The sequence below is a fragment of the Ranitomeya imitator genome, chromosome 1, assembly GCF_032444005.1.
Source record: "Ranitomeya imitator isolate aRanImi1 chromosome 1, aRanImi1.pri, whole genome shotgun sequence".
In the NCBI taxonomy this organism is placed as follows: domain Eukaryota; kingdom Metazoa; phylum Chordata; class Amphibia; order Anura; family Dendrobatidae; genus Ranitomeya; species Ranitomeya imitator.
The window spans coordinates 636,772,529-636,844,617 of NC_091282.1; the positions used below are offsets into that span (position 1 = coordinate 636,772,529).

The following is a 72,089-nucleotide window of genomic DNA, read 5'->3' on the forward strand; positions in this document are numbered from 1 at the left end:
TTAAAGGGTCACTCCCCGAATCATTATGTGGGCTTGGTTCTCTGTACATACAGAATAAATTATATGTGCCAAAACAACCCATTTATAAATCTTCAATGGATTGCAGCAATCACCCCAATAATGATCACCCCTTCCCAATGTTCTCTTTACCTTACATCATCCAGTAGTTGTAATGATATTGGTCAAGCATGCTCAGATGCACCGAATGACCCTGTCTAATGCATGGTATGACTGCCGGGTTGCAGTACAGTTCAGCCATGTTATGCTGAAGATTGCACTAAAAGCAACTGCACCTATGACCCTGCCTAATAAAACATCGGACAGCCGGAATGTAAACAAGGCTAAGTTAGGTTGTTCCGATGATCTCACCGATACCAGCTACAGATGCATGTATTGACCTTGTCTAATAATCCAAGTAACAGATTGACTGCAGAACGGTTCATCTATGCAAAAGATAGCATTGTAGATAGTACTGATACAAGTTCCAGATGCACCTAATGACCTTGTCTAATAAAACATCTGATAGCCGGGTTGTAGTACAAGTCAGGTCTGCTATGCTAAAGATAGCACTGATACTTGCTGCATATGCACGGTATGACTGCCGGGTGACAGTATAGTTCAGCCATGTTATGCTGAAGATTGCACTGAAAGCATATGCACGTAATGACCCTGTCTATTAAAACATCTGACAGGTTGTAAGTAGATGCATTTAATGTTCTGTCTAATAAAACATCTGACAGCCGGGATGTAGTACAAGACAACTCTGCTATGCTGCAGATGCATTTAATGTTCTGTCTAATAAAACATCTAACTGCAGGGTTTTAGTACAGGTCAGCTCTGCTATGCTTAAGATCCCACTGATACCTGCTCTGGATACATGCAATGACACTGTCTTATAAAAACATCTGATAGCCGGGTTGTAAGCACAGCTGAACTATGCCTAAACTCGCACTGATACCAGCTGCAGAGCCACCCAATGACCCTAATTCATAAAAAAAAAGCAGATGCACTCGTGACCCTATCTTATTAAACATACCCAGGCCCACGCACTGCATACTTCTTGTCTTGACTGTCATATCGTTGCCTTGCACTTCACCGCTCAGCTATGCTATACTCAGCTCAGCTACAATCGCAGGAGAGATCACGATCATTCTCCGAAGATCTCCATGAACCAACAATGAAAAGTGAATATTGGTCAAATAATTTTGAATGTAGTGACTGAGACTCACCATCAATGGTCGTCTCATCCGTAACAATAAATAATGGCCATGATGAGATCCCTCTATCTTTATCAGGAGAGCAGATGGAGGGGCCTGCAGTTCTCAGGAGAAGCAGGGTGCTGCTGGGAAATGTAGTTTTAGCAGATAAGACTATGATGCTGTATGCACAGAAGGGCAGGAAGAAATGAAAAAAGCTGCAAAGGTAAAAAAAGAAACTTTATGCTAGGCCGCCAGGCCGGTACTGTAAATTATTAATATTCATGGTAGATACTGTGGTTTGTATAAGAGAATGACATTTTTGGGAATAACCCTTTTACCGCAAGTTGTACTTAGTAAAAATATTCAGTTGCTGGTCATAAAACACAATGCTTAATTCCTTCATGCCTCGGCACTTTTTTATGACCTCATTTGGTGGCTTGTAGTTTTTATTGATATTAGACCAACGGTTGTTATTGCAATCAGTGGAGAAGATGCGGCAACTGAAAAACGCGATTCTGTAGTTTGTATTTTTTTTACATCAACGACGCGCAGTTTATTTGAAATCTGCAAGAAATAAATCTGCATAGGAGCTGTATACACTAAACGGAATGAGTTTTTTTTAATCTAGACATTTTGCTCCATTTTATATTTTATTTGAGGTGTATTGGGGAATTAAACAATTGCACGTTCTCTGGATTGTCTCCGCCTAGGGGGCAGGAATGTGTGTTTCCCCGTACGTAACTCCATATCAGATGTTTGTCTTTCTGTTCCAAGCTGCAACTTCTGAATGGGAGGAGAAATATGAGAAGAGGAAATAACAGAAATGGAAATGGTGATTGGAGAAGAGGTAGATGACATAAATGAAAGTGAAATCGTGCGATCATTGCACCAAGTTCCTCTTCCTCGTTCACTGAGAAGAAGTGTTCAACCCATAAATTACCGACCACTTATTCTCCCCGGTCTCCTTCTCGGCAGGTGAAGGTGGCGGATCGTAGCTGCTGATTGTTGTAAGGTAAGTTCCCAGCGCAGGACGCACTATCTGATCTGCATGTACCCTGCAGATAAATACGGTTTGTTGTTCTCTGTTATCAGCCATTTAACCTAGATAAATACAGGCAACCTGTAATGTCAGATAGTGAGAAGTCCAGAAAGATCTAGAAATATATTTAGAATTGAGAGTCCTCAGTGGTTGATACCTTTTAATGGCTAGCTGAAAAGATGGTAACAAATTGCAAGCTTTCGAGACTACACAGGTCTCTTCACCAGGCATGGAATATCACAAAATCGGAAAAATCACATATTTATACATAAGAGGACACAGGAATAATGCATTATAATGCCCTGTTGGGTATAAATATGTGATTCATCCGATTTTGTGATAGTCTATGCCTGATGAAGAGACTTGAGTAGCCTTGAAAGCTGCAATTTGTTACCATCTTTTCAGTTAGCCATTAAAGGGTATCAGCCACAGAGGACTCTGAAAGCTTAATGTTTTTCTATCTACTGGCTAACACGGTATAAAGATATGTAGATTTCCTGTAGAAATATGTACTGTAGTTAAGTGTGTGGAAGATAGATACTAGATAGATATTAGATAGATAGATAGATAGATAGATAGATAGATAGATAGATAGATAGATAGATAGATAGATAGATAGATAGATCATAGAAATCATTTGACTGGACACAAAATCGACATGTGCAATCAATATTATTGAACGCCAACAGTGGTAGAGTTGTGAATAATATGATTGGGTGAGTCATTAGATTAAAATGCAGAGCGCCCTGGATGAAGCAGCCCCAGCTATACACAGAAAGACCCATCACAGACTACGGCAATCCTGGAACACGCTGCTAATCTGTTTTCTCCAGCGCTGCTCAAGGTGTGCTGAGAGTCTCTGGTGAAAACCACTTTCAGCAGAAGACTTCATCCACTATAAGTTCATGCTCAAAACTTATAACTCTGCTCTCATCTGGCCAAACAAGTCTACTTCACCACCTTCATCACATCGCTAGCCAACTATCAACAAATACTCTTCAAAACCCTCCACTCCCTTCTGAGCCCTAAAGTACGGGCCCCAATCACCAACCTCAGCGCTTATGATCTGGCCACTTATTTCCTACACAAAAATCAATCACATCCATCAGGACATTTTTAAACAGTCCCCTCAGAGCCTGCATCCCTTTCTCACATGTACCTCAAATTCATTTTCCATTTTCGAGCCTGTCACAGAAGAAGTCACCAGGCTCCATGCTTCTTCTCGCCCTACAACCTGCATCAGTGACCCTATTCCCTCACATCTCCTCCAGTCCCTTTCCCTGGCTGTCACGACTATCCTAACTAAAATATTTAACCTCTCCTTTTCTTCCGGTATCTTTTTTACCTCATTTAAACACGTTATCATAACCACTTTACTTTAAAAAAAACTCCCAACCAGAACTGTGCTGCTAAGTATAGACCAGTCTCTAATCTTCCCTTCATCTCTAAACTCCTGGAACACTTGGTCCACTCCCGTCTAATCCGCTATCTCTCAGATAACTCTCTTCTGGACCCTTTAAAATCTGGTTTCCGCGCTGTACACTCTACTGAAACCACCCTCACTAAATTCTCTAATGATCTACTAACAGCTAAATCTAATGGTCACTACTCCATGCTGATCCTACTGGATCTCTGCAGCATTCGACTCTGTGGATCACCAGCTTCTCCTCACTATGCTCCGCTCTATCGGGCTCAAGGACACCGTTCTCTCCTGGTTCTCCTCCCACCTCTCTGATCGCTCCCTTACTGTATCTTTTGCCGGCTCATCATTCTCCCATCTTCCCCTGTTGGGATTCCTCAAGGATCAGTCCTAGGCCCCCTCCTCTTCTCCTTGTATACTGCCCCTATTGGACACACAATCAGTAGATTTGGTTTCTGGTACCATCTCTGTTTTGATTACACCAACTATACACATCATCGCAACCCCTCACACTTAAACCCCCACCACCCTGCTTCCCCTCTCTGGGGCACTTTGGAATGGCCGCTCTGTCTGCAACAAGCTCCACATGGTCCATGATCTCTTCACTTCCAGCAACCTTTTCTTCCTGGCCCTCACTGAGACCTGGCTGACGCCCCCTGACACGGCCTCGCCTGCAGCACTGAGTTACGGTGGCCTCCAATTTACCCACACTCCTCGCTCTGGCAACAGACATGGTGGAGGAGTGGGTATCCTTCTTTCTAAAAACTGCTCCTTCAACCCTATCCAACCCCCACCCTCCCTTATCCTCACTTCTTTTGAGGTTCACTCTGTCCGTATTTACGCTCCCTCCAATCTCCAAATGGCTGTCATATACCGACCACCTGGCTCAGCCACTGCCTTCATCGACCAATTCTCCACCTGGCTCCTTCACTTTCTCTCTGCCGACATCCCCACCATCATCATGGGCGACTTTAATATCCCTACTGACACCCACCAGCCAGCAGCCTCCAAACTACTGGCCCTTACTTCATCCTTTGGACTCACCCAGTGGTCCTCCACAGCTACCCACACAGATGGACATACACTAGACCTCATCTTCATCCGCCTCTGTTCCTTATCTAAGCTCACAACTTCTCCTTTCCCCCTATCTAACCACCATCTACTCACCTTCTCATCCTTGTCCTCCTCACCTGCCCCCTAGGTCCAGCCATTACCACATCCTCGCAGAATCCTCGCAAACCTAGACATTCACAGACTCTCAGACTCTCTCCTACCCCTGTCCTCCATATCTTCACTCCATGACACGGACAGTGCCACTGCTTTCTACAACACCACCCTCACATCAGCCATAGACTCAGTCACCCCTCTCATGCATGGCGAAGTGCGACAAACCAATAGGCAACCCTGGCATAACAATCTCACAAAAAACTTCGACAAGCATCCAGGGTCACGGAGTGGCGTTGGAAGAAAACACACCTGCCAGATGACTTCACTGCTTTCAAACAAGCTACACTTGACTTCAAATCAGCCCTCACCTCTGTTAATCAGACCTATTTCACTAACCTTGTATCTTCACTATCCTACAACCCAAAACAACTGTTCAGCACATTTAACTCTCTCCTCCACCCACCACTGCCACCTCCAACTCTCTTCATCTCTTCCGAGGACTTTGCCACCTACTTCAAAAACAAGATCAACCAAACAAGGCAAACCTTTACTTGTCCACCACCCCAACCACTCCATATACCAGACCTCTGCCCTTCCCTAATAACCTTCCTCTCCAACATCACTGAAGGAGAGCTTACTTTCCAAATCACACCTCACCACCTGTGCACTTGACCCCATCCCTTCCCACCTGCTCCCCAACCTCACTAACACGCTCATTCCAGCCCTAACCCATCTCTTCAACCTATCGCTCTCTTCTGGTACCTTCCCCTCTGCCTTCAAACATGCCAACATCACACCCTCCTCAAAAAAGCTAACCTTGACCCAACTGCTATGCCCAGCTATCGCCCCATATCACTGCTCCCGTTTGCTTCAAAACTTCTTGAGCAGCATGTCCATGATCAACTTTCCTCCCACCTCTCATCTAACTCTCTCCTTGACAACCTCCAATCTGGCTTCCGCCCCCACCACTCCACCGAAACTGCCCTGACAAAAATTACTAATGACTTAGTCACAGCCAAAGCTAACAGACAGTTCTCCATCCTCCTCCTTCTTGACCTGTCCTCTGCTTTCGACACAGTCGATCACTGCCTACTGCTACAGATTCTTTCTTCCCTTGGCATCAAAGACCTTGCCCTGTCCTGGATTGCCTCATACCTATCCAACCGCACATTTAGCGTTTCCCACTCCCACACTACCTCCTCATCCCGCCCTCTCTCTGTTGGAGTCCCTCAAGGCTCTGTCCTAGGGCCCCTACTTGTTTCTATCTATACCCTTGGCCTAGGACAACTCATAAAGTCCCATGGCTTCCAGTACCACCTGTATGCAGACGACACTCAGATCTACCTCTCTGGCCCAGATGTCACCTCCCTGCTGTCCAGAATCCCAAAGTGTCTATCAGCCATATCCTCCTTCTTCACCTCTCGCTTCCTAAAACTCAATGTAGACAAAACCAAATTCTTCATCTTTCCCCCATCTCACGTATCCCCCCTACCCGATCTATCTATTATGGTAAACGGCATCACGCTCTCTTCCGCACCTTAAATCCGCTGCCTCGGGGTAACTATCGACTCTGCCCTGTCCTTCAAACCTCACGTCCAAGCTCTTGCCACCTCCTGTCGCCTCCAACTCAAAAATCTTGCCAGAATCTGTTCCTTCCTCAGCCCACAATCTACCAAAACTCTTGTGCATGCTCTCATCTCCCGCCTCAATTACTGCAACACCCTCCTCTGTGGCCTCCCAGCTAACTCTCTTGCACCACTGCATTCTGTCCTCAACTCTGCTGCCTAGCTAATCCACCTCTCTCCTCGCTACTCCCCTGCTTCTCCCCTCTGCAAATCCCTCCACTGGCTCCCAATTCCCCAACGAATCCAGTTCAAACTACTAACACTGATCTACAAAGCCATCGACAACCTGTCCCCTCCCTATATCTCTGAACTAATCTCCCAAAATCTTCCCTCACGTAATCTTCGATCCTCCCAAGACCTCCTACTCTCCTCCACACTTATTCATTCCTCACACAACCACCTCCAAGATTTCTCCCGAATATCCCCCATCCTCTGGAATTCCATGCCTCAACACGTCCGATTATCCACCACCCTCGGATCCTTCAGCCGGAAACCTGAAAACCCATCTCTTCAGGAAAGCCTACAGCCTACAATAACCATGCCGCCGCCAGAGCCGCCACCTCACTGCCGCCAGAGCCGCTGCCAGAGCCGCCGCCAGACCCCCTACCTTCTTCCCCACTATCCCATAGAATATAAGTCCGCAAGGACAGGGTCCTCTCCCCTCTGTACCAGTCTGTCAATGTAAACCTGTTTACTGTAAACGATATCTATAACCCTGTATGTAACCCCTTTCTCAGGTACAGCACCATGGAGTTAATGGTGCTATATAAATAATAATAATAATAAGAATCATCTCCTGACATCACCACTGCATTACTACAAAACACTTGTCAGCTGTCCCTAACATTATGTCTTCCCTCTATCTGATACCGAGTCTCTCCAAAACTGAACGTCTTGTGTTTACTTCCTCTTGTAACATACCTATGCCCAATATTGCCATTACCTTGGGTGGTTCAACCATCACTCACAAGAGGCATTCTTACTGTCTGGGGGTTATATTGAACAGAGAACTTTCCTTTATTCACTATATACAATCACTCACTGGCTCCTGTCACCTGCATCTTAAAACATCTCCAGAATTCAACCGTTTCCCACCTTTCAAATTGCAAAACTCTTACTGTAGCTCTTATTCATTATCGTCTGGACTACTGTATCTCTCTTCTGATTGCTCTCCCTCTAACCCATCGTGAATGCGGCAGCCAGTGTTGTATTTCTGTCCAGCTGCTTCATAGATGCCTCCACCTTGTGCCAGTCATTACACTGGTTGCCCATCCACTACAGAATACAATATAAATTAATCACTCACCCACAAAGCCCTCCACAGTTCTACACCGCCCTACATCTCATCATCCATCTGTTTATATCACCCTACCCGTCCCCTCCGTTCCATAACTGATCTAAGACTAACATCCTCCATAATCCAAACCTTGCACCTCCGTCTCCAAGACTTCTCTTGTGCTGTGAGAGTGTTCTGGAATGCACTACCCCAGACGATCTTTGCCTGTAGGACATTATTGCAAGAGAGCTTGGCTGAGTAGATTACACAAGAAGGAAAACACACAGCAAGTCAGCAGGATCTAGGAGCAACATGGCAGATGTGACAACCTACATGGTTAGCTGCAGCATGTGCTACATGTTCACAGATCGACCAGAAGAAGAATCCAATTTCACCTGTCAGAAGTGTAGACTAGTGGCCCTTTTAGAAGAAAAGGTGCGGGGTCTGGAAGAAAGAATAGCAACTTTGAAACTCATCAAAGAGAATGAAGACTTTCTAGACAGAACAGAAGCATCTCTACTGGTCACAGAAGGTGCAAAAAGTGTCAGAGAACCTCCAAAAGCAGATGAGTGGAAGCATGTGACCAAAAGAAGCAAGAAGACCATGGAGAAATCACCAACCACACAACTGAAGAACCGATATCAAATCTTTGTAGAGGATGAAGATGGCACACCTAAGAATGAAGCAATACCAGCAAGCAAAAAAGAAAAGGGCACACAGCAACAAGTGACAGCAAAAAGTACAGCCAAGAAGCAACGAAGAGTGGTGGTGGTGGGAGACTCACTACTGAGAGCCACCGAAGCAGCCATCTGCAGACCGGACATAACTGCAAGAGAAGTATGCTGCCTTCCAGGTGCGATGATCAAGGATGTGACCGATAGGATACCAAAGCTCTTCAGCTCCAAGGACGTCCACCCATTTCTTCTGATACATGTTGGCACCAATGACACGGCAAGGAAGGACCTACCGACAATCTGCAAGGACTTTGAAGAGTTGGGGAAGAAAGTAAAGGAACTGGATGCACAGGTAGTTTTTTCTTCTATCCTTCCAGTAGACGGGCATGGCACCAGGAGATGGAACAGGATCCTTGATGCAAACAACTGGCTAAGACGATGGTGCAGACAACAAGGATTTGGATTCCTGGACCACGGTGTGAATTACTGGTATGATGGACTCCTCGCCAGAGACGGACTACACCTCAACAAACCTGGGAAACACACATTCGCCAGAAGACTCGCTACACTCATCAGGAGGGCGTTAAACTAGAAGAAGAGGGGACGGGAAGAAAAACATTAGTCTCGAACAAAGACGACCCAGGAAAACATACTCAGAAGGGAGGTAAGAACATTTCTAAAACAATCCACAGTGAGGAGATTGGAACAAAACAAAATCCTCTAAACTGCATGCTCGCAAACGCCAGAAGCCTGACAAACAAGATGGAAGAACTAAAAGCAGAAATATCTACAGGTAACTTTGACATAGTGGGAATAACCGAGACATGGTTAGATGAAAGCTATGACTGGGCAGTTAACTTACAGGGTTACAGTCTGTTTAGAAAGGATCGTAAAAATCGGAGAGGAGGAGGGGTTTGTCTCTATGTAAAGTCTTGTCTAAAGTCCACTTTAAGGGAGGATATTAGCGAAGGGAATGAGGATGTCGAGTCCATATGGGTTGAAATTCATGGAGGGAAAAATGGTAACAAAATTCTCATTGGGGTCTGTTACAAACCCCCAAATATAACAGAAAGCATGGAAAGTCTACTTCTAAAGCAGATAGATGAAGCTGCAACCCATAATGAGGTCCTGGTTATGGGGGACTTTAACTACCAGGATATTAACTGGGAAACAGAAACCTGTGAAACCCATAAAGGCAACAGGTTTCTGCTAATAACCAAGAAAAATTATCTTTCACAATTGGTGCAGAATCCAACCAGAGGAGCAGCACTTTTAGACCTAATACTATCTAATAGACCTGACAGAATAACAAATCTGCAGGTGGTTGGGCATTTAGGAAATAGCGACCACAATATTGTGCAGTTTCACCTGTCTTTCACTAGGGGGACTTGTCAGGGAGTCACAAAAACATTGAACTTTAGGAAGGCAAAGTTTGAACAGCTTAGAGATGCCCTTAATCTGGTAGACTGGGACAATATCCTCAGAAATGAGAATACAGATAATAAATGGGAAATGTTTAAGAACATCCTAAATAGGCAGTGTAAGCGGTTTATACCTTGTGGGAATAAAAGGACTAGAAATAGGAAAAACCCAATGTGGCTAAACAAAGAAGTAAGACAGGCAATTAACAGTAAAAAGAAAGCATTTGCACTACTAAAGCAGGATGGCACCATTGAAGCTCTAAAAAACTATAGGGAGAAAAATACTTTATCTAAAAAACTAATTAAAGCTGCCAAAAAGGAAACAGAGAAGCACATTGCTAAGGAGAGTAAAACTAATCCCAAACTGTTCTTCAACTATATCAATAGTAAAAGAATAAAAACTGAAAATGTAGGCCCCTTAAAAAATAGTGAGGAAAGAATGGTTGTAGATGACGAGGAAAAAGCTAACATATTAAACACCTTCTTCTCCACGGTATTCACGGTGGAAAATGAAATGCTAGGTGAAATCCCAAGAAACAATGAAAACCCTATATTAAGGGTCACCAATCTAACCCAAGAAGAGGTGCGAAACCGGCTAAATAAGATTAAAATAGATAAATCTCCGGGTCCGGATGGCATACACCCACGAGTACTAAGAGAACTAAGTAATGTAATAGATAAACCATTATTTCTTATTTTTAGTGACTCTATAGCGACAGGGTCTGTTCCGCAGGACTGGCGCATAGCAAATGTGGTGCCAATATTCAAAAAGGGCTCTAAAAGTGAACCTGGAAATTATAGGCCAGTAAGTCTAACCTCTATTGTTGGTAAAATATTTGAAGGGTTTCTGAGGGATGTTATTCTGGATTATCTCAATGAGAATAACTGTTTAACTCCATATCAGCATGGGTTTATGAGAAATCGCTCCTGTCAAACCAATCTAATCAGTTTTTATGAAGAGGTAAGCTATAGACTGGACCACGGTGAGTCATTGGACGTGGTATATCTCGATTTTTCCAAAGCGTTTGATACCGTGCCGCACAAGAGGTTGGTACACAAAATGAGAATGCTTGGTCTGGGGGAAAATGTGTGTAAATGGGTTAGTAACTGGCTTAGTGATAGAAAGCAGAGGGTGGTTATAAATGGTATAGTCTCTAACTGGGTCGCTGTGACCAGTGGGGTACCGCAGGGGTCAGTATTGGGACCTGTTCTCTTCAACATATTCATTAATGATCTGGTAGAAGGTTTACACAGTAAAATATCGATATTTGCAGATGATACAAAACTATGTAAAGCAGTTAATACAAGAGAAGATAGTATTCTGCTACAGATGGATCTGGATAAGTTGGAAACTTGGGCTGAAAGGTGGCAGATGAGGTTTAACAATGATAAATGTAAGGTTATACACATGGGAAGAGGGAATCAATATCACCATTACACACTGAACGGGAAACCACTGGGTAAATCTGACAGGGAGAAGGACTTGGGGATCCTAGTTAATGATAAACTTACCTGGAGCAGCCAGTGCCAGGCAGCAGCTGCCAAGGCAAACAGGATCATGGGGTGCATTAAAAGAGGTCTGGATACACATGATGAGAGCATTATACTGCCTCTGTACAAATCCCTAGTTAGACCGCACATGGAGTACTGTGTCCAGTTTTGGGCACCGGTGCTCAGGAAGGATATAATGGAACTAGAGAGAGTACAAAGGAGGGCAACAAAATTAATAAAGGGGATGGGAGAACTGCAATACCCAGATAGATTAGCGAAATTAGGATTATTTAGTCTAGAAAAAAGACGACTGAGGGGCGATCTAATAACCATGTATAAGTATATAAGGGGACAATACAAATATCTCGCTGAGGATCTGTTTATACCAAGGAAGGTGACGGGCACAAGGGGGCATTCTTTGCGTCTGGAGGAGAGAAGGTTTTTCCACCAACATAGAAGAGGATTCTTTACTGTTAGGGCAGTGAGAATCTGGAATTGCTTGCCTGAGGAGGTGGTGATGGCGAACTCAGTCGAGGGGTTCAAGAGAGGCCTGGATGTCTTCCTGGAGCAGAACAATATTGTATCATACAATTATTAGGTTCTGTAGAAGGACGTAGATCTGGGTATTTATTATGATGGAATATAGGCTGAACTGGATGGACAAATGTCTTTTTTCGGCCTTACTAACTATGTTACTATGTTACTATGTTACTATGATCCAACTGATACCTAACCCCTATGTTTCAAAGTACATCTCTTAGAGAGACCTATCACTTCAACTCACATACCTAACTCCTCCCTGTTCCCCATAAAATGTCAATCATAACCTGCTCCCTCCTATTCATATGTCTCCACACCCGCCATGCCCCCAATAGCACATGGTAACTGCACTCAGATCCTGGCTATTGACCGAATCCTGCAGCTTTATATGAAAACCCTTATTATGATGGCCGGAACGACACGTTCTACCTATTGCATCCCCCCTATTCCTTATGGAGTGTAGTTTGCAAGCAGCAGGACCCTCACTCCACCTGTAACTGGTGAAATATGTGTTACCTTGTATTGTCTTTATTGTCTGTACACGTCCCTGCTTATTGTACAGTGCTGCGAAATATGTTGGCGCTATAGAAATACAATTATTATTATAGATACATACATAATGGTGCTGTATAAACCAGCATGATTAATACATAGCAACCAGATGCATTATGACAGCCATAACGTTTCTTGAGAACTGCCCCTAGACTCCATCAGAGGCCTCTCACCCAGCCAAACCTGTTCTCCTGCTTTGTACTGTTAAGGGAAACACAATTGGAAGATGGAATGTCTAGTTTGGCTTTCACCCAAGTTATTGGCAAGACTCTAAAAAGGCTTTATAGTGACTTCTAGGATTACTACTTGCAATAGGGGGCAGTAGAGTTTCCGTCCTCTTCCTCTGTGAAGAGGATCTTTCTATGCAGAGCACCCACCAAAATATGCAGCCACCTGTCTATTCACAGAGGCCAAATGACGGAAGACGAAGACTTCTAATAAGGACCCTCATGTAGGAAGGAAGCGCCCTGCACATTGTGGCTGCAGAACAATAGTGGTACGGCTGCAGTCCTTGTTGGGGCCCAGGTGCTTCAGGTTACCTCTCAGATCACCACTGGGGCACTCTACCTTTTGCTCTACTTTTAGGAATTATGGAACTGAACCAACAGCTCATAAACACCAGATTATTTTCAATAATACTACATGACGTTTCTGATAATCATAAGTCGGGGACTTCTAGCTTACTACAGACGAGTTTGACAACTTTGGTGGGGGAAAAAAGTATTTAGTCAGCTACCAGTTGTGCATGTTCTCTCACTTAAAAAGATGAGAGAGGCCTGTAATAGACATCATAGGTAGACCACAACTATGAGAGTCAAAATGAGAAAAATCCAGAAAATCACCTTGTCTGATTTGGCAAGATTTATTTTGCAAATTATGGTGGAAAATAAGTATTTGGTCATGAACAAAAGTTTATCTCAATATTTTATTATATATCCTTTGTTGGCAATGACAGATTTCAAATGTTTTCTGTAAGTCTTCACAAGGTTGGCACACACTGTTGGTAGTATATTGGCGCATTCCTCCATGCAGATCTCCTCTATAGCAGTGATGTTTTGGGCCTGTCGCTGGGCAACATGAACTTTCAATTCCCTTCAAAGATTTTCTATGGGGTTTAGATCTGCAGACTGACTAGGCCACTACAGGACCTTCATATGCTTCTTACGAAGCCACTCCTTCGTTGCCCTGGCGGCGTTCTTGGGATCATTATCATGCTGAAAGACCCATCCACGTTTCATCTTCAATGCCCTTGCTGATGGAAGGAGGTTTGCACTCAAAATCTCATGCTACATGGCACCATTCATTCTTTTATGTACACAGATCAATCGTCCTGGTCCCTTTGCAGAAAAACAGCCCCAAAGCATGATGTTGCCTCTCCCATGCTTCACAGTAGGTATGGTGTTCTTTGGATGCAACTCAGCATTCTGTCTGCGCCAAACACGAAGAGTTTTGTTTCTACCAAACAGTTCTACTTTGGTTTCATTAGACCATACAATATTCTCCCAATACTCTTCTGGATAATCCAAATGCTCTATAGCAAACTCAGATGGGCCTGGACATGTACTGGCTTAAGCATGGGGACACATCTGGCACTGCAGGATCTGAGTCCCTGGCGGCGTAGTGTGTTACTGATGATAGCCTTTGTTACTGGTGGTCCCAGCTCTATACAGGTCATTCACTGGTTCATTGATTTTTGCTCACCGTTCTTGTGATCATTTTGTCCCCGCAGGGTGAGATCTTGCATAGAGCCCCAGATTGAGGGAGATTATCAGTGGTCTTGTATGTCTTCCATTTTCTTATTATTGCTCCCATAGTTGATTTCATCGCACCAAGCTACTTGCCTATTGCAGATTCAGTCTTCTCCGCCTGGTGCAGTGCTACAATTTTGTTTCTGGTGTCCTTCGATAGCTCTTTTGTCTTCACCATCGTGGAGTTTGGAGTGTGACTGTTTGAGGTTGTCAACAGGTGTCATTTATACTGATAAGTTCAAACAGGAGCCATTACTACAGGTAATGAGTGGAGGACAGAGGAGCCTCTTAAAGAAGAAGTTACAGGTCTGTGAGAGCCAGAAATCTTGCATGTTTTTAGGTGACCAAATACTTATTTTCCACCATAATTTGCAAAATAAATGTTGCCAAATCAGACAAGGTGATTTTCTGGATTTGTTTTCTCATTTTGACTCTCATAGTTGTGGTCTACCTATGATGTCAATTACAGCCCTCTCTCATCTTTTTAAGTGGGAGAACTTGCACAATTGGTGGCTGACTAAATACTTTTTTCCCCACTGTCTGTGGCACGCACTGTTTATACTCTCGGGAAGTTTTTAGCCACTTCCCTCTTGCTAGCATTCCAGGTAAAAATTTAGTCAATTTCTTCAATTGCATGTGTAACAATTTGTAAATAAAGTTGTTGTATTTCCTATTGTTTTGGATTTGCTCTTCTTCCAATGATATTAACTATGCTGGTGTGTGTTATTTTTTAGACTGGTCTATGATCTCATATACATTTGTGTTTTTACATTTAAGAGGGAAATTACATTTTTGAAAATTGACTGACAATACTTTGTAGACCAAAACAAAAATATAGAGGAAAAATATTTCTAAAGCACATTATTTGCATAACTACATACTCATAATGAAACATACACACATGTGAATATAATTTGTCTTTTGACCCTACCATAGCCCTAACTAAAGCTCCAACCCTAGCTGTAAACTGAGCTCCAACTCTAGCTCTAACCCCAACTCCAATTCTAACCCTAGTTCTAACCTGAACCCTTACTCTAGCTCTAACCCTAGCCCTAACTCTAGCTCTAACCCTAGCTCAAACCTGAGCTCTAACTCTAGCCATAAATGTAACTATTACCCTAACTTCAGTTTCAACCTGAGCTCCAGCTCTAGCTCTAAGCCTCTAACCCTAGCTCCAGTTCTAACCCTGGCAACAACCTAAGCCCTTACTCTAGCTCTAACCCTAGCCCTAACTCTAGTCTAACCCTAGTTCCAACCTGAACTTCAACTCTAGCTCTAACCCTAGCTCCATTTCTAACCCTGGCAACAACCTAAGCCTTTACTCTAGCTGTAACCCTAGCCCTAGCCCTAACTCTAGTTCTAACCTAAACTTCAGTTCTAACCCTAGCTCCAACCTGAGCTCCAATTTGAGCTCTAACCCTAGCTCCAGTTCTAACCCTGGCAACAACCCAATCCCTTACTCTAGCTCTAACCCTAACTCTAGCTCTAACCCTAGCTCCAGTTCTAACCCTGGCAACAACGTAAGCCCTTACTCTAGCTCTAACCCTAGCTCTAACTCTAGCTCTAACCCTAACTCCAGTTCTAACCCTGGCAACAACCTAAGCCCTTACTCTAGCTCTAACCCCTAGCCCCACCTCTAGCTCTAACCCTAGCTCCAGTTCTAACCCTAGTTCTTAACTGAACCCTTACTCAAGCTCTAACCCTAGCCCTAACTCTAGCTCTAACCCTAGCTCAAACCTGAGCTCTAACTCTAGCCATAACTGTAACTATTACCCTAATTTTAGTTCCAACCTGAGCTCCAGCTCTAGCTCTAACCCTAGCTCCAGTTCTAACCCTGGCAACAACCTAAGTCCTTACTCTAGCTCTAACCCTAGCCCTAACTCTAGCTCTAACCCTAGCTCAAACCTGAGCTCTAACTCTAGCCATAACTGTAACTATTACCCTAACTTTAGTTCCAACCTGAGCTCTAACCCTAGCTCTAGCTCTAACCCTAGCTCCAGTTCTAACCATGGCAACAACCTAAGCCCTTACTCTAGCTCTAACCCTAGCCCTAACTCTAGTCTAACCCTAGTTCCAACCTGAACTTCAACTCTAGCTCTAACCCTAGCTCCATTTCTAACCCTGGCAACAACCTAAGCCTTTACTCTAGCTGTAACCCTAGCCCTAGCCCTAACTCTAGTTCTAACCTAAACTTCAGTTCTAACCCTAGCTCCAACCTGAGCTCCAATTTGAGCTCTAACCCTAGCTCCAGTTCTAACCCTGGCAACAACCCAATCCCTTACTCTAGCTCTAACCCTAACTCTAGCTCTAACCCTAGCTCCAGTTCTAACCCTGGCAACAACGTAAGCCCTTACTCTAGCTCTAACCCTAGCTCTAACTCTAGCTCTAACCCTAACTCCAATTCTAACCCTGGCAACAACCTAAGCCCTTACTCTAGCTCTAACCCCTAGCCCCACCTCTAGCTCTAACCCTAGCTCCAGTTCTAACCCTAGTTCTTAACTGAACCCTTACTCAAGCTCTAACCCTAGCCCTAACTCTAGCTCTAACCCTAGCTCAAACCTGAGCTCTAACTCTAGCCATAACTGTAACTATTACCCTAACTTTAGTTCCAACCTGAGCTCCAGCTCTAGCTCTAACCCTAGCTCCAGTTCTAACCCTGGCAACAACCTAAGCCCTTACTCTAGCTCTAACCCTAGCCCTAACTCTAGTCTAACCCTAGTTCCAACCTGAACTTCAACTCTAGCTCTAACCCTAGCTCCATTTCTAACCCTGGCAACAACCTAAGCCTTTACTCTAGCTGTAACCCTAGCCCTAGCCCTAACTCTAGTTCTAACCTAAACTTCAGTTCTAACCCTAGCTCCAACCTGAGCTCCAATTTGAGCTCTAACCCTAGCTCCAGTTCTAACCCTGGCAACAACCCAATCCCTTACTCTAGCTCTAACCCTAACTCTAGCTCTAACCCTAGCTCCAGTTCTAACCCTGGCAACAACGTAAGCCCTTACTCTAGCTCTAACCCTAGCTCTAACTCTAGCTCTAACCCTAACTCCAGTTCTAACCCTGGCAACAACCTAAGCCCTTACTCTAGCTCTAACCCCTAGCCCCACCTCTAGCTCTAACCCTAGCTCCAGTTCTAACCCTAGTTCTTAACTGAACCCTTACTCAAGCTCTAACCCTAGCCCTAACTCTAGCTCTAACCCTAGCTCAAACCTGAGCTCTAACTCTAGCCATAACTGTAACTACTACCCTAACTTTAGTTCCAACCTGAGCTCCAGCTCTAGCTCTAACCCTAGCTCCAGTTCTAACCCTGGCAACAACCTAAGCCCTTACTCTAGCTCTAACCCTAGCCCTAACTCTAGCTCTAACCCTAGCTCAAACCTGAGCTCTAACTCTAGCCATAACTGTAACTATTACCCTAACTTTAGTTCCAACCTGAGCTCTAACCCTAGCTCTAGCTCTAACCCTAGCTCCAGTTCTAACCATGGCAACAACCTAAGCCCTTACTCTAGCTCTAACCCTAGCCCTAACTCTAGTTCTAACCCTAGTTCCAACCTGAGCTTCAGCTCTAGCTCTAACCTTAGCTCCAGTTCTAATCCTAGCTACAACCTAAGCCCATAGTCTAGCTCTAACTTTAGCCCTAACTCTAGTTCTAACCCTAGCTCTTACCTGATCTCCAATTCGAGCTCTAACCCCAGCCCTAACTGTAGCTATTACCCTAATTCCAGTTGCAACCATAGATCCAACCTGAGCTCCAACTCTAGCTCTAACCCTAGCTCCAGTTCTAACCCTGGCAACAACCTAAGCCTTTACTCTAGCTGTAACCCTAGCCCTAACTCTAGTTCTAACCTAAACTTCAGTTCTAACCCTAGCTCCAACCTGAGCTCCAATTCGAGCTCTAACCCTAGCTCCAGTTATAACCCTGGCAACAACCTAAGCCCTTACTCTAGCTCTAACCCTAGCCCTAACTCTAGCTCTAACCCTAGCTCCAGTTCTAACTCTGGCAACAACCTAAGCCCTTAATCTAGCTCTAACCCTAGCCCTAACTCTAGCTCTAACCCTAGGTCAAGTTCTAACCCTGGCAACAACCTAAGCTCTTACTCTAGCTCTAACCATAGCCCTAACTCTAGTTCTAACCCCAGCTCTAGCTCCAATCCTAGCTCCAACCTTGGCCTTAGTTGCAACCTTAGCCTTAACCCTGGATAGGGTTAGAAAAAGATTGCAAATTGAGGACAACTCTCAGCAATTCCCTCTCTCTCATATAATTTCAAGGAGTGGTAGATAGATGCAGGAGAGCACAGCTAGCTTCTTCCTTTTTCCCAGGGTGTGATCTCTGTTATAGGGTTACAAGCCTATCACAGGCTGCATCCATGCCCTGGGAGTAAGTCAACAACTGGGTCATGTAGATTTCAGTTCTGCTGGAAGTACATTTAAATGACTGCTTTAAAAGAGTCAAAGGGGCCATTAAGGGGTTAATAAAACTGTAGAAAATTCCACGTATTGATTGCATTCCTGCTGTGATGGAAAACTATAGAAATTGAGCTCCATTCAACGTTTTTGTTTATTTTTAAGTCACTTTTTTTGCTTTGTGGTGTTCGTTGACTTTTTGGAGGGGATGTGCTTCAAATTTGGCGCATGTGGTTTGTCAATTTTGTACAAATTAAAAAAAATAATCTTTATTCTTGTTCATTACATCTTGTTAGAGTAAAAATTTCCATGTTTCACTAAAATGTCTCAAAAAAAGTGTCAGGCGTGCATAAAATCCCTCTCGGAGGGAGAAACTGGAGCAGATTTTATTAGTGTTAGCTTGACTTATCGTCTTCGCATGGAAAACTTCTGCTTTTGTCAATCAAGTTGAGCAACATGAGGGAAGTAAATGCATCATCTGTTTGCACATTCAGCATTGCTTAAGATTTATACAGATATATTATCACAATACATAACCTTCCGTAAAACGTTGTGCTTATCTGCCGCAATTAGCCATTGCTTAGTAGTTAAAACTCCCTGCTGGTCAATGTTTTACATAAATGCAAAAAATTGGTCTGCAGCTGTCAGTAGAGGGAGAATGAAAAAAAAACGATCCCAGAAACAGCACCACTCTTGGCTACAGGCAGGGTCTGGTATTGCAGCTCAGACTCGCTCACATTTCTAAGGATGGAGATTCTTACATGATTGTTAGGACACTCTTCATACTGTACAAATGTCATTTCCTTATGACAGGATGAAGCCCCTAACGTGTGTCTTGTTGGCCGCCTTTGTGGCTGCGTCTGTGAATGCCTCCATTGACCCAGCGCTGGATAACCACTGGAAACTATGGAAATTTACATATAACAAAGAATATAATCAAGGTGTAAGTACAGCATTGACATATAATATACCTGTTATCACATACACTATATGGAGAAAAGTATTTGCCCCCTCCACATTTCACAATATGGGGCTTTTCTGACCTCCCATTCTACATCCTTAAACATTTACATAGAGTTGATCTCCAAAGAGTTCTGGAGTGTTCGATTATTTATACCCTTCATGAATATAGGCGACTATGGTTAAATGTAGGCATTTAATAAGCAAAAATACTCCTTGTGTCCGTCCAGCTTAATCCCACAGCTCAACAGTTCTTTGTTTTAGTGTGTGTTCTCCTGAGAATTACTAAAAAGTCTATATTTTTCTACAGCTAGAAGACATCACAAGGCGAATGATATGGGAGAAGAATTTAAAGTTTGTGACACTACATAACCTGGAACATGAGCTGGGAGTTCACTCATATACTGTGGGCATGAACCATCTAGCAGATATGGTAGGTATATGATGTTTATGTGGATAGCAGTCACTCAGCATGTTCTTTATATTACCGCCTTACCAGGACGGACTAAGGCAGAAACAAGCACAATCCTTATTTGAGCTCCGCACTGCTACTACTAAGTGGAGGAAGATTACAGCTGAGTGACCAGAAGCTCAAAATTCTCATGGCGACACTTTTTTTGTCATGAGTTTTTTTCTTTTCCTTTGCTGCTCTATCGTAGGAATAATCATTGTAAAGAGTAACCCAGGTTAATACTTGTGTTAATGAACAATGGAATCATCAAAAAGTACAAGGCTGATAATGCCATGCAGTGACCAAATACTACCACAATGACTGATTATTACCACCATATAGAGACAAATAAATTATTAAAACTGCCATATGCTAACACTGAAAAACTACCATACAGTGACTAATGCCACCATATAGTGACTAATGCCACCATATAGTGACTAAATAATGCCACCATATAGTGACCAAATGCCACCACATAGTGACGGAATAATGCCACCATATAGTGACAGAATAAATAATACCACCATATAGTGACGGAATAATATCACCATATAGTGATGGAATAATACCACCATATAGTGATAGAATAATACCACCATATAGTGACCGAATAATACCACCATATAGTGACCGAATAATACCACAATGTAATGTCCAAATAATACCACCATATAGTGTCCAAATAACACCACCATATAGTGAATGAATAATACCACCATATAGTGACCAAATAATACCACCATATAGTGACGGAATAATACCACAATATAGTGACCGAATAATGCCACCATATAGTGACCAAATATTACCACCATACAGTGACCGAATAATACCAGCATATACTGACCAAATAATACCACCATATAGTGAATAAATAATACCACAATAGAGCCCACTATATAATACCATTATGCAGCAGCAAAATAATGCTGTCATACAACGACAAGCAAGTACCACCATATAGCTACTAAGTACCACCGTACAGTGACCAATATACTCATCATGACTGATTACTACCATCATATAGGAACCACATAATGCCACCACGAATTAATAATGCTGCCATGTACTAACCATGTCATATTATACAATGACTGAATAATACCTCCATAGAGTGACTAATTAATACCACCATATACGACTAATATCACCAAAACACAAGTAAATACCACCATACAGAAAGAAAATACCACCACCATCCAGTGACCAAATCCCACCATGACTATAATAACCAAATAATATGACCAGCCAGTAAGTAAATAATTCCACCATATATTGACCAATAATATCACCATACAAAATTCCACCGAAGAATGACTTAATAGCACCAGGTAGTGACTAAATAATGTCACCACAGTTACCAAATAGTGTAATACTACCATACATTGTGCTAACAAATACACCAGTGAGGGAACAGTAGGACCTTAGAGCGAATAAATATCATCACACATTGACTTATTACAAAAATGACTGAATAATATAATCATACAGTTTTAAAATAATCCTATCATACATTCATTTAACGATAACGCCATAGCGTGATTGAATAATACCGTCATACAATTCAGTGAACACCATACTGAGTTCCCCCATCTTAAAGGAATCCTCCAGCCAAAGATTTTAGGAAAGTTAGATCATGGACGCCAGGTTGACCTTCTTTTATTTCCTTAGACCAGTGAGGAGGTAGATGCCCAGCTGACTGGTTTAATAGTGCCGCCTCCTGCCGACAGGAAGAGCTATCTCAACAGCAAGTGGAACATTACCAGCACCTCTGCATTGCCAGACTCTGTTGATTGGAGGGCTAAAGGATGTGTCACAGAGGTAAAAAACCAGGTAAGATTATGGGACATGATACCTCCTGATGATCTGTCCCCCATGCTTTATACTGCAGATTTGCCTATATAGATTTTTAAAGTAAAACATTATATCGTTGTCTGGTGTCATCAACATAGAAAATTGTGTATGTACTGTATATGTATCTATATCTATATGTGTGGGTGCTTTTTTTGCCCCCTTTGCAGGGTTCCTGCGGATCCTGCTGGGCATTCAGTGCAGTCGGTGCTTTGGAGGGACAGCTGAAATTGAAGACTGGAAAACTGGTTTCACTAAGTCCTCAGAATCTCGTGGATTGCTCCTCGAAGTATGGAAATCAAGGATGTAACGGGGGTTTTATGACTAGAGCCTTTCAATACGTCATAGATAACAATGGTATAGATTCCGACGCTTCGTACCCTTATCATGCCACGGTGAGTAGATGCCAATATGGAACTGAAAAATAGACAACAGAAAATGGTTCATGTGGGGAGTACATTTCTTACTAAGCTTTTTTCATCACGAAAAGTCTTTCTCCCCTAGCCTCGCCACACCTTTCCAGGCTGTACCCCCTTTGCAACCCCCTCGTTGGAGGATTCAACAAGAAACACTGTCCTCGAAATTCCCATAAGCCATAATTCCAATAACCACATGATATAAGGAACAACTCCCAAATATTTTAGAAATGTTTCCTAAAGTGAAGCCAAAAAGGGGACCTATGATCCGATTAAATCTGGTCAGTTTTTTTTTAAATTTTACTTCCGCCTCTTTCCAGAGCATTACGCTTTTTGTCTTTTTTAAATCCGCCGTTTGGTTCCAGAGATATGAGCCTTTTTATTCTGTTCTACTTTTATGGCTACTATAATCTCTGGAGGGTTGTCTCTAGCCTGTTCTGCATAATTGAGCCACGCCTACATAGTAAAGACCATAAAAAATAGCACTAGATAAAAAGGCTCATAACTCTGGAACAATATGGAGGATTTAAAAAAAAACAAAAAACAGAATACTCAGGGGAACATTGGTAATAAAATCAGAGGAAAAAAATTAACACTTTTGACCTTTTGATAGGTCGCCTTTAAGGTAGCGATAACTATCCCGGATGCGATATCTAATTGATTATAAATCCCTTTTAGGCTGGAAATTGCAATTATAACCCATCTACCAAAGCGGCTTCATGTGTTAAGTACACGGAGGTGAATCCGGGAACTGAAGACAATCTGAAGCAAGCTGTAGCCAATGTTGGTCCTGTATCTGTGGCAATCGATGCCAGGCATGCGTCTTTCTATCTGTATAAGAGTGGTAAGAGGCCGCTAAGTAATAGCTGGATTATTTTGCATGATTTTCTGCCTGGCACTGATTGTGGGGGCGCTCTTTCAGCATGACAGATCTCTCTAAGGCTATCATAGATCCGCGGCTTTGAGCGATCATTAGCCGCATGACCTGTGACTCGGCCAAAGTCGCCATGTAGCCCCATCCTAATTCACTACTGCAGAAAGACCTATACCAAACAATATTTCTTCTGTAGGTGTCTATGATGATCCGACTTGCACTCAAGATGTCAACCATGGAGTTCTGGCTGTGGGATATGGAAACCTTAATGGCAAAGACTATTGGCTTCTAAAAAACAGGTGAGGTCTGGTTTATAGAAGTATTTACTAAGACCATGCTGAGGAAGAATGAAACTCACCTCAAATAGGGGCAGCACCATGACCCCATTACAGAATCCTCACCACAAGGGAGGGAAAACAATATGTGGGTCTTAAAGGGGTCCTGTCACTTGCCATAAATATGTAATGATTTTGCCTGGTGTAAATTTCACTGTTCTCCTGAATCCGGTGCTGTTTTTCTTTTGCTCCGGCACCTGTTCGTTCCTTAGATATAGCCTCCTATACTCTGATTATAAGGCCGAGGTCACAACTGCGAGTTCAATGCAAGAAACTCACGCGAGTCTCTCTCATCAATTCCCGACACTTCTGCCAGCACTCGGGACCAGAGCATGTGGCTACATAGAAATACATGTAGCCGCACACTCTGGTCCCGAGTGTCGGCGGCAGTGGCGGGTATTGATGAGAGAGACTCGCGCGAGTTTCTCGCATTGAACTCGCAGTTGTGACCTCGGCCTGAACAGAAGGAATCTGATTAGTTGGTCTAATTAACTCTGACACCTTTGTTTGAATGAGGCCATTTTATAGCCTTACAGCCTTAGGGTATGTGCACACGTTGCGTATTCCATTGCGGATTTTTCCATGCGGATTCTGCAGAATCCCCAGGTAAAATGACCTGCGTTTTACCTGCAGATTGCCTGTGGGTTTTCTGCAGATTTTGTGCAGATTTTGTCCGGATTTCGCCTGCGTTTTTACACCTGTGGATTCCTATAATAGAATAGGTGTAAAACGCTGCGGAAAATAAACCGCTGCGTTTCCGGCAAGTATTTTCCGTAGCATGTGCCCTGCGGATTTGGTTTTCCATAGGTTTACATGGTACTGTACAACGCATGGAAAACTGCTGTGGATCCGCAGCCAAATCCGCAACGTGCACATACCCTTAGGCTTCAAGAATAAGAGGGATTGTACAAGATTAAAAAAAAACGTGACTGCTTTCTTACAAAAACAGCGACACCCCTGTCCACAGGTTGTCTGGTATTGCAGCTCAGAATGATGGAAATGAATAGGCTCATACATATTTCATTACCTAGAAAGAGAAAACAATGGACGAGACTCGTGCTGTTAGGGATCACATTACAGTCCGCAGAGGGAAAATTAACATAACAGAAATTACAAAGGCAAATGAGCTGGAATATAACGGCTAACCTGTATGTCTGTTTCCCACTTTATTTCTTTTCCAGCTGGGGAGAAAGCTACGGAGATAAAGGCTACGTGTACATGGCAAGGAACCGGGGGAACATGTGCGGCATTGCGGAATATCCTTGCTACCCCGAAATGTAAATCAGTCTTTATTAGCCATCAGATGTAGCTGGGGAGGTGCAGAAGCTTCGTAGTCAGACAATGTGTCATACTTCTTCTTCATTCTTGATCCAACCTTTGTGGAAATTATAAAAAGAGATTTGGATCTTTTAGAATATTTGCTATTTGCAATGATGCATTTGATCTTTTATAACTACTATCTCCATACTGCAAGTCCCGCCCCTAAATTGTTGGTCATTCCCACTTGTTTTGGGATTACCCTTTTTATGTAACTTTGAATAAGCCTCATCTACATTTTACTTCTACCTCAAAAGTGTGACCAGGTTGATTCCCAATACAGAGAAGGGCTGATTTGCCACCAATGGCAGCGTAGCATTCATTTCAGCAAAAAGCTGAGCTCTGATTGGTCGCATTGTGAATTCTTATAAATGAGGCTGCAGTGTGCTACCATTAATAAGAAATATCGTAGCCCTGAGGCATTATACCAGTGATGTCTGAGGATTGAACCGCACACAAAGCGGTCGAGATTTAATTTCTTTCTACCAATCAGAACTTTGCTGTAATGATAGACGTTCTAGCCTTTACATTCATCTCTGAACTTTACGTCATTATGTAACTTAGTGATGTTTTAATAAAAATTTATATGACTTGAGCCATTGCTTATTTCTGCGGGGCACTGGTTGAGTGGTAAAAGGTGGGGTCCGGTGTTGGGTAGATTGGGGGTCTCACAGAGGGATATTTTGCAAAGCTAAGATCAAATTGAATATATTATTGAGGTTAATCAGCTCATTAACTCCAGCAGCATATCCTCTCCCTATACCTAATATTTAGTTACAGTTTTTATTTCATTATCAATACTTGTGGGGTAAATGATGCCTTGCGGGGGCATCATACTGTGTGTGTGGTCCCCATACTGTGTTGGAAGCTGTGTGGGTCATCATATTGTGTATGTGTAATGCAGGTGTCTGGATTCAACGAGCAGAGATCACAAGGCGGAAACAGCCAGGGATGATATATTATTAGTACACATGTAATTTAATAATATACAGAATTATAACAGGTTATAAACAAGCTAGAAAGTCTCTCACTTCTTAAAGTTAGTGGTGGTTCCAGTTTTGGGAGACACCATGTGAGTTCTCTCTGAGCTCTGGCTCTAGTGGGGGTCACCAAGTTTTCCTTCTAGGCCGCATGTCTCTTCTTGATGCAGAGAAGTAGACCATCATACTGTGTAAAGGGACTATGGGGCAATCGATATATATACAACCCCTGGCAAAAAACTGTGTAATCACCGGCCTTGGAGGATGTTCATTCAGTTGTTTAATTTTGTAGAAAAAAAAGCAGATCACAGACATGGCACAAAACTAAAGTCATTTCAAATGGCAACTTTCTGGCTTTAAGAAACACTAAAAGATACGTCAAGGCAACACTTACAATATGGGCTTCAGCAACTAGGAAGAGTATTTTACATCAATGGTTGAGTCCCTTAGTCCCTTCACTCCCTTTCATTCGCACAAAAATACAGTTCATATTTAGAATGGAATGGTTAGACACATTAACTAACAAAGAAAAACAAGTAAGCAAATTTTTTTCCACATGGGATACTTTTATTCCATCACTTCCTTTGGAGACTAGGAAGAAACTGAAGGCACAGTTTGAAAATACCCAATGGTATTTATTGCAGCGGATAGGAGGTAACTCACCAATTTCATGAGGTACTTTTATGATTAAGTGTACGCAAAGTATGGAGGTTCATGTTTTTGGTTTTTGGTTTATGTTGGGGTGGGGGGATAAGGGATACAATATCATTATATTGTCACATTATCGCACTACCATATCATCAACTTTGGAAATGTATATTTTGTACGTTTTTGTATTATATTATAAATTTCTAATAAAAAGATTTAAAAAAAAAAGAAACACTAAAAGAAATCAATAACAAAAAAATGTGGTAGTCAGTAATGGTTCCTTTTTTTAAGCAAGCATAGGGGAAAAATTATGGAGTCACTCAATTCTGAGGGAAAAAATTATGGAATCTCCCTTTAAATGTTCATTCCCAAAACTAACACCTGCATGACATTAAATCTGCTCGTTAGTCTGCATCTAAAAAGGAGTGATCACACCTTGGAGAGCTGCTGCACCAAGTGGACTGACATGAATCATGGCTCCAACACAAGAGATGTCAATTGAAACAAAGGAGAGGATTATCAAATTCTTAAAAGAGGGTAAATCATCACGCAATGTTGCAAAAGATGTTGGTTGTTCACAGTCAACTGTGTCTAAAATCTGGACCAAATACAAACAACATGGGAAGGTTGTTAAAGGCAAACATACTGGTAGACCAAGGAAGACATCAAAGCGTCAAGAGCGGAAACTTAAAGAAATATATCTCCAAAATAGGGAATGCACAGCAAAACAAATGAGGAACGAATGGGTGGAAACTGGAGTCCACGTCTGTGAACGAACTGTAAGAAACTGCCTAAAGGAAATGGGATTTACATACAGAAAAGCTAAACGAAAGCCATCATTAACACCTAAACAGAAAAAAACAAGGTTACAATGGGCTAAGGAAAAGCAATCGTGGACTGTGGATGACTGGATGAAAGTCATATTCAGTGATGAATCACGAATCTGCATTGGGCAAGGTGATGATGCTGGAACTTTTGTTTGGTTCCGTTCCAATGAGATTTATAAAGATGATTATAAAAAATTACTGCGGCGCTGAGTATACAGGTCTCGTATTGCTGCGAATTTAGACAATAACCACTTATTTGTCAAAAAATGTAATATAAAAAATATATATAAATATATATAAATATATATAAATTCGCGCACAACGAGATCAAAGATAAAGTGGACGTAAGTTTAATAGAACAATAAATACATGAACCTGTACACAAACAATCTACAAATATAAGCTTGCACTCTTCCCAGAATAAATTCCAACTATAGTAAAGACTCCTAAGCAAAAGATCAATAGTTTGTATGGTAATTATACAACACCGTAAGTTAAACCGAATTGATGTCAGCAGCCCCTTATTTGTATATAAAAGGACTATAATCACGCTGTATCTGTCTGTAGCAATGTATAACAGCTAGAAAGAGGACGAGGATACTGAATGCCACGCACTTATTTAAAAGTAATAGCACAAAAGGAGTATTTCTATGAACTTTGTTTAGCTGAAAACTAATCCCCCACTGTGGGAATACAGCAAATAAAAAAAAAAATGTATATTATAAAAATTAAAAACTGGTGATAACAGTCATGATGCAAGAAGCGGCCCCGGCCGGTGGCAAAGCTTCACTAAAAAATGAGGGTAATGAGGCATACTGCAATTGGATTAAACCGGGTCGGAAATCCGATGCATGTACGCCACTGGTTACCTTAAGCAGAACACTGATAGTGGATAGACGAGAGGTATTCCTTCCACGTTGCTCCTGCTGATGTAGATGTCCAGCGTCCTGTGTTGTCTGGAGAGTCCCGGCTGCCCGTAGTAGTGGCTGCACGCGGTGATAGCGATCTCCTCACAGTGTGTGATCACAGAGCAGGACCTGCCGTGACATCACCAGTCACGTGATGCAGTGAAAGAAGTTCCAATAGAGTAAATGTGCAGATAGCAGAAAGGACCAATAGTATCCTAACTATTCTATTAGGATACTCTATACTGTTGGTCCTTTCTGCTATCTGCACATTTACTCTATTGGAACTTCTTTCACTGCATCACATAATATATATATATATATTGTGGTAGATCTGCTCACTGAGCTGAACACGGAGGTAGACACGGAGACACTGCCTCTTTAAGTCCATCACTGGTTTATTGAACATGGGGCACAAACCATGGTGAAGTAAATATAAGCACGGCCCTTTGGGCAAAAACAGGAAAACAAAACAAAGTAGTAACACAAAGAACAATCCTTGTGGTAGTGGGAATCCACTCACTCAGGTTTAGCAAAACACATGGTTCAGGTTAGCACAAACACAAACACTTCTCTGGAGTTAGCCTCTCCAGACACACTGAACACTGCCTCAGAAGGCCGTCTGTTTAAATCCCAAACCACACCTGGGATATATGGAAAACAACCTTCCACCCGCTCTACAATTGTTCTTAAAAATCCAACTGTCAAGTGGTTTCTGCGTCATTGTGGAGCCAGAAGACCACAGCGTTTGATTGCTCCTACTCCAGCACTGAGAAAAAAGCACTTCTCCTTTTGTTTATTCCTTCTGGCAGAACAGGGGTTAATCAGCCATGTTGGAAATCTTTGAGCTCGCAGCTAAGCTCAGTTAGCCACTCCTTTATCCTTTATAATCTGGGCTCTGATATAAAAACTTTTCCGAACAATCATTTGCTGCTTGGCTAATGGTATTGAGAGGAGTTCTTATGAGAAGGGGAGTTGGATGAGTTATCTGTGACTGTTGCTTGGTTTGTGAGTGTGGTAATTCCTTATCCTTCTCTATTTTGGTTTATTCCCCTACCATCACACCCCATTGCATTCCTCTGTTATATGTAAGTGAATATTTTGTATGCCTGTAGTTTTCTGTTAACCCTTGTTTGTGCTGCCTTGTTTGTCGGATTCGTGTATTACGGTGCACAGTAACGCCCCTTTTCCCTGAGTGGGAGAAGAGAACAGACAGAGCGCTAACTCAGCAGATAAGGCAAGGGTGGAGGCCCTGGCATCTTCACCTTCAGGAGTATCCTGGGGAGTAGGGCAAGCCAGGGTGCCCCCTAGTGTTAGGGACAAGGAAGTAGCCCCTGGTCCCGGATCACCCGACAGCTGTGTCGTCACACAAGCCTTTTTAAAATGGCTGCTTAACCCCTCTTAACAGTTAGTGAGCTGGAGCAAAAGTTCTGGGTTTCATATCACTGAAGCTAATAGCCTCAAGAAAACATATCTCCCCTCCAGTATTTTGACAGTGACTTTGTCACATATCCACCTCCTCCACCCAAAGCCAGGGGTTTTAGCACCTTCACTCACTAAACAGGGAAGTCTGGACAGGGCATCTGCGTTACCAAGTAGTTTTCCGGGCTCCACATTAAAAACGTCCTGGAGAGCTAGAAGCCATCTAGTCACCAGGGTATTCTTCCCCTTCCTTTCCCTCATCAATCTCAAGGGCGCATGATCTGACACTAGCCTGAACTTCCAGCCTAACAGGTAGTGTCAATTGCCCATTTGATGGCCAAGCACTCTTTCTCTACAATGGCATAGTTCTTTTCAAAGGAGGAGAGTTTCCTACTCAGATATAGGACTGGATGTTTGTCCCCATCTATTTCCTGAGACAACAGAGCTCCCAAACCAACCTAGAAGGTGTCTGTCTGGACCATGAACTCCTTAGTGAAGTCAGGTGCGACAGAGACCAGCTGTTTACTTAGGGAAAGCTCCAACTTCGGGCGCGCCAGCTCCACTTCAGAGGACCTTTTAGCAATCGATGTGTTCGTGCCCTTAAAGAAGATCAGTCAGGGGGGCAGCTATCATGGCGAAATTCGGGATAAATCGCCGATAGTATCTGGTTGTGGACAATTTTGGGTTGTCTCCATCTTATATACTTGCAGATTTATTTCTCCCCTTCCGACAATGTAGCCCAAGTATTTTGCCTTTTCTTTCCTGATGGTACACATCTTTGGGTTTATGGTAAACCCTGCCTTCTTCAGTGCATCCAGTATTGCCTGGACCTTCTGCAGGTGACTTCCCCAATCCGATCTGAAGATTATAGTGTTGTCCAAGTAAGGTGTGGCATGCCTTTAATGAGAGATCATGGCCCTCTGGAAGGTAGCTGGGGCTCCCTGGAGACCATACAGCATTCTGGTATACTGAAAACATCCATCAGGTGTAGAGAAGGCCGTCTTTTCCTTTACACTGATGGATAGAAGAATTTGCCAGAACACTTTGGTTAGGTCCAGGGTGGGGATATATGTGGTTGATTTCTCAAACAGTTCATCAACTTAGGGCATTGGGTGCGCGTCAAATTTGGAAACCTCATTTAGCTTCCTGTAGTCATTGCAAAAATGCCATTCTCCATCAGCCTTCAGTACAAGGAAAGTAGGGCTGGACCAGCCACTCTTTGATTCCTCAATGTTCCTCGATACGGCTTTTGGTTCACCCTCACATGCGGTTCTCTCAGGATTTCATACTCCACCACCTGCGTACTTTCTGCCAACTCCGAAAACAGGTCCCGGTTGCAATGAAGCAACTCTCAGCACTGTTGCTTCTGGACCGGTGACAGTTTCTTCTCCACTGAAACATCCTCAACTTTGGCTTCAGTATTGGCCCCCAGGCACACAGACACTATGGTTTGAGCAGGTTAACGTGGTACACTTTGTACGACTTTCTTCTCCCAGGCTGGTGGACTTTGTAGTTTACATCATGTAACTTTTCGACCACCTTGTATGGCCCTTGCCACTTGGCCAGTAACTTACTTTCCACCGTGGGGATCAACACCATCACCCGGCCTCTATGGCTAAACTGTCTCAGTCTCGCCGACCGATTGCAAACCCTTGTCTGGGCCTCTTGTGCTTGAAGGAGGCTCTCCCTCATAATCGGCTTCACCTTCACGATCCTGTCCTGCATCTGGGACACATGTTCAATGATGACGCTTTGGTGGAGTGTTGCTCCGTTTCCAAGATTTCCTTTGCAATGTCTAGAAGTCCCCAAGAGTGCCGCCCGGATAGCAGCTCGAACAGTGGGAACCCTGTAGATGCCTGTCGTGCTTACCTAATGGAGAACAGCAGGTATGGTAATAGGCAGGGCCGGCGTCAGCACCCGGCGTACCCGGGCAAGTGCCGGGGCCCTGGCAAGACAGGGGGGCCCATTCAAGGCCGGCGTTAGGGGCAGGCAGCTGCCAGTGCCTAGGACCACCGCTCCCCCAGGGGCCCTCAGCTAGCGGCACATCACGGAGCTGACTCGGCAGGGGAGGGGGAGCGGCCGGGGGCTGTCTAATTATACTCACCTACTCCTGACGACTGGCGCGGTCCCTGCAGGTCCCCGGCTCCCCAGCTTCTTCCTGTACTGAGCGGTCACATGGTACCTCTCATTACAGTAATGAATATGCGGCTGCACCTCCCATAGAGGTGGAGCCGCATATTCATTACTGTAATGAGCGGTAAAGGTGACCGCTCAATACAGGAAGAAGCTTGTTGTGAATTCTGTGGCTGAATTCACTCCTGTGGTCACAAGTGGTTCTGCAGCTTCTGAGCTTCCTCCCTCAGGTGTTCTGGTGAGCTCGTTAACTGCTTCATTACTTAACTCCGCCTGATGCTGCTATCCTTGCTCCTTGTCAATGTTTCAGTGTTGGATCTGAGCTTCTCCTGATTGTTCCTGTGACCTGCTGCTCTGTATAGCTAAGTGCTTTTTGCTTTTTTGTTGCTTTTTTTCTGTCCAGCTTGTCTTTTGTTTTGCTGGAAGCTCTGAGACGCAAAGGGTGTACCGCCGTGCCGTTAGTTCGGCACGGTGGGTTTTTTTTGCCCCCTTTGCGTGGTTTTGCTTTAGGGTTTTTTGTAGACTGCAAAGTTCGCTTTACTGTCCTCGCTCTGTCCTAGAATATCGGGCCCCACTTTGCTGAATTTATTTCATCCCTACGTTTTGTCTTTTCATCTTACTCACAGTCATTATATGTGGGGGGCTGCCTTTTCCTTTGGGGAATTTCTCTGGGGCAAGTCAGGCCTATTTTTCTATCTTCAGGCTAGCTAGTTTCTTAGGCTGTGCCGAGTTGCCTAGGTAGTTGTTAGGCGCAATCCACAGCCGCTTTTAGTTGTGTTTAGGATAGGATCAGGTGTGCGGTCTACAGAGTTTCCACGTCTCAGAGCTCGTTCTTGTATTTTTGGGTATTTGTCAGATCACTGTGTGCGCTCTGATCGCTAAGCACACTGTGTTTCTGGATTGCCTTCATAACACCTGTCATTAGCAAACATAACAGTACAAGGAGCCAAACTAATGATTCTCAATAGAGGGAAAGAAAAAGTTCTGACATCATTTTTTTTTTTTTTTCTGCTCTGTGTTCACTTTTTTTTTTTCCCCCTAGACATTTGGGTGATTCTGGACACAGGTGTGGACATGGATATTCAGGGTCTGTGCTCTTCAATGGATAATCTCGTTATAAATGTACAAAAAATCCAAGATACTATTGATCAGAAATCTATGTTAGAACCAAGAATTCCTATTCCTGATTTGTTTTTTTGGAGATAGAACTAAGTTTCTAAGTTTCAAAAATAATTGTAAGCTATTTCTGGCCTTGAAACCTCATTCTTCTGGTAATCCTATTCAACAGGTTTTGATTATTATTTCTTTTTTGCGCGGCGACCCTCAAGACTGGGCATTTTCTCTTGCGCCAGGAGACCCTGCATTGAGTAGTGTCGATGCGTTTTTCCTGGCGCTTGGATTGCTGTACGATGAGCCTAATTCAGTGGATCAGGCTGAGAAAAATTTGCTGGCTTTGTGCCAGGGTCAGGATGATATAGAAGTATATTGTCAGAAATTTAGGAAATGGTCAGTACTCACTCAGTGGAATGAATCTGCGCTGGCAGCTTTGTTCAGAAAGGGTCACTCTGAGGCTCTTAAGGATGTCATGGTGGGATTTCCTATGCCTGCTGGTTTGAATGAGTCTTTGTCTTTGGCCATTCAGATCGGTCGACGCTTGCGCGAGCGTAAATCTGTGCACCATTTGGCGGTACTGCCTGAGGTTAAACCTGAGCCTATGCAGTGCGATAGGACTATGACTAGAGTTGAACGGCAGGAATACAGACGTCTGAATGGTCTGTGTTTCTACTGTGGTGATTCCACTCATGCTATTTCTGATTGTCCTAAGCGCACTAAGCGGTCCACTAGGTCTGCCGTCATTGGTACTGTACAGTCCAAATTCCTTCTGTCCATTACCTTGATATGCTCTTTGTCGTCGTTTTCTGTCATGGCGTTTGTGGATTCGGGCGCTGCCCTGAATCTGATGGATTTGGATTATGCTAAACGTTGTGGGTTTTTCTTGGAGCCTTTGCGGTGTCCTATTCCATTGAGAGGAATTGATGCTACACCTTTGGCCAAGAATAAACCTCAATACTGGGCCCAGCTGACCATGTGCATGGCTCCTGCACATCAGGAAGTTATTCGCTTTCTTGTGTTGCATAATCTGCATGATGTGGTCGTGTTGGGGTTGCCATGGCTACAAACCCATAATCCAGTATTGGATTGGAATTCCATGTCGGTATCCAGCTGGAGTTGTCAGGGGGTACATGGTGATGTTCCATTTTTGTCGATTTCGTCATCCACCCCTTCTGAGGTCCCAGAGTTCTTGTCTGATTATCAGGATGTATTTGAAGAGCCCAAGTCCGATGCTCTACCTCCGCATAGGGATTGTGATTGTGCTATCAATTTGATTCCTGGTAGTAAATTCCCTAAAGGTCGATTATTTAATTTATCCGTGCCCGAACACGCCGCTATGCGCAGTTATGTGAAGGAATCCATGGAGAAGGGACATATTCGCCCATCGTCATCACCACTGGGAGCAGGGTTCTTCTTTGTAGCCAAGAAGGATGGTTCGCTGAGACCGTGTATTGATTACCGCCTTCTTAATAAGATCACTGTTAAATTTCAGTATCCCTTGCCATTGTTATCTGACTTGTTTGCTCGGATTAAGGGGGCTAGTTGGTTCACTAAGATAGATCTTCGTGGTGCGTATAATCTGGTGAGAATCAGGCAAGGAGATGAATGGAAAACTGCATTCAATACACCCGAGGGTCATTTTGAGTATCTAGTGATGCCGTTCGGACTTGCCAATGCTCCATCTGTGTTTCAGTCTTTTATGCATGACATCTTCCGTGAGTATCTGGATAAATTCCTGATTGTTTACTTGGATGACATTTTGATCTTCTCAGATGATTGGGAGTCTCATGTGAAGCAGGTCAGAATGGTTTTTCAGGTCCTGCGTGCTAACTCTTTGTTTGTGAAGGGATCAAAGTGTCTCTTCGGTGTGCAGAAAGTTTCATTTTTGGGGTTCATCTTTACCCCTTCTACTATCGAGATGGATCCAGTTAAGGTCCAAGCCATCCAGGATTGGATTCAGCCGACATCTCTGAAAAGTCTGCAAAAGTTCCTGGGCTTTGCTAATTTTTATCGTCGCTTCATCTGTAATTTTTCTAGCATTGCCAAACCATTGACCGATTTGACCAAGAACGGTGCTGATTTGGTTAATTGGTCTTCTGCTGCTGTGGAAGCTTTTCAGGAGTTGAAGCGTCGTTTTTGTTCTGCCCCTGTGTTGTGTCAGCCAGATGTTTCTCTTCCGTTCCAGGTCGAGGTTGATGCTTCTGAGATTGGAGCAGGGGCGGTTTTGTCACAGAGAGGTTCTGATTGCTCAGTGATGAAACCATGTGCTTTCTTTTCCAGGAAGTTTTCGCCCGCTGAGCGTAATTATGATGTGGGCAATCGAGAGTTGCTGGCCATGAAGTGGGCATTCGAGGAGTGGCGTCATTGGCTTGAAGGAGCTAAGCATCGCGTGGTGGTATTGACTGATCATAAGAACTTGACTTATCTCGAGTCTGCCAAGCGCTTGAATCCTAGACAGGCCCGTTGGTCGTTATTTTTTGCCCGCTTCGACTTTGTGATTTCGTACCTTCCGGGCTCTAAAAATGTGAAGGCGGATGCTCTGTCTAGGAGTTTTGTGCCCGACTCTCCGGGTTTATCTGAGCCAGCGGGTATCCTCAAGGAAGGAGTCATTGTGTCTGCCATCTCCCCTGATTTGCGGCGGGTGCTGCAAAAATTTCAGGCGAATAAACCTGATCGTTGTCCAGCAGAGAAACTGTTCGTCCCTGATAGGTGGACTAATAAACTTATCTCTGAACTTCATTGTTCGGTGTTGGCTGGTCATCCTGGAATCTTTGGTACCAGAGAGTTAGTGGCTAGATCCTTCTGGTGGCCATCTCTGTCACGGGATGTACGTACTTTTGTGCAGTCCTGTGGGATTTGTGCTAGGGCTAAGCCCTGCTGTTCTCGTGCCAGTGGGTTGCTTTTGCCCTTGCCGGTCCCAAAGAGGCCTTGGACACATATTTCGATGGATTTCATTTCTGACCTTCCCGTTTCTCAAAAGATGTCAGTCATTTGGGTGGTCTGTGATCGCTTTTCTAAAATGGTCCATCTGGTGCCCTTGGCTAAATTGCCTTCCTCCTCTGGTTTGGTACCTTTGTTCTTTCAGCATGTGGTTCGGTTGCATGGCATTCCTGAGAATATTGTTTCTGACAGAGGTTCCCAGTTTGTTTCAAGGTTTTGGCGAGCCTTTTGTGGTAGGATGGGCATTGACCTATCCTTTTCCTCGGCTTTCCATCCTCAGACTAATGGCCAGACCGAACGAACCAATCAGACCTTGGAAACATATCTGAGATGTTTTGTTTCTGCAGACCAGGATGATTGGGTGTCCTTTTTGCCGTTGGCTGAGTTCGCCCTTAATAATCGGGCCAGCTCGGCTACCTTGGTTTCTCCATTTTTTTGCAATTCTGGGTTCCATCCTCGTTTCTCTTCAGGACAGGTTGAGTCTTCGGACTGTCCTGGTGTGGATTCTGTGGTGGATAGGTTGCAGCAGATCTGGACTCAGGTAGTGGACAATTTGATCTTGTAACAGGAGAAAGCTCAACTTTTCGCTAATCGCAGACGCCGTGTGGGTCCCCGACTTCGTGTTGGGGATCTGGTTTGGTTATCTTCTCGTCATATTCCTATGAAGGTTTCCTCTCCTAAATTTAAACCTCGTTTTATTGGTCCGTATAGGATTTCTGAGGTTCTCAATCCTGTGTCTTTTCGTTTGACCCTCCCAGACTCCTTTTCCATACATAATGTATTCCATAGGTCGTTGTTGCGGAGATACGTGGCACCTATGGTTCCATCTGTTGAGCCTCCTGCCCCGGTTTTGGTGGAGGGGGAATTGGAGTATATTGTGGAGAAGATTTTGGATTCTCGTGTTTCTAGACGGAAACTCCAGTATCTGGTTAAATGGAAGGGTTATGCTCAGGAAGATAATTCCTGGGTTTTTGCCTCTGATGTTCATGCTTCCGATCTTGTTCGTGCCTTTCATGCGGCTCATCCTGGTCGGCCTGGGGGCTCTGGTGAGGGTTCGGTGACCCCTCCTCAAGGGGGGGGTACTGTTGTGAATTCTGTGGCTGAATTCACTCCTGTGGTCACAAGTGGTACTGCAGCTTCTGAGCTTCCTCCCTCAGGTGTTCTGGTGAGCTCGTTAACTGCTTCATTACTTAACTCCGCCTGATGCTGCTATCCTTGCTCCTTGTCAATGTTTCAGTGTTGGATCTGAGCTTCTCCTGATTGTTCCTGTGACCTGCTGCTCTGTATAGCTAAGTGCTTTTTGCTTTTTTGTTGCTTTTTTTCTGTCCAGCTTGTCTTTTGTTTTGCTGGAAGCTCTGAGACGCAAAGGGTGTACCGTCGTGCCGTTAGTTCGGCACGGTGGTTTTTTTTTGCCCCCTTTGCGTGGTTTTGCTTTAGGGTTTTTTGTAGACTGCAAAGTTCGCTTTACTGTCCTCGCTCTGTCCTAGAATATCGGGCCCCACTTTGCTGAATCTATTTCATCCCTACGTTTTGTCTTTTCATCTTACTCACAGTCATTATATGTGGGGGGCTGCCTTTTCCTTTGGGGAATTTCTCTGGGGCAAGTCAGGCCTATTTTTCTATCTTCAGGCTAGCTAGTTTCTTAGGCTGTGCCGAGTTGCCTAGGTAGTTGTTAGGCGCAATCCACAGCCGCTTTTAGTTGTGTTTAGGATAGGATCAGGTGTGCGGTCTACAGAGTTTCCACGTCTCAGAGCTCGTTCTTGTATTTTTGGGTATTTGTCAGATCACTGTGTGCGCTCTGATCGCTAAGCACACTGTGTTTCTGGATTGCCTTCATAACACCTGTCATTAGCAAACATAACAGAAGCTGCCGGCGGCGGGAAGCAGGGACTGCACAGCGCCAGGAGCAGGTGAGTATAATGGGGAGGGGAGCGCAGCGCAGCGCTGTGCGATATTCACCTGCTCCTCGTTCCAGCCGTTATGCATCTGGATATATGCTCACCCTTCCCCCCCAGCACACGGCTTCCATGATGATGCCATGAGATAACGACCTGTAAGTTCTCTTTTCAATGTTAATCCTTTTTATTTGTAATCTATAATGTACACATGATTTTGTCTTCTTTATAATATCTTTTATACTTTGTAAACACTGCCTACCTTTTTATGGAGTAAAATATATGATTTACTAGCTTGTCTCTCTCTGCTCTATAAACAAACTGTCGCTTCCTCTGAAGTGAATTACGCTACTGATTTGGGTTGGCTCCGAACCTGTTAACCCTTGTGGAATCAGAGCTGGTGGCAGCATACTTTGTTCTGTGGATTGGGAATCCTTGTTGCGACAGCGGTGTTGATAATTATTGTTCCCGCCTGTGTGGGAGTAGTTATAATGCCCTCGCTGCAGCATGCCCAATAGCCGGTACATAGCAGGCAGCCTTTCTGGTGACTAATTACCCTAGGTGCAGTGCTTAGTCTGACCTGAGGGTAAAGGGGGCGCCAGAGAGCTGCAAGTTCCAAACCAGAACTGGGAAGTGGGATATAGATAAATCCCCTTCAGAAGGAACCAAGGGCAATCAAACAACCCCGGTTCGTGACAAATTGGTGTGAGTAGTGAGGACGATAAAGATGTCCTCTCCAGGATCCCTAACATATTGTGGGGATCCATGACATATTGCTGACAGCACGGAGTTAACCGTGACACCCCCAATAGGCAAACTCTAATATAATGCAGTCCCCCATTGGCAGACTTTAATATAATGCACTCCCAGGGCCGCCATCAGGGCATTACAGCCGTGACTGGCGTATGGGGCCCGGTGAGCAGAGGGGGCCCGCATCGGGCCCCCTCTTACCTGCTCACCGGGCCCCTACCGGCAGCCGCAGGCTGAACCGGGCCCTTAGCGGCGGCCGGCGCTACAGCTGTACGCTATTGACATGCGGGCCCGCGCCCGCACGTCAATAGTTAACAGCCGCCAGCCGCAGCGTGCAGGTCGCCGGCGTCTGACATCATTGTCAGTCGCCGGCGAGTGCACGGTGCAGCTGCTTGGAGAGATCAGGAGCGCGGCAGGTAAGCAGAACTTTTTTTTTTGTTTTATTGAGAGCGGCGATCCGGGGGGGGGGCCCAGGGCAGTAAAGCCGGACACAGAGGGGGCAGTAAAGCCGGACACAGGGGGGGCAGTAAGGCCGGACACAGGGGGGGCAGTAAAGCCGGACACAGGGGGGGCAGTAAAGCCGGACACAGGGGAGGCAGTAAAGCCGGACACAGGGGGGGCAGTAAAGCCGGACACAGAGGGGGCAGAAAGCCGGACATAGAGGGGGCAGTAAAGCCGGACACAGGGGGGGCAGTAAAGCCGGACACAGGGGGGGCAGTAAAGCCGGACACAGAGGGGGCAGTAAAGCCGGACACAGGGGGGGCAGTAAAGCCGGATACAGAGGGGGCAGTAAAGCCAGACACAGAGGGGGCAGTAAAGCCGGACACAGGGGGGGCAGTAAAGCCGGACACAGAGGGGGCAGAAAGCCGGACACAGAGGGGGCAGAAAGCCGGACACAGAGGGGGCAGAAAGCCGGACACAGGGGGGGCAATAAAGCCGGACACAGGGGGGGCAGTAAAGCCGGACACAGGGGGGGCAGTAAAGCTGGACACAGGGGGGGCAGTAAAGCTGGACACAGAGGGGGCAGTAAAGCTGGATACAGAGGGGGCAGTAAAGCTGGACACAGGGGGGGGGCAGAAAGCCGGACACAGGGGGGGCAGAAAGCCGGACACAGAGGGGGCAGTAAAGCTGGACACAGAGGGGGCAGTAAAGCTGGACACAGAGGGGGCAGTAAAGCTGGACACAGGGGGGGGCAGAAAGCTGGACACATGGGGGGCAGAGTGCTGGACAGAGATGGGGCAGAGTGCTGGACAGAGATGGGGCAGAGTGCTGGACAGAGATGGGGCAGAGTGCTGGACAGAGATGGGGCAGAGTGCTGGACAGAGATGGGGCAGAGTGCTGGACAGAGATGGGGCAGGATTGGACAGAGATGGGGCAGAGTGCTGGCCAGAGATGGGGCAGAGTGCTGGCCAAATATGGGGCAGAGTGCTGGCCAGAGATGGGGCAGAGTGCTGGCCAGAGATGGGGCAGAGTGCTGGCCAGAGATGGGGCAGAGTGCTGGCCAGAGATGGGGCAGAGTGCTGGCCAGAGATGGGGCAGAGTGCTGGCCAGAGATGGGGCAGAGTGCTGGACAGAGATGGGGCAGAGTGCTGGGCAGAGATGGGGCAGAGTGCTGGGCAGAGATGGGGCAGGATTGGACACAGATGGGGCAGAGTGCTGGACAGAGGTGGGGCAGAGTGCTGGACAGAGGTGGGGCAGAGTGCTGGACAGAGGTGGGGCAGAGTGCTGGACAGAGATGGGGCAGAGTGCTGGACAGAGATGGGGCAGAGTGCTGGACAGAGATGGGGCAGAGTGCTGGACAGAGATGGGGCAGAGTGCTGGACAGAGATCTGGCAGAGTGCTGGACAGAGATGGGGCAGAATTGGACACAGATGGGGCAGAGTGCTGGACACAGATGGGGCAGAGTGCTGGACACAGATGGGGCAGAGTGCTGGACAGAGATGGGGCAGAGTGCTGGACAGAGATGAGGCAGGATTGGAAACAGATGGGGCAGAGTGCTGGACACAGATGGGGCAGGATTGGACACAGACGGGGCAGAGTGCTGGACACAGATGGGGCAGAGTGCTGGACACAGATGGGGCAGAGTGCTAGACACAGATGGGGCAGAGTGCTGGACACAGATGGGGCAGAGTGCTGGACACAGATGGGGCAGAGTGCTGGACACAGATGGGACAGAGTGCTGGACACAGATGGGGCAGAGTGCTGGACACAGATGGGGCAGAGTGCTGGACACAGATGGGGCAGAGTGCTGGACACAGATGGGGCAGGATTGGACACAGATGGGGCAGAGTGCTGAACACAGATGGGGCAGAGTGCTGAACACAGATGGGGCAGAGTGCTGGACAGAGATGGGGCAGAGTGCTGGACAGAGATGGGGCAGAGTGCTGGATAGAGATGGGGCAGAGTGCTGGACAGAGATGGGGCAGAGTGCTGGGCAGAGTGCTGGACAGAGATGGGGCAGAGTGCTGGACAGAGATGGGGCAGAGTGCTGGACAGAGATGGGGCAGAGTGCTGGACAGAGATGGGGCAGAGTGCTGGACACAGATGGGGCAGAGTGCTGGACACAAATGGGGCAGGATTGGAAACAGATGGGGCAGAATGGAGACAGATGGGGCAGGATGGAGACAGATGGGGCAGGATGGGGAGATCATATGGGGCAGAATAGATACTCATGAGGGCAGGATGGGAGAACATATGGCTGGAGCCTGGAATGAGACACACGGGGGCTAGGATGGCGAATATTACCATAGGGGCTAATTAAGGGATATTATTATTGCAGTGATGTATTTATTTTATTTTTTGAGTATACTGTTTTAAATGGGGGCGCGGTCCTGTTACTGTGTAGAGTGATACTATGTTGCCTTCTTCATGTGGTGTAATGTAGAAGTTGGGAAAATTAAGCAATGTGTTCTACAAGCGGAACTCGCGATAACTGTTTTATTTCCTGCAGAGACGAGTCCTGGCTGGATGAAGTGATGGCGGACTGTGCTGGATGAAATATGAAGGACTTCACCTAGAGACGTCACTGGTGAGTCAGTGTTACCTATACACTGACACTATACACTGTATACTATATACAGAGGTCCTGTGTACAATGTCACCAGTGATCACTGTATTACCTATACATTATATACAGAGCTCCTGTGTGTAATGTCACCGGTGATCACTGTATTACCTGTACACAGACACTGCTTAATAATTACGGATCTCCTGTGCATAATGGCACTGATGGTGATAGTATTGTGGGTTTTTTTTATTACTGATCAGTATTGTAGTATTCAGTCATTTGTGGTAATATGCGGTCTGGTCATGGTGTAGCGGTATTTGTTCCTTGTATTTTATATTATTCAATCACTGTGGTGGTAATATGTCATCTGGTCATAGTGCTGTGGTATTTGTTCCTTGTATGTAGTATTATAGGTCATTTTAAAAATTGAAAAATAAATAAAAATATACCTAAATTGTATTGCATATTTTAACAAATATTTAGTAGGTTACAGTAGAGTAGGGCCTGGCCAAAAGTGTCAACCGTGTTATGGTGGCGGCTTAAAAAATCTTTTGGCCAAAACAAAAGCTGCCGGCTATATGTGTGATCTGGTGATGGGAACTGTCAATGTGTGATAGGTGAGAAGTGGAGATTTTCCAAGAGAGAGCAGTGGGACTGTGGACAGTTTGTGGGGTGGAGCCTGGAGGCGGGGCTGGGGTGGAGCCTGGGCGGAGTTTCAAGGGGGCCCCGAAAATTTTGCCAGTATGGGGCCCCAAAATTTCTAGTGGCAGCCCTGTGCACTCCCCAGGCAGACTCTAATATAAGGCAGCCTCCATTGGCAAACTCTAATATAATGCAGCCCCCATAGGCAGACTTTAATATAATGCACCCCCTAGGCAGACTCTAATATAATGCAGCAATGCCCAGGCAGACTCTGATATAATGCAGCTCCACATAGGCAGACTTTAGTTAAATTCACCCCCAGGCAGTCTCTAATATAAGGCAGACCCCCATAGGCAGACTTTAATATAATGCACCCCCCAGGCGGACTCTAATATAATGCAGCCCCGCCCAGGCAGACTCTGATATTATGCAGCCCCCCATAGGCAGACTTTAATATAATGCACCCCCAAGCAGACTCTGATATAATGCAGCCCCCATAGGCAAACTTTAATATAATGCACCCCCCCTGGCAGACTCTAAAATAGGGCAACCCCCATAATATTTATAGTATAATGCACCTCCATAGAAAAAATCCAATACTCACCTCTCTTCTTCCTGGTTTCTGTGCTGCTCCGAGCTCCCGCTCATCTTCTAACAGCGGGCGCTGGGTAGTGACGTCATCGCGACCCCTGTCAGAGACAGCATCAGTGATGTCAGACGCTGAGAGGGGGATGATGGGAGAGGGAGCGTAAAGCTCCCTCTCTCATCAATGCAGTCAGCTGTATAGGCAACCAGCCGATACCGATGAACCTGCGAAGATGGGCGGGTGACCCACTGCTGGCACCGAGCCCCCCTCCTGCTCAGGGGCCCCGTAGTGGCCGGGTGGTAGAGAAGGGAGATCGCTGATTCAGTTACAGCAGTAAAGCTCTGGGTGGACCCCCTCTTCCCCCCCCCCCCCAGTAGTTACGCTACTGCTTGGTACATAAGTCCCAGAACAGGCTAAAGTCCCACTCAATTATCACCAGGTGTAACAGGTTCTTAACCACCCCGACCTCATGCGACTCAGCCCAACAGTTCATTTTTATAGTCACTCTGGTAGTCCATGGCATCCCTGTGAATGCAATGGATGTCCACATTTTTTCCAGGGATCAACTGGTGAGGAAGTGTAGCCCTTACCAGGGTCACCGAACTCCCTGAGTCCAAGAGTCCCAATAACATTGCACAATTTATTGTCACGGGACATAACTGCGACCTCTCACCGGGCTGATAGTCCACACTGCAGGCGGGATAGGCATAGTACGAACAGCACTTTCTTAGGCTGCAGTCCATCTGCTCGCAGGAGATAGAACAACGGGCGGCTATGTGTCCCGGACCGTGGCATCTCCAGTAGACCAGGTCTTTACCAGCGGCCTTTGGAATTCCCTCAGCCAACCCTTGGGACCTCAGTCTCTCCCCAGTGGTGGCTGTACCACACCTCTTAGATTCAGGCTTCTTCAAGGGATCCCATTATGGGGATGCAACACCGCCTGGCTTCCCTAGGGATTTCTCAACCACCTGGTAGCTTTCCACTAATGAGTCGCCCCCACGTAAGGGCAATGGGGTACTCGGTACCGGGTCCTTCAGTTTCCTCTGTTGGGATGTCACGGTGGCCTGACCCCGACAGTGGCCCTATGAGGGGCGCCCAATAAAAGGCAGAGTTTGTGGATGATGGCAGTGTTCGTGACGCCACCTGTGGAATTCGGTCAGGGTGACTGACGCTGCTTAGGGGTCCGCTGGGGTGATGGAAAGGCAGCTAGATGGTATACCTTCCCACAGGGGAAGTATATTCCCAGGGCTTCCCAGATGGTGATGGTGCAAGACGTGGTGAATAACGAGGACACAATGGGTGCAGTCTCTTTACCTTTACTGAAGGCTTCAGCATCCACAGTCCAGAGTGCCGGATGACAGGGTAGGCAGGGTCCAGCCGGTCTGATGGAAATTCCAGAGTCCCCTTATCCAGGTGGAAATCAGTAGCCTTCCCCTTGCGCACAGTAATGTAGTAGGTCCCTACTTGCATTAGCTACCATAAGGTCCTCACTCTTGTTACTTCTCTCTCTCTGTCACCCAGGTGGATAGGACAAACCCGTCAGACGGTGGTGGCCTGAGGCTATTTTATAGGGACCCTAGTGACGCCCCTCCTCCGCTATTGCCACCGTGACTGCTTAGGTGTTTTAGGTCGGACAGCCAACTTGGAATCGACTGCGCTGCCGGTCTCTGAAGTAAAGCGTAGAGTCTATTATTCCCTCGGTGTTCCGGCCACCGGATCTGCGCTTCAGATGGAGGCAGCCTGCTTCTAACTGGTCTCCCACTGATGTTTCACTCCTGTTGCTATGACTTCTTTTCTCACTCACTACAGCACAATTCCTTTCGTGTCCTTTCTTAGGAGGCTGCCGCATGGGTTGCAGGCGCAGCTCCGTGTCCTTCTTTCCTTCCTCCTCAGACTTCAGTCTGGATCTGACCAGGGATCACACCGGCCAGCTCGACCTGGAGACCTTTTCTCGTCGGTCCCCAGCCAGGAGCTTTCCTCTCCTCTCCTCCTTCTGACTGACTAACTTCCTAACCAACCCACCAGTTTTACCCTATGTGAGGAGTGGCCTAGTGAACAGAACCCTTAGCTCCCCCTGGTGGACCGGCGTGTGAAGTGTGTGTGTGGCTGTGATACCTGGCAGGGTGAACCCCTTTGGTGCCATCAGACGTAACATCACTTCCCCTGGTGGAAGAACGACATTACTGCAACGACCAGGACTCTGGGGCGCTGCACTAACCCAACCAGGTCATCTGTATTATGGAGGTCTCCATGAGCAACTCAGGTCTGCACTGGTCTAGGAAGGGAGTGAACAAATCTGTCCAGGACAATCCACTCAACCCTTGTGGTTGTGGGAAGCTGTCCTGTCAGGATTAGCAAAACACATTGTTCAGGTTAGCACACACACGAGTTGGCTTCTCCAGACACACTGAACACTGAGTGCCTCAGATGGCCGACTATTTAAACCCCAGACGACACCCTAAATTGGAGATATGGAGAACAACCTCCCACTTGCTTTTAAAATTGCTCCTTAATTCCCTTCAACACTTAGGCTATGTGCACACGTTTATAAACATACTGTCCATTTGGCCATTAAACCAAATTAAATGAAGAAGTGTCTTTTATTTTTTCATTAAAAAATTAACCTTTATTTACATATATTAAAACTACACACAACAATAAAATAGTGCCTCCAAACCAATGACTATTATCTGTTGAAGGTCAGCTGACCCGTATGCATATAAATATCAAACAAAAAGAGTTGGGACTGAATAATTTTTCACTGCTCCTACAGTCATTTCATAATACTAATTCACAATATTGGTGGTATTCACCTAATTTAAATATTATTCATGAATTATTCATAAAATGATCCGTATTCCTAAGAGTGACTACTTGAAATAAGCTGTCTATCATGAGGAGCAGACCAAAGACATTGGGAGTGCATTATATATGCAGAGCAAATGTATACCAATTGTAACAGAATCGTGTTAATACGTGGCAACTCCAATGCACAGGTGAATCTACTCCCAAAATCCTTGATACACCGCAACCACGCCGATCATGGACTATACTGAACAGCTTGCTAGGGAAAAATAACTCCAATCAATCCACTACTGAATTTCACGGTGCACCGCATCAACACTGATTGTAGAAGTGCTAAAAAGCTTGCCAAAATGTAAAGATCCCAATCAATACATACTACCTGTTGCCCGATGCGCGTTTCGCATGTGCTTCTTCCTGGGGGCGTCCCAGGTTCAGCGTGTCACTTGGCACCAGACTCAGGAAGCCGTGCATTTATCAAGGTAATATGTATTGATTGGGATGTTTACATTTTGGCAAGCTTTTTAGCACCTCCTGTTGCCCGACGCGCGTTTCGCATGTGCTTCCCCAAATCTGATTTACCTAGATACAGTGGGGAAAATAAGAATTTGATACACTGGCAATTTTGCAAGTTTTCCCAAATACAAAGAATGGAGAGGTTTGTGATTTTTATTGTAGGGAAACTTCACCTGGGAGAGACAGAATCTAAAATTAAAATCCAGAAAATCACATTGTATGATTTTTATATAATTAATTTGCATGAAATAGGTATTTGATCACCGACCAACCAGCAAGAATTCTGGCTCTCACAGACCTGTTAGTTTTTCTTTAAGAAGCCTCCTACTCTGCATTCATTACCTATTAATTGCACCTATTTGACTGACATTACCTGTATAAAAGACACCTGTCCACACACTCAATCACACTCTAACCTCTCCACCATGGTCAAGACCAAAGGCCGAAGGACACCAGGGACAAAATTGTAGACCTGCACAAGGCAGGGATGGGCTACAGGACAATAGGCAAGCAGCTTGGTGAGAAGTCAACAACTGTTGGCACAATTATTAGAAATGGAAGAAACACAAGATGACTCTCAATCTTCCTCAAATCCTGCTGGCACGCAAGGTCCCCCTGCTCACACCAGCACATGTCCAGGCCCGTTTGAAATTCACTAATGACCATCTGAATGATCCAGAGGAGGCATGGGAGAAGGTAATATGGTCAGATGAGACCACATTAGACATTTTTGGTATCAATTCCACTCGTCGTGTTTGGAGAAATAAGGATCGAACCCCAAGAACACGGTCTCAACTGTGAAGCATCGTGGGGGAAACATCATACGTTGGGCTGCTTTTCTCAATAGGAGACAGGAAGACTGTACCATATTGAAGGGAAAATGGATGGGGTCAAGAATCGCGAGATTTTGGTCAACAACCTCCTCCCCCCAAAAAGGACATTGAAGATGGGTCGTGGCTGGGTCTTCCAGCATGACAATTACATGAAACCCACAGCCAGGGCCACTTAAGAGTGGCCCCGTAAGGAGCATTTCATGGTCGTGGAGTGGCCTAGCCAGTCTCCAGACCTGAACCCAATAGAAAATCTTTGGAGGGAGCTGAAACTCAATGTTGCCCAGCGACAGCCCGGAGACCTGAAAGATCTGGAGAAGATCTGTATTGAGGCGTGGGGCAAAATCACTGCTGCGGGATGTGCAAACTCAGTAAAGAACTACAGGAAACGTCTGTAATTGCAAACAAAGGTTTCTGTACCAAATATTAAGTTCAAAATAAAAAAGGGGAGAAGCCAGCGCTGCTTATGGTCAGAACGCAATACATAAAGTTCACATGCACATATTGATTTCAAACTGTATTTCAAAATGAGACACTTAGCAAACAATTGATCAATTCTTTCTGTGTTCACTGTGATTGATAGGCTGCTGTACACACATACAGCAGCTCTGCCCTGCCCTAGGCTCTGTTTAGTGTTGCACCTGTGTCTCAGCCTGTCTCACCCTTTATCTGTGGTGCTGGTTGGGCAGTGTGGAGGTTGGACCTGAAATGTCTATGTCTGGACCTCGTAAACTTTTATCTGCGTTTGCCCTTTCTGGCACCATGGGAGTGATTCAGAAACGCTTCAGGTACAGCTAGCATTTAATGTGGTCTTGCTTTTAATATATTTAGGAGGCCTTTATTGGACAGAGAATATAAAAACCGTAGAGTAGGACTGTCCCATTATGAGAATGCCTTGACGTGGCGGGGTGGCGCAAAGAATTGATCAATTGTTTGCTAAATGTCTCATTCTGAAATATAGTTAGAAATAAGTATGTGCATGTGCACTTTATGTATTGCGTTCTGACCATAAGCAGCGCTGGCTTCTCCCCTCTTTTGCTTAAATATTAAGTTCTGTTTATAAAACACAAATTAATTACCGTATATACTCGAGTATAAGCCGAGATTTTCAGCCCAAAATTTTGGGCTGAAAGTGCCCCTCTCGGCTTATACTCGAGTCAAGGTGGGTGGCAGGGTCGGCGGGTGAGGGGGAGAGGGCGCTGAGGCATACTTACCTAGTCCCAGCGATCCTCGCACTGTCCCTGCCGTCCCACGGTCTTCTGTGCTGCAGCTTCTTCCCCTCTTCAGCGGTCACGTGGGACCGCTCATTACAGAAATGAATAAGCGGCTCCACCTCCCATAGGGGTGGAGCCGCCTATTCATTCCTCTAATCAGCGGTGCCGGTGACCGCTGATAGAGAAAGAAGCTGCGGCACCGAAGACCAGGCAGAGGGACAGCGCGAGGATCGCCAGGACTAGGTAAGTATAGCATATTCACCTGTCCTCGTTCCAGCCGCCGAGCGTCGCTCCATCTTCCCGGCCGGCGCCTCCATCTTCCCGGCGTCTGCGCTCTGACTGTTCAGGCAGAGGGCGCGATGACGCATATAGTGTGCGCGGCGCCCTCTGCCTGATCAGTCAGAGCAGAGACGCCGGGAAGATGGAGGCGCCGGAACGAGACGCCGGGAGCTGCAATCAAGGGAGGTGAGTATGTGGTTTTTTTTTTATTGCAGCAGCAGCAGCGGCGGCGGCAGAGATTTATGTGGAGCATCTATGGGGCACAGTGAACGGTGCAGGGCACCGTATATGGCACATCTATGGGGCACAATGAACGGTGCAGAGCACCGTATATGGGGCACATCTATGGGGCACAGTGAACGGTGCAGAGCACCGTATATGGCACATCTATGGGGCACAGTGAACGGTGCAGGGCACCGTATATGGCACATCTATGGGGCACAGTGAACGGTGCGGGGCACAGTGAACGGTGCAGAGCACCGTATATGGCACATCTATGGGGCACAGTGAACGGTGCGGAGCACCGTATATGGCACATCTATGGGGCACAGTGAACGGTGCAGGGCACCGTATATGGCACATCTATGGGGCACAGTGAACGGTGCAGGGCACCGTATATGGCACATCTATGGGGCACAGTGAACGGTGCGGAGCACCGTATATGGCACATCTATGGGGCACAGTGAACGGTGCAGGGCACCGTATATGGCACATCTATGGGGCACAGTGAACGGTGCAGAGCACCGTATATGGCACATCTATGGGGCACAGTAAACGGTGCAGAGCACCGTATATGGCACATCTATGGGGCACAGTGAACGGTGCGGAGCACCGTATATGGCACATCCATGGGGCACAGTGAACGGTGCGGAGCACCGTATATGGCACATCTATGGGGCACAGTGAACGGTGCAGGGCACTGTATATGGCACATCTATGGGGCACAGTGAACGGTGCAGGGCACCGTATATGGCACATCTATGGGGCACAGTGAACGGTGCAGAGCACCGTATATGGCACATCTATGGGGCACAGTGAACGGTGCGGAGCACCGTATATGGCACATCTATGGGGCACAGTGAACGGTGCGGAGCACCGTATATGGCACATCTATGGGGCACAGTGAACGGTGCAGGGCACCGTATATGGCACATCTATGGGGCACAGTGAACGGTGCAGGGCACCGTATATGGCACATCTATGGGGCACAGTGAACGGTGCAGAGCACCGTATATGGCACATCTATGGGGCACAGTGAACGGTGCGGAGCACCGTATATGGCACATCTATGGGGCACAGTGAACGGTGCAGAGCACCGTATATGGCACATCTATGGGGCACAGTGAACGGTGCGGAGCACCGTATATGGCACATCTATGGGGCACAGTGAACGGTGCAGAGCACCGTATATGGCACATCTATGGGGCACAGTGAACGGTGCGGAGCACCGTATAAGGCACAGCTAGGGGGCACAGTGAACGGTGCAGGGCACCGTATATGGCACATCTATGGGGCACAGTGAACGGTGCAGAGCACCGTATATGGCACAGCTATGGGGCACAGTGAACGGTGCAGGGCACCGTATATGGCACATCTATGGGGCACAATGAACGGTGCAGAGCACCGTATATGGCACAGCTATGGGGAAATATGAACGGTGCAGAGCACTGTATGGCACAGCTATGGGGAAATAATGATCTATTTTTATTTTTGAAATTCACCGGTAAATGCTGCATTTCCACCCTAGGCTTATACTCAAGTCAATAAGTTTTCCCAGTTTTTTGTGGCAAAATTAGGGGGGTCGGCTTATACTCGGGTCGGCTTATACTCGAGTATATACGGTATGTAAAAATCCTGCAACGCAATTTTCTGGATTTTATTTATTTATGTGTCTCTCACAGGTGAAGTGTACCTACGATTAAAAATAGCAGACCTCTCCATTCTTTGTAGGTGGGAAAACTTGCAAAATCGGCAGTGTATCAAATACTTATTTTCCTCCCTGTATGTACATGTCACAATCTGAAATAATCACAGAAATCGTCAAACTATTTTACTGTTTTTTTTATTAATCAGTGTAAAAGTAAAAAAAAATCAAACTCACATTTTAAATTGAAGAAAAACAGAATCTGAGACTTTCATTAGGAATACAGAATACAAATCCAAGAGCACCAGACTCTAGCCACATATTAGAATACATATAAAAATCTGGTGGTCAGACTTGACGTAAAGCTAAATTTGGATTTTCTGAGGCAGAATGTTTGATATGATGTCTATTATGTAGCATCCAAGATGTTTCCTCAGATGTACGTGGTCTAGTTTTCACTATTTTATGGGATTAGAATCTGGCATATCAAATAGGTTTTGCTACTGGCTGTCGGGACAACCCTCCCACGTGTCTTGACCAGTTTGTATCATTAGTTTTAGTAGAGATATGAACATTCTTATCATTGCTCCTGTTGACCATACATACATGACATCTCTTACTAGGATCAGGAGTCTAGACAAAGTTAGGCATCTTCCCTGGTAAGCACTCAACCAACTTTAGACCCACCTGTTAGTCTATAAGAACATGGCTTGAGTGTGGTAAAAGACTTACCATTAGATGACCTGTTGGATTTGACTTCATTACTTATCCTAAGTCAACTAATGTTAGGGTAAATTATATGCTTCCTAGTAGACCCCATGTAATCCTTAATTTTGAGAGATCTGAGGACACAAGTTGATCTGACACCAGACACTGGCAGCACGGTGGCTCAGTGGATAGCACTGCAGTCTTGTAGCGCTGGGGTCCTGGGTTCAACTCCCACCAAGGACAACATCTGCAAGGAGTTTGTATGTTCTCCCCATGTTTGCGTGGGTTTCCTCCGGGCACTCTGGTTTCCTCCCACACTCCAAAGACATACTGATAGGGATTCTAGATTGTGAGCCCCATCGGGGACAGCGATGACAATGTGTGCAAACTGTAAAGCGCTGTGGAATATGTTAGCGCTATATAAAAAATAAAAGATTATCTGAAAACTTTTTGATAGTTAGAAGGTCCAATCACCATGACCATCAACATGAACTACTCATAATAATAATAATCTTTATTTTTATATAGCGCAAACATATTCCGCAGTGCTTTACAGACATATCATCACTGTCCCCAATGGGGCTCATAATCTAAATTCCCTATCAGTATGTACTCATCATTATTTCGGTATCCACTGAACCCAGAGGAGCCAACCTAAGGCAAGGAAGGCTGGTGGTAGTTCTTCCTGGGTGTATGTGGGACCATAGAAATAACGCTGAGGCTCAACTTGGGTAGGGCTCAAGAAAACTGTCCCTCAATGTGTGCAGTGTGGCAAGACTAAATCTAAAAAAGGAAGCCTAGTGGTACATCTTCCCAGGTGAATTTAGGCTAATACGAGTATTGTTAAGGCTTAACTTGAGTAGGGTTCAAGAAAACTGTCCCACATTGTATACAGTCTGGCAAGACTTAACCCAAGGCAAGGAAGGCTGGTGGTAATTCTTGCTGGGTGTATGTGGGACCTTGCGAGTAAAAGTAAGACTGAACTTTGGCAGGGTTCAAGAAAACTGTCCCACAATCTGTCCAGTCTGGCTAGACCAAACCTAAGGCAAGGAAGGCTGGTAGTAATTCTTCCTGGCTGTATGTGGGACCATACGAGTAATGGTAAGACTCAACTTTAGTGGGGTTCAAGGAAACTCTCCCACAATCTGTTCAGTCTGGCAAGACTAAAACCTAAGGCAAGGAAGGCTGGTGGTGACTAGTGATGTTCTTGTATGCTTGGTAATGAGTTGTACCTGTAGGCTTTCCAAATTCCACATCAAGTTAGGATTACCCCTGCAAGATCAGGTTGATATATAACCATATTTTTTTAATTTGAGTCCTTATCCTATCTCCCACCACTGACCACTCAATTAACTAAATGAAAAAATATACTGTATTTCTGGACGAGATTAAAAAAGCAAAACAAAAAAGTGTTTGTGTGCAATAGTCCCACAAGTGGAATGCAATCAGTTACTGTATGTAAACTCGGCAGGGTTATAAGATAGGTGGTGGCTCAAATCTCTGCATCATCTGTTCCCAAGACAGGTCACATGAGAGGATAGCTGGCAAGGTTGGCAATGCCACAGGCATTGCTTCTATCTTTGGCCATTAAGATGTAGCCTTTATCTCCCCAGGTATCACCCCAACTGTAAAGAAAAGAAACAACATAATCAGATAGAAAAATAAACTATGGCTAGAAATTGAAATAGCTAACATTTTCTAAAACTTAAAAAGAAACATTTTTACTATAATTATTGATAAGGTTTTACAAAATTATTCAATTTTATAATATACATCATTACTTTATTTTGCCTCAGTCACTCCAAAACATTTTGCTGCATAGCTGTTTCAATGCCCAGGTCATGCTCCTTTAGATGCTGCTTTCAAATGCTGCTCAGCAGGAATCTACGGTATACTAATTTCAAACAGTATGTGTAAGGGACTTTCTTTGTCGGAGACTCTCTGTGCTCCTTCCCCTGAGAATGGGCTAGTCCCACATACAGTCTTTAGGACTATAGTTTATGGATCTCTGCTGAGCAGTAGAGTAAAGCAGCAACTAAAAGACCATGAACTGGGCATTTTAACAGCTCTGAAGCTTAATGTTCGGGAGTGAAGGAGGCAAAATAAAGTAATGATGCATATTACAAAATGTAATAAGTTTGCAAAAGCTGAACTATAATTATATAAGTAGAGATGGGTGAATCCGTCTGTACCGAACGCCTACTGTAAGGGCACGGACACCGAACACGGACTTCACAAGGAAGTCCATGTTATTGTTCGGGTTACTGAACACAGGGTGTTTGCAGTGTTGTCATGAACATGACAGCTCGACAAACACTGCTTCTGATCAGCGGTAAAATCATTACCACCAGTCAGACAGCTGTGGTTCCCACGCTGTCAACTGTGGAGGTATAAAATTTACCTCCGGTCACTCATGTCAGCTGATGGGACTGTTGCACCCATCAGCCAACGCCTGCTGCCGATAATAACAGTGAGAGCAGGAGAGGCTAATGGGAGTATTCATCAGCCGGCTCCTACGCTGTAAATAAATAATTAAAAATAAAACCCGGCATGGGTTTCCCTGAATATTTGCTAACCAGCCAGGCGAAACTCACAGCTGGGAGCTGCAACCCTCAGCTGTCAGCTTCAGCAAGGTTGGTTTCAAGAATAGAGGGGTCCCCATGCTGTATTTCTTTAAATAAATAATTTAAAAAAATGGAGTAAAGAAGCATCGTTTCTCCTTGCGGAGAGTGACATGCTAAGCATGTTGAGATGAGGAGACTTAAAGCCGCAATGCTCCTCTGGGAAATATGAAAATTGTCTCTTCAGAGAGGAAGAGGACTAGAACTCTAGGATTGCTACTTCCAATAGGTGGCACTAGAGTTCTAGTTCTCTTCCTCGCTGAAGAGACAATTTGCATATTTCCCAGAGGAGCATTGCGGCTTTAAGTCTCCTCATCTCGACATGCTTAACATATCACTCTCCGCAAGGAGAAACGATACTTTTTGGATCCCGGTCAGACACCTTTCTCTCAGCCAAACCAGATCTTCACTTTGCATTGACGAGGGGCAGTACCCCGAAACACAGTGTTTGCAAATTGAGATCTGGTTTGGCTATTATCCTAAGTCACGTGATAAGGCTCGTTAAGGGGTCAACATTGACTGTTAGGATTGCTACTTCCAATAGGTGGCACTAGAGTTTTAGTCCTCTTCCTCTCTGAAGAGACAATTTGCAAAAAATGGAGTAGAGTTAGTAATGGTGAAGCGTCTATATAGGTATAAGACACCTATCCATTACTAATCCTATAGTTATATGGTAAATAAATACACAGCCAGAATAAAGTCCTTTATTAGAAATAAAACAAAACCCAGTTTTCCATTTTTATTTAAAAATAACAAACACAGTTATACTCACCTAATGCCTATTCCACCAAAGCCCTCATTCTCCTGTAATAAAACTAAAATAAAGATACAACAATATCCCTCACTTCTCAGTTGTTCTGTCCCAAGCTGTAATCCATGCCTGGGTGAGAAATAATTTTCAACCTGGACAGTGCCAAGATGCGACTGCCCAAGCTGAGAACTACTGAGAAATGAGCTGATGCGAGTGAAGCATTAGTGACCGGCAGTGACGTCATCGAGGTTACCTCCAGTCACACGGCGTGGGACAGAACAACGATGAGGGATACTGTTGTTTTTTATTTTTGTTTTATTACAGGAAACAAGGGATTCAGTGGAATTAGGCGTTTTTAAATAAAAATAGAAAAGTGTGGTTTGTTTTATTTCAAATAAAATACTTTATTCTGGCTGTGTCTTTATTTACCAAATAACTATAGGATTATTAATGGATAGGTGTCTTACAGACGCCTCTCCATTACTGAGCTGTGAGCTTGATGTCACCTGACAATACAAAAGTGACATCAACCCACAAATATGAACCCCACTTGCCACCGCTACAGGGCAAGTGGTAAGATCTGGGCAAAGCGCCAGAATTACCGCATCTAATAGATGTGCCTTTTCTGGGTGGCTGTGGGCTGCTATTTTTTGGCTGGGGGGCAATATCCATTTCCCCTTATCAGCCTGAGAATACCAGCCCCCAGCTGTCTGCTTCGACAAGGCTGGTTGTCAAAATGGGGGGGACCCCACGCTGTTTTTTTTAACTATTTATTTAAATAATTAAAAAAATCGGATTGGGGACCCCTCTGTTCTTCATAATCAGCCTTGCTGAAGCTGACCACTGAGGGTTGCAGCACCCAGCTGTGAGTTTTGCCTGGCTGGTTATCAAAAATACAGGGGAACCCAAGCAGGGTCTTTTTTAATTATTTATTTACAACGCAGGAGTGACTGATGAATACTCCACTCAGCCACTCCTACTCTTGCTATTATGAGTGGCAACAGGCATCGGCTGATGGGAGCACTAATCGGTGGTAAACTTTATACCTCCAATTACATCTGCACGCTCATGTCTTTGATGATTTTACCACTGACAAGAAGTGGTATTTGCCATGCTGTTATGCAGATGACAGCGTGGCAAGTATTGGATGTTCGAGGGCCCCATTCAAATGAATGGGGTCTGAGGTTTGGGTCTGGGTACTGTTCTGGTACCTGAACCTGAACTTTTTGTAACTGTTCGGCCAAACTTGCCGGACCCGAAAATCCAGGTGTCTGCATCTCTAGAAGATAGTAAACTATATTACAACATTTAGTTTTCTAAAATAATCAACATTTTCTGAATAGGCGAGAGCTAAAACATAAAATTCTGCTGTACTGCAGCCACCACTAGAGGGAGCTTAGACCCTTACTGCTTATGACCAAATATCTTGAACTAAACTCCCCCTGTCCGGTGCAGGTAGTTATCATGTTCTGTTTTAAAGGGAATCTGTCACCTGATTTTGGGCCTCTAAACTGCGGCCCTGCCAAGAGGGGCTTATCTACAGCATTCTGTAATACTGTAGATAACCCCTCCGATGTAACCTGAAAGATAAGAAAAACAAGTTAGATTATACTCACCGAGGGGTGGTCCGGTCCGATGGGCGTCGCGGTCCGGCGCCTCTCATCTTCATACGATGACATCCTCTTCTTTGCTTCCTGTCGCGGCTCCTGCGCAGGCGTAATTCTCTGTCCTGTTGAGGGCAGAGCAAAGTACAGCAGAGCGCAGGCGCCGGGAAAGGTCAAAGAGACCCGGCGCCTGCGCACTGAAGTACTTTACGCTCCCCTCAACAGCACAAATCAGTACACCTGCGCAGGAGCCGTGACAGGAAGCAAAGAAAAGGATGTCATCGTGTGAAGATGGGAGGCGCCGGACCGCGACGCCCATCGGACCGGACGCAGCGGGACCGCCCCTGGGTGAGTATAATATAACCTGTTTTTTAATCTTTCAGGTTACATTGGGGGCTTATCTACAGCATTACAGAATGCTGTAGATAAACCTCTGATGGTGGTGGCGGCAGTTTATAGGCCCAAAATTAGGTGACAGATTCCCATTAAATCTATATCAATGCAAAGAATTTGAAGCCATGTGTCTGAAAAATAGTGCTCTAATAATTCCTAGAAACTTATATTAAGAAAAGAAACAGAAGCTGAATTGAGAAAACAAAATATTGTTGAAATGGTGGCATTTCAGCCCCTTTAAGGCTAAATGCCCCCAGTATGCTGTACCTGTTCTTTACTATCCAATATTTGTCTTTTTTCTGCACTCCATATCCAACAATGAGCACAGCATGGTTTATGTTTTCTGCATCACAATTCTCATCATAGTATACACCTGGGTGTAAGAAGAAGAGAAAAAGAAGTTTTATGAGTCTGAAAATAAAGGTGACTCAAAAGATACAGTTTTTTACTTAATGATAGTTAATTTACATATTTTTTTCCCAGTAAGCAATTCTCTAAAGAATCCCTGTTAGCTGGATCAATCTCTACATTGGTGCTTTTCAAAATGAGTCTTACCTTTACTGTAAAATTGGAAGGTAGATAGAGTGGCATCGATGCCTACTGACACAGGCCCGACGGTGCCCACCGCCTTCTTCAGCGCCTTCTCGCTTCCTTCTTGCACTTCCTTGTAAGACTTGCACTTGGCGGCTTTGCCAGCTGTAGTGTAGTTACAGGGCTGATCCTATGATACAAAAATGGAGACGAAAAATTTGACATCCTTATCGTGAGATTCACCAATGCCAACATCTTGATTGGTAAAAATTGGGATGTCCCACTTTATGAACTCTCACTTTTAGGTGGACATTGGATAAAACCTGCCCCTTTTTGCCAAGATTTAGGGGCATACCCACTGTTGGTGCAGGGTTGCATTCATACGTGTGTCCTAGAGCTTAGGGGGGCACTACAGGCCTCTTTTTCCCCATATGAGAAGACCCATTGAAGGTCCTGTTGGAGATTTTTGAGCTCATGAGCTTCAAGTCAAACTCCTGCAAAAATACAGGACGATCCCAGCAAATTCAGGACTATTGCCTACTACTAGTGATGAGCGAATATACTCGTTGCTCGGGTTTTCCCGAGCACACTTGGGTGGTCTCCGAGTATTTGTGACTGCTCAGAGATTTAGTTTTCCTTGCCGCAGCTGCACGATTTGCGGCTAGTAGACAGCTTGATTACATGTGGGGATTTCCTAGCAACCAGGCAACCCCCACATGTACTTAGCCTGGCTTGTAGCTGTAAATCATGCAGCTGAGGCAAGAAAGACTAAATCTCCAAGCAGTCACAAATACTCGGAGACCACCCGAGCGTGATCGAGAAAACCCGAGCAACGAGTATACTCGCTCATCACTACCTACTACACAACACGGTGCTTATGTCATGGCTTTTTAGTGCTCAGCCAGCCCATGGACCAGGTTTCTAATTCTGGTCTACTGGGGGCCAGTTTGGCCAATGCAGAATGACTGCAGGTGGTTGATGCAAATATAACCCTTGGTCGGTATCGTCCCTAAGGGTACCGTCACACTATACGATTTACCAACGATCACGACCAGCGATACGACCTGGCCGTGATCATTGGTAAGTCGTAGTGTGGTCGTTGGAGAGCTGTCACACAGACAGCTCTCCAGCGACCAACGATGCCGAGGTCCCCGGGTAACCAGGGTAAACATCGGGTTACTAAGCGCAGGACCGCGCTTAGTAACCCGATGTTTACCCTGGTTACCAGCGTAAAAAAAAACAAACAGTACATACTTACTTTCCGGTGTCTGTCCCTTGCCGTCTGCTTCCCGCACTCACTGACTGCCGGCCGTAAAGTGAAAGCACAGCACAGCGGTGACGTCACCGCTGTGCTCTGCTTTCACTTTACGGCCGGCAGTCAGTGAGTGCGGGAAGCAGACGGCAAGGGACCTGACGGACACGGGAATGTAAGTATGTACTGTTTTGTTTTTTTTACATTTACGCTGGTAACCAGGGTAAACATCGGGTTACTAAGCGCGGCCCTGCGCTTAGTAACCCGATGTTTACCCTGGTTACAAGCGAACGCATCGCTGGATCGGTGTCACACACACCGATCCAGCGATGACAGCGGGAGATCCAGAGACGAAAGAAGGTTCCAAACGATCTGCTACGACGTACGATTCTCAGCAGGATCCCTGATCGCTGCTGCGTGTCAGACACAGCGATATCGTATGGATATCGCTGGAACGTCACGAATCGTACCGTCGTAGCGACAAAAGTGCCACTGTGTGACGGTACCCTTACACTAACATGGATAAGACTTTTCAAAATGGTGCCGAATCCTCACTGTGAGTGTGATAGCAATGATTTAACCATGGGACCTCCTGGAGTGGAGTGCATGACTTGTTGAGGCACAGAGTTGAGACGTAGAAAAATGAGTTTTCTTGCCAGGAGAAGGCAGACACTTCATGGTCCTCACCACATGGTCCTCCTTTTGGGTACGGAAGGATGTTTGCATGCCTGCAGTGTAGGACAGTATGAAGAAGCATGCTGCAGTCCCCAGCATGGACTAGTCCCATATAAAGAATTACTTACTAGAGTCAAGGTCCAACAACTAGAAGATGGGCAGTGGTGGCTTCGAAGAGGAGAGTTAGGGTATGTGCCCACGACGCGGATTAGTGTGCGGATTTTTCCACGCAGATTCTGACAAATCCGCAGGTAAAATGCACTGCGTTTTACCTGCGGATTAACGTGGATTTACCACGGTTTTTATGCGGATTTCACATGCGTTTTCACACCTGCAGATTCCAATTATGGCACAGGTGTAAAACGCTGCAGAATCCGAACAAAGAATTGACATGCTGTGGAAAATAAACCACAAAGTTTCCGAGCGGTATTTTCCGCAGCATGTGCACTGCGGATTTAGTTTTCCATAGGTTTACATGGTACTGTACAACGCATGGAAAACCGCTGTATATCTGCAGTGTCAAATCGGCTGTGGATCCGCAGCCAAATCCGCAACGTGTGCACATACCCTTAGATAGGCAGCCTAATGCTGTTAGTAGACAAAAAAGAGACAGAGGACCACCTTTGTGCAGGTAGCTGAGGGCCCAGTGTGACTGTCGGGAATAAGAAGGCCTCAGTTGAGTGAGATCTTAAAACAAGTAATGATTGTGAGCGTAGACCTCAGAGATCCAGAAAGAGAGCAGTACGAAAGAGAGCTGCACAAAAAAGAGCAGTATGAAAGAGAGCAGTATGAAAGAGAACAGTATCAAAGAGAGCAGTATGAAAGAGACCTGCACAAAAGAGACCTGTATGAAAGAGAGAAGTAGAGAAGAGAACAGTACGAAAGAGAGCAGTACGAAAGAGACCTGCACGAAAGAGAGCAGCATGAAAGGGAACAGTATGAAAGAGAGCAGTATGAAAGAGCAGTGTGAAAGAGACCTGCACAAAAGAGACCTGTACGAAAGAGAGCAGTACAGAAGAGAGCAGTACGAAAGAGAGCTGTATGAAAGAGACCTGCACGAAAGAGAGCAGTATGAAAGAGAGCAGTATGAAAGGGAGCAGTATGAAAGGGAACAGTATGAAAGGGAACAGTATGAAAGAGAGCAGTATGAAAGAGAGCAGTACGAAAGAGACCTGTATGAAAAGACCTGCACAAAGGAGAGCAGTAGAGAGTACAGTAGAGAGCAGTACGAAAGAGCTGCACGAAAGAGAGCTGTACGAAAGAGTACATGTGATGGCACTAGAACAGAGATGCCGAAGACATTGTCACGTAATACATCTCCATCTTGGAATACGTGTAAATACATTGTTTTTACAGAGGTTGTCTACTTCTGGGCAACAAAAGATATTATAAACCTCCCCTAAAAAGCATAAATACAAAGGAAGTGAAAATGCTGATGAGCAGGGGGATGTGAAAATAAGTCAGGCTGAACAGAAAACAAAACTTATAGGGTTTGTAACTGATGATAAAGATATGGCTGTTCTCTTTAAAAAAAAACAGTGCCACTTCTGTCCATAGGTTCTGTGTGGTGTTGCAGTATTGCTTCAATTTATGTGCATAGTGACTCTCCCAGCATAATAGTGGGTGCAGCTCTGCTCAGCTGTTCTTCACTCTGGTAATTGTGGGTGTGGTCGCCACTGATTCTGCTGTCTGCTCCTGAGCTCCAGAGAACCACCAGCTCTCCACCCGGGGACCTGCTCTCTCTCCTACCCAGGGAGGGAGTGGGTTTCCTGGGATGAGTGAAGGAGCCAAGTCCCAGGCTTCTGTTTCCTGGAACAGGTCGGCAGAGACCAGAAGAAATCAGCAACCGGCCTGCACATCAGAAGACTCAGGGGTGAGACGCTCCACCAGGAGTCACAGCAATGTGGCTCCTACTCCCCACCAGGTCTGCAGAGACCCAGAGAAGCTTCCAACATGGAGGAGAAGCCTGCTAGCATGCAAGATGGCAGTCCTACTGGAGGAAATCTGAGTGCTCACGGAGGTGAGGCTGACTTCACTCACTGAGGAAGGTTGGGGGCTGCAGAGACCCCGGGAGTCTGTGTCCACATATACCTCCCAGGTCATGAGCCACCTCCGTATGAAGAGGCAAGTAAGACCCTGAGGAGGCTCCGGGAGGAGCTGCGCTGTGCACAAACGCTAAAGCTGCAGGTGCTTCCAAACCCAGGAAGACACAATTCCAGGCACAGGTAAAGAGACTTAATCTTGAAATCAATGAGTTAGAAGTAAGAAAAGTGTTTATTAGAGAGAAAAGTGGACCAATTTAAGAAAAGCTGTTGAATGAAGATAGATTCAGATAAATGGCTGATAACAGAGAGCAAAAGCAGAAGGGGCTGCAGCCCAAGAGCCAGGTGGATGATGATGATGAGGATGATGACCAGCAGAAAGCCCCACCACAGCGGCTAGGGAGCGGCGCTAATGGTGGAGATAAAGCTCCTGGAGTCCCCAGTGTGCCTTCAGAACTTCCATCTTGATGATGATTTACCAGAGGAGGCACCTGGAGGCCAAAATAAAAAGGCAAAGAAGACTACCAAGCCAAAGCTGCAGGAAGCAGTAAGCTATGTGTATGATCCCCTCCCTGTACCTCCTGAGTCAGAGGCAGGGTGAGCTCGTTGTATAAGCCCCAATGCCCAGCCCAGCCTGAGTTCTGCGGTGGATCCGGTGCAAAGGCGCGGAGAGATTACAGAGCATGGTAGTGAGGCGCAGTTCTCCTTAGCAGGAACTTAGCAGGAGGTGCATCAGCTGAGAGGATGGACAGTGAGCGGCCTGGTGTCAGGGGCAGCTCCAATAGCCTCGGCGCCCCTAAATGCTGTTGCTGCTGATCACTTGGTTGAGAAGCAGTGGCAGTGTGAGGGGGTTGCCAGGGCTGGGAGTTCCGGTCCTCCCAAAGTCCTATTTTGTGTTGGCACCACTGGTCAGCAAGATCCCGATACTAAGGATCAGCGGTGCCTCAAAGCAGCTAAGGATCAACGGCGCCTGGTAGCAACCATGAAGCAGCGGAAATTACCAACTGATGATGCTGAGAGCACACGTAAGACCAGGGGTGAAGTCGCCTCCAGTTCTGTGGAGGAGACGGAGCCCCTTTGTGCCTGATGATGCAGAGGTCAAAATGTCAGCCCCTGTTGTCACTGGTCCAGCAGGAGTGATTGTGCTGTTGGGTGTGAATGAGGAAAATTCTTTGTCTAGTGATGTGGTTGCTGGTTTGGTGGAGGCTGAGGGGGTTATGGTGGTGGGTAATAGTGATAATGTTGGTGTTGATGTGGTCATTGGTCCGGTTGCCCCCCCAGTAGTGACAGCACCCATCCGTAGTTATGCCGCTGTCACCTCCGGGGAAAATAAGGAGTCCTCCTCGCCTGTGGGCTCTGGGGATGGCATGTTGCAGCGGCATCTCCTGGAGGCTGTAAAGAAGGGGGAGAGATCGCTAATGGTAGAGGGTCGAGAGGTTGATCTATCCTTCTGGATAGAGAGGCATGGCCTCAGGGCCTTCCAAGACCAAAAGGGGGGGGATACAGTGTGGTACCTTCCAACAGTCGGGCCAGGTTTTGTGTGTAGGAATGTGGTCTGTCTTCGGTGGAGGGGCAATGATGCACGTCCTCCAAGGTCTAAGGTTGTGGAGCTCCTGCTGACAATGGGCTTCAAGGTGATTGAGATCTATGCCTTGATACATCCCTATTCCATACCTGAGTTTGATGTCAGCTTTGTTCGGCCTGAGGGGCTTGAGCACTTCTGGTTGAACCATGAGTTGGCAAAAAATGAGCCCGGCTGGCGAGACTTTGCCATTCAGGCGGTGTCTCGCGAAAACCAAGTCAGGAAAGTGACCATGATGACCTTTAACGAGTCGCTTTCATGCTATGACATCATGATGTGGCTTGGCCGGTATGGAGAGGTGCTGGAAATGCCAAAGAAAAATTGTGAGGAGTTTGGTATCTTGTCAGAGGCCTGGACGCTTATGGTAAAACTTACGCGTTCAGATGGTACGGTTTCACACACACCATCGTCTGCCTTCCTGGGTAGGGATCGTATCCTGGTCTTCAACCGGGGCAACCGGAGCTCTGTCGCAACTGCGGCGACCCCACACACTTCGAAAAAAAAAAAAAAAAAGAGAAAAAGGAGCCACTATATATATATGCACACCACGGACATATGAAACAACAATAACTCATATAAAGTAACAAGAATTTTATTGGCAAACCACACAAAGAAAATTTAAAACATAATTAAAAACAATGCATATAAACAACTTGGTCCCTCCGTTATTATAAACATATAGTGTTATAGTATACAATCATATGCCTGCAAAACAATGTAAAGGGAAAACCTATCCCCTGGCTCATGAGGTCAAAATGGGGACATACCCAAAACCTGGACACAAATACTGACTGCCCTGAGCCACCAAACTGATGGAAAAGTGCATGCAAAAGAGCGGAAAACAGTAGCTAACTGCACAATAACATAGTGACCTACAAGCGATCACTCATAACGGACGCATGGGGGAAAAACCCCAAACAAGAAACAGGTAGTAAGACAGTGCCCAGTACGATTAGCGGGTTAAATAACTCATAATAGAGCCAAGAGGTGCAGTATTACCCAGAGGAGTAACAGAGGACAAAATCCCCATGTGCAGGCACACCGGAACCAAGGCAACGCGACCCCACGCGTATCGCCCTCTGAATAGGGCTTCGTCAGGGGAGGATGTGGTGTGGATACCAAGTCCTGTTAATATAGTAACTAATGATACAGACCTGATGAAGATCAGGTGAGCAGGAGCATGGAGTGGACGGCAGTAAGCTGTGTTCACCATTGCACATGCGGCATATAGAACAGACGTACCTCCCTGCAGAGCAGAGAGAGAGCCTGGCAATAACCGTGCGCAGGCGCAGTGTGGCAAGAGGCGCCAATGAGCATGGAGCGGGCAATAGTAAAATGCAGTACTTGTTGTGCCTGAGGGCATAAAGTCAAAGAGAAATGACAAGCTACCGTCATTTGAAGGAGCACAGAAAGACTCAGGATGTGGGCAAGCTTGTGCAGCCTAATCAGGGGTGCATATACAGAATATCAACCCAAAGGGAAAAAAAAAAAAAAAAAATACACACATAGGGCAAAAGAAGTCAAATGACATGAAAAATGTCTAAATCATAAGGGCAAACCCCCCCACTGATGAAAATATATGGGGGGAAAAGGCAAGATAGTGTGAATAGGAAACCGGGAAAAAGGGACAAATTGTCAATCCCTAACCCATGTATACACCAACACATAAAGCCAGATTTATCATTCATAAACATACAAGCCACATTCAGCCCCCGGGGGTATTAAACACATACCGCATGTATAATTCACATATACGCATCATAAAATATTTTTTTAATAGAGACCCAAATGCGTGCATATATCAAAATAGTTTTATTAAACAGCACAACATCCGGAATATATAACAATCAGGTTTTACTTAATAAAATATTATATAATATATATTTGCACATGACCCGTAATACGGCCTATAAATATGCTTTTCCTTCTTTCCTTCCTCCTTTTTCCTCCTCCTTCTACTATTTCTTCTTTGCACATCCCCTTTTAGAACCTACAAGGTCAAACAGTAGTCAAATAGACGCCCATTGATGAAAACATTCCCAAAATGGGAAGAGATGAATCCCGTGTCCGAGTCCTGCCCCAAAGTAGCATTGTTGAAAGAAAAATATATGCCAAGAAACGTACAAGCAAAATGGTTTAGAGTAGGGCACCCACTACACCAACTAACCATGATCATCAAGCAAGAGAGAAAAACCCCATGAGCCAGGTGTGGAGGCAGTAATGCGCGATATGCAAGAATAGAACAATACGACAGTAATCTGTCCGGTCAGGAGCACCTGAATATCCACCACATATAGGAATAAAACAAATATACAGAATACACCATATACGGGCAGGGCCAGCACATCGGTATGTACAAACCACCATAATACCAAAGCCATACAGAGAATGAATACAAATCATGTATATTCATCGTCCAAGTGGTAATGGAAATGAAGAGTGTAACCATGCACCCAGGTGTGCTGAAGAGTTGGTGGAAGGCAACCAATGCGTAATTTTCTCAAAAAGTTTTAATCCCAGATCAACATCGGCATATTCCTCCATAATAGATTCCAAGTAGATTCACCCAGGTAGGTCCTATATAGCACCTAGAGAATGGGAAGAAGAGAGAACACAGGCAATTAGCCCAGAAAACCTGTAAACAACAACTCCTCATTGAGACCCGCTGGGGCCACCGACCCCAGATCAAAGATCCATCGGGCCTCGGATCTGAGGAGACGGGGCTTAATAGGACCACCCCTGTTGGAACAGTTGATCCTTTCCAGCCCCACCACTTGTGTATGGGACACACGACCTGAGTGATGGGCCAAAAAATGGGCCGCCACAGGAGTGAGGGTCCTGCCTTTGGCCAGATCAGCTGCGGCCAAGCTGATCGTGGAGAAGTGCTTCTGCACCCTGCGTTGCAACTCCTGCGAAGTCTGACCCACATATACCAGCCGGCAGGGGCAGACTAACGCATAAATAACACAGGTGGTCTTACAGTTTATGTAGGACCGTAATCTGTGCCGACTCCCATCCCGGGGGTTGCTAAAAAAAAAATCCCTCGTCGCCCCTACATGGGCACAGACATTACAACTCCCACATGCAAAGGAGCCATTGAGCCTAATCCCCTGGTTTGTCCTGATGGACTGTCTCACGTAATGACTTCTGGTTAGGAGAGCCCTAAAATTTGGGGCCCTTCTGGCAGTAAGCAAAGGACGCTCCCCCACTATTTTGGACGTGCTCAGGTCAGTAGTTAGAATCCCCCAGTGTCTCCGTAGAATGGCACCCAGACTATCCCAACTGTTATTAAAGGCCGTAATAAATCTGGGCTTGTTATCACATACCCTAGTCCTTGGTTCCAGAAGAGAGTCCTGCGTATGGGCACTGGCCCGCTGGTATGCCCTGGAGATGCTTCCACGGGGATAATGCCGATTCTTGAAACGAGTCGTGAGCTCCCTTGCTTCCCTTTGGAAATCCGAGTCGTCCGTACAATTCCTTCTGACCCGCAGGAATTGGCCCGTTGGGACCCCCATCCTGGTGTGTACTGGGTGGAAGCTCCTATAATCAAGCAGGCTATTTGTAGCTGTAGGCTTCCGGAATAGTTTTGTAACAATTGATCCATTCTCCAGGATGACTTGCAGGTCCAAAAACGTCACTGTCGATGATGACATGGAGTGCGTAAGAAAGATGTTGTGGGTGTTGGTATTCAGGAAGTCAATAAATTGACAACACTCCTCCGTAGACCCTGTCCAAACGAAAAACAAGTCATCAATATATCGTGACCAGTGACATACATTACTCCTGAAGGCCAACGATGTAAAAACCTGCGTGGCCTCCCACCAACCTAAAAACAGGTTAGCCAGGGCCGGGGCACATCTCGCCCCCATGGCCACCCCGGATACCTGTAGATAGTAAACTCTATCAAATAGAAAAAAGTTGTGCCTAAGGATGAAGTCCAAGAGGTCTACAACTAGGGAGTCATGCATTCTGTCTGAATGGCCCAATTGATCCAGAAAATATAAGACTGCCGTAATCCCATCTTGATGACTAATATTTGAGTAAAGTGACTCTACGTCACACGTCACTAGAAGGGCCCCTGAAGGCAATGAGAGGCCCCGGCAGATCTTGATAAAGTGGGCTGAATCCTTGACAAATGAAGGCAAGGTTTTAACCAGGGGTTGTAGAAAAAAGTTCACATAGACACATGCCTTCTCGCAAAGGCTACCAATACTGGCCACAATGGGCCTACCTGGGGGCTTGAGGAGGCATTTATGCACTTTTGGTAACATGTAAAAAGTGGCCGTGACCGGGCACTCGACCCACAGAAACTTAAATTCATGATGGTCAATAATGCCCAGATCTCTAGCCTTCTCCAGGAGTTGTCTATATCTAACCGAAAATACCTGAGTGGGGTCAGAGGGCAACTTTTTGTAGAACCTGGTATCTTCCAATTGGCGTGATGCTTCTTCCAGATAGAGGGCATGCGGCCATAAGACCGGATTACTAAAGAGATTTGGATACTAAACTATCAAAATTTGATGAGATCAAGGAAGTGCAACCCTTTAAAATTAGACTGAAGGAGAATTTGGATAAATATGATAGGGATATCATGAATAAGAAAAAGTCTAAATTTCTTAGAGATAGAACTGATTTTGAGTCCTCTAGGGCCTTCAAATGGAAGCATCAAGGTAACCAGAGGCAGGTCCCGCCTGTTCAAAAAATGAGGAACATGACACAAGAGACCCCCAGGGGCATGGGCTATACCTCTGGAAGTGATTTTTTTATCTTCAGCAGAGAGCCTCCTTGATAAGAAACGTCTTGTTTTGACGCAACCCAGAAAAAAATAAGACTTTTTCTTATTCATGATATCCCTATCATATTTATCCAAATTCTCCTTCAGTCTAATTTTAAAGGGTTGCACTTCCTTGATCTCATCAAATTTTGATAGTTTAGTATCCAAATCTCTTTAGTAATCCGGTCTTATGGCCGCATGCCCTCTATCTGGAAGAAGCATCACGCCAATTGGAAGATACCAGGTTCTACAAAAAGTTGCCCTCTGACCCCACTCAGGTATTTTCGGTTAGATATAGACAACTCCTGGAGAAGGCTAGAGATCTGGGCATTATTGACCATCATGAATTTAAGTTTCTGTGGGTCGAGTGCCTGGTCACGGCCACTTTTTACATGTTACCAAAAGTGCATAAATGCCTCCTCAAGCCCCCAGGTAGGCCCATTGTGGCCAGTATTGGTAGCCTTTGCGAGAAGGCATGTGTCTATGTGGACTTTTTTCTACAACCCCTGGTTAAAACCTTGCCTTCATTTGTCAAGGATTCAGCCCACTTTATTAAGATCTGCCGGGGCCTCTCATTGCCTTCAGGGGCCCTTCTAGTGACGTGTGACGTAGAGTCACTTTACTCAAATATTAGTCATCAAGATGGGATTACGGCAGTCTTATATTTTCTGGATCAATTGGGCCATTCAGACAGAATGCATGACTCCCTAGTTGTAGACCTCTTGGACTTCATCCTTAGGCACAACTTTTTTCTATTTGATAGAGTTTACTATCTACAGGTATCCGGGGTGGCCATGGGGGCGAGATGTGCCCCGGCCCTGGCTAACCTGTTTTTAGGTTGGTGGGAGGCCACGCAGGTTTTTACATCGTTGGCCTTCAGGAGTAATGTATGTCACTGGTCACGATATATTGATGACTTGTTTTTTGTTTGGACAGGGTCTACGGAGGAGTGTTGTCAATTTATTGACTTCCTGAATACCAACACCCACAACATCTTTCTTACGCACTCCATGTCATCATCGACAGTGACGTTTTTGGACCTGCAAGTCATCCTGGAGAATGGATCAATTGTTACAAAACTATTCCGGAAGCCTACAGCTACAAATAGCCTGCTTGATTATAGGAGCTTCCACCCAGTACACACCAGGATGGGGGTCCCAACGGGCCAATTCCTGCGGGTCAGAAGGAATTGTACGGACGACTCGGATTTCCAAAGGGAAGCAAGGGAGCTCACGACTCGTTTCAAGAATCGGCATTATCCCCGTGGAAGCATCTCCAGGGCATACCAGCGGGCCAGTGCCCATACGCAGGACTCTCTTCTGGAACCAAGGACTAGGGTATGTGATAACAAGCCCAGATTTATTACGGCCTTTAATAACAGTTGGGATAGTCTGGGTGCCATTCTACGGAGACACTGGGGGATTCTAACTACTGACCTGAGCACGTCCAAAATAGTGGGGGAGCGTCCTTTGCTTACTGCCAGAAGGGCCCCAAATTTTAGGGATCTCCTAACCAGAAGTCATTACGTGAGACAGTCCATCAGGACAAACCAGGGGATTAGGCTCAATGGCTCCTTTGCATGTGGGAGTTGTAATGTCTGTGCCCATGTAGGGGCGACGAGGGATTTTTTTACCAACCCCCGGGATGGGAGTCGGCACAGATTACGGTCCTACATAAACTGTAAGACCACCTGTGTTATTTATGCGTTAGTCTGCCCCTGCCGGCTGGTATATGTGGGTCAGACTTCGCAGGAGTTGCGACGCAGGGTGCAGAAGCACTTCTCCACGATCAGCTTGGCCGCAGCTGATCTGGCCAAAGGCAGGACCCTCACTCCTGTGGCGGCCCATTTTTTGGCCCATCACTCAGGTCGTGTGTCCCATACACAAGTGGTGGGGCTGGAAAGGATCAACTGTTCCAACAGGGGTGGTCCTATTAAGCCCCGTCTCCTCAGATCCGAGGCCCGATGGATCTTTGATCTGGGGTCGGTGGCCCCAGCGGGTCTCAATGAGGAGTTGTTGTTTACAGGTTTTCTGGGCTAATTGCCTGTGTTCTCTCTTCTTCCCATTCTCTAGGTGCTATATAGGACCTACCTGGGTGAATCTACTTGGAATCTATTATGGAGGAATATGCCGATGTTGATCTGGGATTAAAACTTTTTAAGAAAATTACGCATTGGTTGCCTTCCACCAACTCTTCAGCACACCTGGGTGCATGGTTACACTCTTCATTTCCATTACCACTTGGACGATGAATATACGTGATTTGTATTCATTCTCTGTATGGCTTTGGTATTATGGTGGTTTGTACATACCGATGTGCTGGCCCTGCCCGTATATGGTGTATTCTGTATATTTGTTTTATTCCTATATGTGGTGGATATTCAGGTGCTCCTGACCGGACAGATTACTGTCGTATTGTTCTATTCTTGCATATCGCGCATTACTGCCTCCACACCTGGCTCATGGGGTTTTTCTCTCTTGCTTGATGATCATGGTTAGTTGGTGTAGTGGGTGCCCTACTCTAAACCATTTTGCTTGTACGTTTCTTGGCATATATTTTTCTTTCAACAATGCTACTTTGGGGCAGGACTCGGACACGGGATTCATCTCTTCCCATTTTGGGAATGTTTTCATCAATGGGCGTCTATTTGACTACTGTTTGACCTTGTAGGTTCTAAAAGGGGATGTGCAAAGAAGAAATAGTAGAAGGAGGAGGAAAAAGGAGGAAGGAAAGAAGGAAAAGCATATTTATAGGCCGTATTACGGGTCATGTGCAAATATATATTATATAATATTTTATTAAGTAAAACCTGATTGTTATATATTCCGGATGTTGTGCTGTTTAATAAAACTATTTTGATATATGCACGCATTTGGGTCTCTATTAAAAAAATATTTTATGATGCGTATATGTGAATTATACATGCGGTATGTGTTTAATACCCCCGGGGGCTGAATGTGGCTTGTATGTTTATGAATGATAAATCTGGCTTTATGTGTTGGTGTATACATGGGTTAGGGATTGACAATTTGTCCCTTTTTCCCGGTTTCCTATTCACACTATCTTGCCTTTTCCCCCCATATATTTTCATCAGTGGGGGGGTTTGCCCTTATGATTTAGACATTTTTCATGTCATTTGACTTCTTTTGCCCTATGTGTGTATTTTTTTTTTTTTTTTTTCCCTTTGGGTTGATATTCTGTATATGCACCCCTGATTAGGCTGCACAAGCTTGCCCACATCCTGAGTCTTTCTGTGCTCCTTCAAATGACGGTAGCTTGTCATTTCTCTTTGACTTTATGCCCTCAGGCGCAACAAGTACTGCATTTTACTATTGCCCGCTCCATGTTCATTGGCGCCTCTTGCCACACTGCGCCTGCGCACTGTTATTGCCAGGCTCTCTCTCTGCTCTGCAGGGAGGTACGTCTGTTCTATATGCCGCATGTGCAATGGTGAACACAGCTTATTGCCATCCACTCCATGCTCCTGCTCACCTGATCTTCATCAGGTCTGTATCATTAGTTACTATATTAACAGGACTTGGTATCCACACCACATCCTCCCCTGACGAAGCCCTATTCAGAGGGCGATACGCGTGGGGTCGCGTTTCCTTGGTTCCGGTGTGCCTGCACATGGGGATTTTGTCCTCTGTTACTCCTCTGGGTAATACTGCACCTCTTGGCTCTATTATGAGTTATTTAACCCGCTAATCGTACTGGGCACTGTCTTACTGCCTGTTTCTTGTTTGGGGTTTTTCCCCCATGCGTCCGTTATGAGTGATCGCTTGTAGGTCACTATGTTATTGTGCAGTTAGCTACTGTTTTCCGCTCTTTTGCATGCACTTTTCCATCAGTTTGGTGGCTCAGGGCAGTCAGTATTTGTGTCCAGGTTTTGGGTATGTCCCCATTTTGACCTCATGAGCCAGGGGATAGGTTTTCCCTTTACATTGTTTTGCAGGCATATGATTGTATACTATAACACTATATGTTTATAATAACGGAGGGACCAAGTTGTTTATATGCATTGTTTTTAATTATGTTTTAAATTTTCTTTGTGTGGTTTGCCAATAAAATTCTTGTTACTTTATATGAGTTATTGTTGTTTCATATGTCCGTGGTGTGCATATATATATAGTGGCTCCTTTTTCTCTTTTTTTTTTCTGGTTGTACATTGGCCACTTTTTGCACCCCGGCTGACACCTATTTTATACAATTTATTAGTTGTGCGCTTGGTGTTTTTTGGTTTCTGACCCCACACACTTCAGTGCAAACTGCACTGTGCAGAAATGTGCACTGTGTGGGGATATCGGGCATCTTGTGTGGAGATTAGGTGCCACCTGTGTGGTGAGTTAGGTCACCCATTTAGCCGTTGTCCTCGCTCCTTTGCTAATGCAGTCGTGACCCTGGAGGGAGAAAGCTGTGAGGATGATTCTGCTGGGAAAGGGACTAGCAGTGGTGAGGGAGCTGAAGAGCCAAAGAGGAAAAGCAATAAAAAGAAGCCTGCCCAGCTGAGGCATCTAGACAAGCGCAGACAGGATAGGGAGCTGGGCAAGCCCCTGGCTACTAGGGCGGCCCCTGTCCTGGATGCTAGTCTTGCTGCTGAGGCCCCGAGGGATGATGAGTTGGATGAGGAGGTCAGGAGGATTCACAGGGAGGAAAGCGCCACTGCCTCTGAATCCTCCCATTATGAAAGTATGGATGAGGATAATAGGCAGTGGCTAGAGGACAAGCGTAAGCTCAGCACCTAAAAGAAGAGAAAGAAGGGAGATAAAACATCATCTTCTCTCACTCTGACACAAGGTACCTAAGGAAGGAAAAATCCCCTCTGGTTGGTCTTTCTAACCGGTTCCTAGCCCTTGAGAACATCTTTTCCTCTGAGGAGGAAGCTGAGGGTGAGGTTCTGGCTTCGGTGGGGCTTTCAGGGTGTGGCGAGTCTCCTTCTTCTGGGAATGTAAGGTCCTTGGAGGGAGGGACTGGCCCAGAGTCTGGAGACAAGGACGATTAAAAGAAAAAACACGTGGGAATGGACAACTCTATGTCATTAAA

General features: G+C 45.5%; 2 protein-coding genes across 3 annotated transcripts in view; one reads left to right on the top strand and one right to left on the bottom strand.

Annotated features, from left to right (window-relative positions):
- Window positions 1-1,964: 1,964 nt before the first annotated feature.
- On the top strand, window positions 1,965-25,355 carry CTSS (cathepsin S). Its single transcript, XM_069727122.1, has 8 exons — window positions 1,965-2,211; window positions 19,367-19,496; window positions 19,824-19,946; window positions 21,639-21,800; window positions 21,989-22,213; window positions 22,913-23,078; window positions 23,305-23,407; window positions 24,625-25,355. Exons 2-8 carry the CDS (start codon window positions 19,368-19,370, stop codon window positions 24,722-24,724), a joined length of 1,008 nt encoding a protein of 335 aa, XP_069583223.1. The 5' UTR covers window positions 1,965-2,211; window position 19,367; the 3' UTR covers window positions 24,725-25,355.
- A 24,940-nt stretch (window positions 25,356-50,295) lies between these two features.
- The window catches only part of CTSK (cathepsin K), a 74,056-nt gene continuing 52,262 nt past the window's right edge, over window positions 50,296-72,089 (bottom strand). For both annotated transcript variants that reach the window (XM_069727178.1, XM_069727169.1), the window contains exons 6-8: window positions 56,746-56,911; window positions 56,458-56,563; window positions 50,296-52,446 (exon numbers count right to left, since the gene is read on the bottom strand). In XM_069727178.1, the coding sequence (XP_069583279.1) occupies window positions 52,347-52,446; window positions 56,458-56,563; window positions 56,746-56,911 (372 nt within the window). In that variant the 3' untranslated portion in view covers window positions 50,296-52,346. The remainder of the gene's footprint in view (window positions 52,447-56,457; window positions 56,564-56,745; window positions 56,912-72,089) is intronic.

Coding starts and splice junctions, on each gene's coding strand:
- CTSS (XM_069727122.1), top strand. CDS start 19,368: ATGAAGCCCCTAACGTGTGTCTTGTTGGCCGCCTTTGTGGCTGCGTCT. Junction 21,801..21,988: donor TCACAGAGGTAAAAAACCAG/GTAAGATTATGG, acceptor CCCCCTTTGCAG/GGTTCCTGCGGATCCTGCTG. Junction 22,214..22,912: donor CGTACCCTTATCATGCCACG/GTGAGTAGATGC, acceptor AATCCCTTTTAG/GCTGGAAATTGCAATTATAA.